At 39.8% G+C, this 72,089-nt stretch overlaps 1 protein-coding gene across 1 annotated transcript; it reads left to right on the top strand.

Annotated features, from left to right (window-relative positions):
- Positions 1-42,899: 42,899 nt before the first annotated feature.
- On the top strand, positions 42,900-68,457 carry MAP9 (microtubule associated protein 9). The gene is made up of 14 exons (XM_077814469.1): positions 42,900-42,989; positions 44,637-44,721; positions 48,240-48,623; positions 51,250-51,485; positions 53,154-53,265; positions 56,400-56,659; positions 57,597-57,655; positions 59,342-59,507; positions 60,968-61,057; positions 62,343-62,510; positions 62,983-63,128; positions 63,670-63,801; positions 64,103-64,184; positions 68,335-68,457. Exons 1-14 carry the CDS (start codon positions 42,915-42,917, stop codon positions 68,455-68,457), a joined length of 2,118 nt encoding a protein of 705 aa, XP_077670595.1. The 5' UTR covers positions 42,900-42,914.
- The last annotated feature ends 3,632 nt before the right edge of the window (positions 68,458-72,089 follow it).

The raw sequence follows: 72,089 nt of genomic DNA, 5'->3' as shown, positions 1-72,089 counted from the left end.
CTAAAACTGTGGATCTTTCAGGCACACTTTCCCATTAGAGAAGTCACAAGTAAAAACTTGAGCTATGCTAGCATTTCCATATTATATTGGTAACTAAACCTTTTAACTTATATTTGTTTATAGGATGGCTAGTTTTTCTACCATTATGACACCTACTCTACAAATTAGATAATTCACTATTAAAAAGTCTTGATTATACCTAAATTTACTCTTGTGCTGTGTTAATTATATTATAATGAATATGTATAGGGAAGTTCATTTTCTGAGCATTTTTTTTAGAAATATAAGTCTCTTCTGTATCTGTATTACAATATCAGGTCTCCATTTACATTTTATTTCTGACCCTGACAGATATAACCTTCCTTTCTGTTTACAAGTCAACAATATTGATGCTTTCTATTTTCAACATTTTATTTTTTTCCCTACTTGAGAGAGATGTCAACAGACAAAAAAAGTACACTTAGAGCTATACACTAAGATACTTATCTCTCATACTAGGTGTATTTGTCATTATTCAAAGTAAAGAATTTATACTTCATAAATACTGTATATCTACCAGTACTATCTATGTGCTAACTAACTTACACATAATACATTTCTCATTCTTGAAGAAAATAAAGTTTAGTTTTGATAAGAAAGCAGCTATTGCAGATATTTCAATTTTTTCCCAACATTTCTGGGTTGCTTTCCTTCCCCCCCCAAAAAAAAGCCTTCAAAATTTCTGGAAATGTCTCATTCCTAGGCAGGATGCAGAGTTCTTCAAGGCCAAAACAAGAAAATAGAGAGCCCTATAAACACCTGAACAATATGAAAAAGTAACTAAACCTCAAAAATAGTCTATTTCAAGGTGTGCACAGAACCGTTCAAAACGCTGTGTGAAAGGGGGATGGATTTAAGTTTCCATTATGATATTTTTGACTGTTTCCTTCAGTATGAAAGTCTTTCCTTAAAATCCTGATTCAACTATGTACTATACACAGCTGAAGCTTGAGACAAGAAGAAAAAAAGATCATTGGGGGCAAAGAATGATATGTCTTTTCTTCCGCCACCGGGCACTCTTTTTATTCTCCAAAGGCCAAATCACTCTTTCCTCCATGGTTGTGAAGGGACCTAGACACAGCAGAACTGGTGTTGGGCTGTTCTGTTCTCCTTGCATGGGGGAAGCAGGATTTGTAGCACATGCACAGAAGAGACAATCTTCCTGCTTTCCTCACAGCCTGACTCTGCACAATAGGGCCAAAGAGGCATGGTATGGGCAGGTTGGGGAGGAGCTAGCAAGGACCAGTGGATCCCTCCTAACTTCCCATGTTTATGGGGTAGACTGATAATCAACAATGTTTTTCCTTTGTTAGCATTTCAGATCCAGCCATTTACCTTGGAACTAAACTACAACAAAACCATATAGATAGCTAGCTTCATAGCTCTCAGATCCACACTGGTCAAAGCACCAATTATTAATTTCTGCTGTAAGTGCATTGAAGGCAATGGAGTTGATAATTCATCCTATTGTTAACTATCCAGAGAGCTGTTGTTGTGTTTTGAATACACACTCAGTGTATATCAAAACTGTAAACCCCTGGAGTAGGGACCATGTCTTTTTCTTTCAGCTAGTCACCATGCAAATCTATAATACTATACAAAAATGTGAAATAATAAATTATCAATAATAATTGGTGAGCCAAATTTGACCCTAAGGATCTTTCTTTTCCACACTGACACCTTTGTAAATCAAGAGTAACTCCACATAAGTCAATGGGTGAAAGTCTGGCCTCACTGAAGTCACACCACTTTTACGATGGTGTAACTATATTGAGTTCAATGGAATGAGTACTGCCATACAGCAAGGTAAGTGTGAGGAAAATCAGGCCCTAAACCTTAAATGAATGGTCTAAATATTGTTGCCTGGGCTCTAAACTATATGCTACTAATTTACTTGTAAATAAAATAAAATACAGAAGCCGCCTCTGAAAGTAAAGGATCATAAGTAACCTTACTTGCAAAATTGTCATAAAAATTTTCACCCTGAGGAACATAATCCGCTGTCTCACATTTATCATGATAATGAAAACAAACAAATAAAAATGTGTGTGAATAGAATTTTTGCAAGGCTGCAATTAATATTTCATATTGTAGTATATGTAAAAATCTCTATATAATGAACTATCTAATCTGGAAAAATGGTTCAAAAAAAGGCATCCACTTATGACGGGTATTTATTTTGTTAAAATTGAAGTATCCTAGAAGAATAATTGCTTTCCCACCAACCTCATATGGTATGGTAATTGTAGTTAGTAATGAAAACACAAAAGCAATAGCTTTATTTATTTTGTGGTATATACATTAAAAATCTATTACTTTTTGGAATATCTTTCAAACAATATATATTATATGGGCCAGTAATGGCTAAATTTGTATATTTTAAAGCAATAACAAAATACACATGCTTTTTCATAATAGGCTACCATTCACCAGGATAGTTGAATTTGTGGGTCAGGACCTGACTAAGTCTATGCTTATGATTTCACTCACACCATAAAAGTACAGGTAAACCTTGAGTATCTGAATCTCGGATAACACAGTTTCAGATTAATGAAAGCCTTGAAAGTCCCCCCTGACACAACATTATCCACCACAGCCTCACTGAAGCAGTCACTAAATTTTGCCTTCGATCAGCTAGCAACACTGCTCCATTCAGTTTCTGCTCCACTGTACTCCCTGTCTTTCATCAGCCTGACTCTGCCTCCTGATGCAATGATCTGTTGCCCAGCCTCGCACTAATAGGTGGCACTGTCTTATTATGCAATGATTCACCACCTGATCTAACCTCTAATTTTACACAGATTCTGGATATCCACTATCTCAGTCAAGAGGAACTTCCAGAGGAGACTGGATAAATCTGGAGTCTATCCACCATTAGTAAATGCTGCAAAACTTTATGCTCTGACAAAGTTCCTCCTCCATAACAAAAATAGTATTCGCAACACTGACAGCCCCTTCTACATGCTGCTTTCCCTTCCACTTAAAAAAAACCAACCAAACAACCAACCAAAAACATAACCCAAACCCAAGCAGAAGTTTATATTACCCATAAAGAGACTCCATGAAGCCCACCAGGGACTTTGCTATTGTTAATTGATTTCACATCGAAGGTGCTCACATACAAAGGGGATGGGTTCACATAGATCCACTGAAACTTGGTAAAATTGGGGATTACCTGTACTTGAGATCATACTTGATGTGAGTTTGATCTCTGTATCTTTGTGAAGCAGCAGTGAAACAGCTTACAGATAGAACGTTTTTTCTATCATAGCTTTTGGTGAACATTTTGAGTAGATTTTCAGCGGCTATAAAATCAGCCTACTGAATAAAGCCTTCTGCATACTCATGCAAACAGATTCTGTCACAAAAAATTAACAAAGCTGTTTTGAACCAAAACAGCTCGTGGCCCATCTTTGAAGGTTCTGACAATCAAAAGTACATGCTCCACATTTTCCTTCCTGCCTCATGCATACACTTCATTATGTCTTTCTTGTTAGGCATTATGCCGTGACAAGAAGGTTCAACGTCCGACAAAGCTGGATGTTTTTGTTTCCTTTCAAAATTCTTTCTAATAGCGGTGTGAAGGGCAAACTGTTTTTACCTGTTAGCTTTGTTGTTCTTTTATTGACAGATGTTGTTAGTTTATGGTCCTTAATGCACATATAATTCTGAAATCTCTTTGTTATACATATTATTTTTAAATGATAATATATATTAAAATCCCTTAAAATGGGGTTCTTTTTGGCTCTTGACACATGAAACATTACCTGCATATATCCCCTCCCACAGAGTGATTAAGCCCCTTTATCTTCTCTTTTGCTCCGCCCAATCTCCTTAGCTATGTTTGCTATAATGAAAATGACATCACAGGGTAGTTGTCTGCCTGCTTCTCACACTACTTTCAACTTAATTATGTCCTTAGTAGTTTAGAATGTTTGGAAGGATTTTAGATTTCAGCTGGTAATTGTAATTTACATACATCATTTGTATCTTTTTCTCGGGGCCTAGGTTTTTAGATCAGTGACCTTTTGAATGTGTGAATCATGCTGCTTTAATTTTTCCAGCTGGTACATTTTCACGTAAACAGACAGAAATGCAATGAAACCAGTCCATTACACACCTGTGTGCTCAAAATTTTCTGATGGACATAAAGACACACTCTCACTCTCTTTTTTTCTCCCCAATATGCCCATAATATCTTACCAGCTACAAAAATATTGTCCAAAAAAAAAGCCCAAGCACCTGCTCACTCCTGCCTGCTGTCATATACCAAAAGCTTTTGCAAATCAAATCATTTAATTCAGTCACGTACTGATGCAGAAACATTAAAAAGCACACCTATTTGTTAAATGTATCAACTGCATAGATGAAATATTTTGTAAGGCCCTGATCATGCAATGAGCTCTGCAGAAATGGGGCTCAAATTGGAGCTGCTGCTACTGAAATCCATACAAGTTTAAGGCTTTAACCCCACCCTCTTGGATATGGGCAGTTGGTGAATTAAACTAGACTGAATTAAAGCCACTTTAAACCCCTGTCTGGACTCTCTTATTCAGAATTAAAGTGGTTTAACTAATCCACTTTAAATTCAAACCTTTAGTTAGTTCTGATTAACTTTCTTCAGTGTCCCATGTAAATAATCCCTTAACATATGAAGAAGAGCTGATATTTTCTGCAGGATTTGTGAAACAACCCCTAACAGTTTCACAAATGCTTTAACAAGAGCTGGTTGTATAATACAAAAGTAATTAAGGGATATTCTGCGTATAAAAGTAATGTGTTCAGATTGGCATTATTTATTAGGATTTTATTATTCATTTGCCATTAGTATTTAGACAGGCTGAGTAATTGTGAAAATGTTAATGAATCACAAAGGCTTCATGGATTTTAGCACAATAATTTGTCATTTGAAAATGTGTACTGGAAGCATGTTCACTAGTCAACATGTGCTTTTAGCTACAGTCCTATTTAAGAAGTTTTAGTCATACAGTCAGGGAACAGAAACACCATGTCAAATGCCATAAATAGAGAACAAATGATGTGCACAGGGTGAAATTTCTCTGTATAAATTATTCAGCAAGTACTTATGAATAACAAATATGTGTGTAGAAACCAGAATTAGTCTGCAAACCATTTGTATACAGAAAAAAGGGCTAATTTTTCAGCAGTTATTGGGCCAGATTCTGTCATCTATATTCATGCTGAGTATAACCTTACTCCATGAATAGTTCTGCTGAAATCAGTTACATTATGCTTTGAATAAGATACCAAGAGTAAGGGTGGGAGAAACTTGCCATTATTTTTAATTCTCTCTAGTTGTAACCAGGAATTCAGTTTTGGGCCTGAGAAGCCTTTCCTGATGAAAGTTTGATTGAAACTGGTACATTCCCTTGAAAAGTTTTTTGTGTTTTAAAAATCAGCATTTTCTGATGAAAACCCATTTAATCAAAAATCCCCAACTAGCTCTACTAATAACCAGAATCCTGACTTTTCTCTCATGGCAAGTTATTTGTACAACAAGTTATGCAAATTAATAAACACTTTTCCAAATGTTTGGGGGGTGGGTTGTGTTTTTTTTAAACAGACACATTTCAAAAAGATATAAGTGATTGGTTTAGGTTGTGTAGCTTCACTTTGGCCCTGATTCTGTCATCCTAACTCTTGCTCAGTAGTATTTGCTTTATGGGATTACTCACAGAGTAAGGGTGGGACTTTAAAAAGGATTTGTCACAGTTACAGAGCTGATTGCAGCTCTGTCCCCTTTGTGGTTTCAATGAGTGCACTCTTCAGGTGTTAGGCCTCATGACCTTACCTATCTTGGGTAGAATTTTTCAATTCTTCCATTCTACAATCACCCATCTATGTCAACTGCTTATTCCCATGCAGGTCTGATTAAATACCTATGTTTCTTCCCTTCAGTAGCTGTGGTAAGTGATACAGTTTCCAACAGCTTTATTAAAACATGTATGTTTGTTATCAAATGGAGCAATGCATTACAGAAAATTATTTTAAAACCGCAAACTTAGATGCATGTTTAGTCTCATCCCCTCTTACACTTCATTACAAGCTAAGTTAGATGGACTTCCCACTTAAGTTCCAGGAAAAGAACAGACTCAATTTATACCATTTTAGGAAGCCAAGGAGCTCTTGGTTCCGGTTTTCCTTTCAGATAGTGTGTTTGTTTTCTTCCCCTTCTCAGGCCTGGTGTACACTAGAAAATTAGGTTGGTTTATGTTGGTCGGGGTGTGAAAAAACCCACACCCCTTGAGTGATGGCATTAAGCCAAACTCAGTCCCTGTGTAGATAGCACTAGGTCAATGGAAAAATTCTTCTGTCAGTCTAGCTGCTGCCTCTCAGGAAAGTGGATTATTTCTGCCAGTGGGAGAACCTCTCCCGTCAGCGTAGGTCATGTCTACACTGAATCATTATAGGGTCTCAGCTGCATCGCTGTAACATAGTAAGTGTAGACAAGCTCTCAGAAAACCCTCTTTTCTCAAATGCCTGAGCCCAGTTGCCATTTTGCTGAATAACTTTCATTACAGGTCATAGGTATGAAGTCTTCCTTTTGTCTCAGATTGATTTCACCCAGTCAGCCAGGCCATCTTAGAGAATACCCCTAAGATAGTTTCTCCGTTGTTCAGCCGTCAGACCTATTCAACCTTAACGACTTATGATCACAGTTTTTGTGACTGCAGGGGAGTGTGCTGAAACTGTCTTCTCCCCCTGATATTGCAACACATCATCTCAGAAATCCTATGCATAAAGCACATTTTTGGGTACAGATCAATATTCATAATCCCCCTATTTGTCACAGTACTTAAGGGAATTAAGGACTCATCTGTCATTGAAAGTCCCCTAGGCCCTTTTAAAAATCCCATCCTATAAAACTATCAGTGAGCCAAATAATAACGCACTTTGTGCATGCATGTAAGGGCATAGAGAGAATGTAAGACATCCCCTTATTCCCTTGCACCACTGTGCCATACCACTGCTTCCTTCCTACAAGGAGAAGCAGGCTGTGCAGAGCTGCTGTATTCCTCTCCAGTACAGGTGGGTGAGAAGGGATGAGAGGGCTTGGAGAATGGCTGGACACATGACTCTGCCCCCAAAAAGTCTAGGTGGCATAGTTATGCAGGCACATACACTACAATAGTTATAGATTTGTCACAATTTACTTCTTCCTGGAGCAGCTAAGAAACTGTAAGGGAGTCACCATCTCCCTCCCAGGGGCAAACTGCCTGCTAGATCACAAAGTGATGAATGATGATCTGGTTCAGTGTGAGCATAAGTGATAGAATTTGGTCCTTAGAAAATAGCTTGGTTCAAATTGTGAACTCCCTTATTTAGACTGAGTTTAAACAGACTACCCGTGTGAGGAACTGCTCCCCAATGTAAATAAGGGGCTCAGAGTATGGTTCTGTGTCTCCTTACATCTTTCATGTTTAGAGTAAATTAAATGTCTGTCCATAGCACACAGAAATATACAATAAAAGCAGATAGCTGCAATGTATAAAATAAAATATCAACATGTGCCACCACTGATTTGCATCTGATCAGGGATTAGCTATATCTAGTGGGGATCTCACAACAATTAAAGCTTCATCTTCTTGCATTCTGTGTGAAATGGTTTAGAAGCTATTATTCTAGGATTAAAGGAATACAACAAAGGATAAAGTACAAACCGAGAAAAGAAAAAATAGTATTTTTGTGCGGCTAGAGTAAATAGAAAGGATGTGGAATATATGGGTTGGGAGCTAAAATAATGGGATTAGAAGCTGCTTTTTTCAAACCTAGCTGCAGTTCTCCACAACAATTTTTGTTTGTTTTCACATTAAAATAAAATTAGTTTATGTGCTGGCATATGATTCATTTCAAATGAGCTTCACCAGGCTGATGATTTTCTTCTTACTTATTTACCTAATCACACTCAAGTTCTCTCATGAGCATTCATTCACTGAGTAGTATATTGAAATTTAAGATTTTGGAAAATCTACTTACACTGACTTAGGGTATGTCTACACTACCATTTCTGTTGGCAAAACTTATGTTGCTCAGGGGTGTAAAAAACCACACCCTTGAGCAACGTAAGTTTTGCCGACATAAGTGCTTGTGTGCACAGCACTATGTTGGTGGGAGAGCTTCTCCTGCCAACAAAGCTACTGCCACTCATTGAGATAGTTTTCTTATATCAACAGGAAAGCTCTCTCCGGTCGGCATAGAGTGGCAACACAAGAGATCTTACAGCATTGCAGCTGCGTCGGTACAGCTGTGCCACTGTAAGTACGCTAGTGTAGACGTGGCTTTAGGCTATGTTGGTGTCTGAACTCTCTGTGTCATATAAAAGGTTTACCTTTTAGCTCCAATACTGCCATGAGTCAGTTATATTCATTGTGGTTAGTTCCTGTCTGTAGAGTTTTGAAGACATCTTATTTTCTCATAGCACTCACTTTAAAATTGTCTTTCAATCAGTTTTCCAAACTTCCACTGTCGCTTACAACATAATTAAACCTTTTAAAATAAGGCCACACGCAGATAACCTCCCATATGTAAAACATTGCAGAGGCGTGGTTCTTGGCATACAGTTAGCTTGGGTCAGGAACTGTATTTTCATTGTGTGTGTACAGTGCCTAGCACAATGGGGTCCTCTGCTAGTAGTCTCACTCGAGGGCTAAAGCATGGAAAATCCCAGCATAAGAAGAGAAGCAGGAAAAGGTACCACAGACTTATTTAACAAAAGATGTGCTCTCTGTGCCAGAGGGCTATACTATCTCCAGAAGCAGAAGACACAACAAGGAGGAATGGGAGCAGGAAGTACCTGGCCTTCCTTAAGGTCATACGACTCTCAAGGATGGAGAGGACTCTGAGGAAGGGAATTGCAATCGTGTTTGTTGTCTATTCTGTAACTCTAGTGTGATTTTTAAAAGTGTGTGTGGGGGGGTGCTTCAGAACATGCTTTGTGAAATTTGTGTTCTTTATTTAAATTATGATCTGGAGTCCCCATGAGGGTGGACTCTGGGAAGGCCTTGCATAAGTTACGAGAAAGGTTTAGGGTGGCCAGTACTAGTCTCAGGGCTGAGGACAGTTGGACTGGAAAGTCCCACATCCTAAGGGAGAGGGCCAGACAGGAAGTCTAGACCCCAGGAACCTGCCTGAGAGGCCAGAACTAGAGACAATGTGGGATGCTGGATGCTGCTCAGAACTAGGTGGCTTGAAAACAGGTGGTATCCAAAGTTTGGGTTCAAGACAGCAGACTGGTAACGATCTGCTAGAGGGGACTCAGCAAGGCCTGTAACATCTATGCCCTAAGGGTGGCAGGAGGGTGCATTGGGACAGTAATAGCAGTGTAGGCAGACTTTGGCATCTCACTGTAAAGGTGGGAAGAGGGTCAGGTTTGCAGGGTCAGAAAGAGGGAGAAAAACAACAAGCAAAGTGTAGACATCTTACAAAAGGTGGCATTTGTTTTCTGCCTTATCTTTTCAGACAAAGATTGTTGTTTTTATATATTTGAACAGTACCTAGCACATTTTGGGTGCTACCAAGCTATGAGTAAATGAGATTTGTATTTAAAAGGAAATGTAGGATGTTTGGATCCCGCTAAGTAAGTCATTAAACCATGGTAATTATTCCATGCCATTTCAACACACGTAGAACTACACCACATTGACATTTCTCTCTGTGCTCAAACCTGCACATTTCCCTCTTTTGGGCAGTGTAGAATAAATAAGACACCATGTTTATTTTAGAGTTAGCAGCTAAAACTGGTTACTCTTCCCATATCAGTGATTTACTGCAAAGTTTGTTTATTTTTTTGTATCATGATGAAATGAGACATTTGAAGAAGTTTAAATTAATCAGCAAAATCTGTTACAACTAAACAATGTATCTATTACAAGTAAGTTCTTCACTGCCACACTATTCAATGTTTTCATTAATGACCTGGATAACAGAGTGGAAAATATGCTTATGAAATTTCTAGATGACACCAAGCTGGGAGGGATAGCTAGCACTTTGGAGGACAGGATTAGAATTCAGAAGGACCTTGACAAATTGGAGAAAGGGTCTGAAATCAACAAGATGAAATTCAATAAAGACAAGTGCAATGCACTACATTTAGGAAGAAAAAAAAACCAAAGACACAAGCTACTACATGACTAATAACTGTCTAGATGGTAGTATCGCGGAAAAGGATGGGGGAGGAGGGGTGATAGTGGATCAGATATTGTATATGAGTCAACAATGTGATGCAGTTGTTAAAAAGGCTAATATCATTATGGGGTTTATTAACAGCCATGTTGTACATAAGACATAGGAGGTAATTGTCCCACTCTACTCAGCACTGGTGAAGCCTCAGCTGGAGTACCATGTTCAATTATGAGCATCACACTTTAAGAAAGATATCGACAAATTGGATGGAGTCCAGAGGAGCACAACAAAAATGAAAAAGGTTTAGAAAACCTGTTTAGTCTTGAGAAAAGAAGACTGAGGGAGGACCTGATAACAAATATATTAAGGGCTACTGTAAAGAGGATGGTGAATAACTATTCTCCATGTCCACTGAGGGTAGGACAAGAAGTAATGGACTTAATCTGCAGCAAGGGAGATTTAGGTTAGATATTAGAAAAAACTTCCTAACTATAAGGATAGTTAAAGACTGGAATAGGCTTCAAAGGGAGGCTGTGGAAACCCCAACATTTGAGGTTTTTAAGAAAAGATTGAACAAACATTTGTTAGAGATGGTGTGGGTATACTTGGTCCTGCCTCAGTGCAGGGGGCTGGACTAGAGGGCCTCTCTGGACTACAGGGCCACCCTTCCAGCTATAGGCACCGACTCTGTGGGCACTCCGGGGCTGGAGCATCCAAAAGAAAAAAATGATGGGTGCTGAGCACCCACTGGCAGCCCCCCTAGCAGCGCCTCCTGCCCACCGCGAAATAGCTGTTTCACAGTATCGGGAGGCACTGGCGGGGAGAAGGGGAGAGGAAAGAGGGTGCGGCATGCTGGGGGAAGAAGGCAGGGGTGGGAAGAAGCAGGGTGGGGCCTGGGCAGAGCCGGGGGGAGCCCTACAGTTATCAATTCACTTCAGCATACACACTCCACACAGTTTGAACAGGAGACCTGCTTGGGATAAAAATAAACCAAAAGTTTATTTAATAAAAGAAAACACAGATTGACGAAAAAACCACAGATGAAATACTAAGAAGAGCAAAAGTGTACAAATTACATAGAAAATAAACCTAATAATATAGTCTCAGGCTTTACACTTCAATATTAGATAAAAATCTCTTTTCTAATACTATTGCCTTTGACCAGTTGCCTACTGTACCCTCTAGCTATAGAGGGAGATGCAGCATTCACAGACAGCTTCCTGCCCAGAGGCTGTCCCTCAGCTTCTGAAGAAAAACCTCAGTTTTTAAAGGTTTTAAAAGTCTATTTTCTTTCTTCCCTCCCATGGTAACTCATGGTTATTCCCAGTGGGGGAAATTACCTCTTGACCTGATTGCAGGGATGTCTCAGTGTCTTCCCATTAACTCTAATGGTCCATCATTCTCTTTTCCTGGGCTAGGAAATTTAAGCTGCTTTTGTGTAAACACCTGATTTGGGAGGTGCCCTGCCCTGCTGAGAGGTATAGTTGAACTTGTAGTACAGGTTATGAACTCAGTTTTCTATATACATAAATATAAAGCTGCATAATCACAGTCTGTATACAGGAGATAAGAACATGACAAACTTTCATAAAACACTTTACTCGCTATCCCCTTACAGTACAATAATACAGTATGCAATCTGGCAGTTCAGCTGCTCATTTTTGGGGTTTAAACCTTCTACTCTTGCCTTAGGGTGTCTAGCTTGTCACAGAGGCAACAAAAAAATAAATGGGAAAACATGCAATATCAAGATTTTTAAAATAAATTGAGGGCTAGATTTCTCCTAACCTTGCATGGGGTAGGCAAGAAAAGCAGGAAGCAGGTGCTTCCCCCACCAATCCCTTGTATCCCTGTAGAGGGAGGTAGACACACTCTTGTTTCTTCTGTTCCCAGTGCTGAAGGACTGTAGTGCCATCGGCAGCACTATAAAGTCTAAAAGTGATGGTGAGGTGTAGAGCAAGAATGGGACAGTGTCCTGAGCACCTGTGGCCCTAGCCAATAGAACTGAGTTGGAATAGGCTTTGAAGGAGGAGTTTATGCTGTGCTTTGCAAGCACATACCGCTGCAGTGCGCACTCCTCCAGCATTGTTAGTCACTAGGCCAAACCCTGGCTCCATTGTAGTCAGTGGCAAAACTCCCATTCATTTAAATGGGGCCAAGATTTCACTCATTATGCCTACCCCAAACACAATGCCTTCAGGAACTATGCCCTGTGTGCAGCCCTTCCTCACTACCTCTACCACCCCCATCAACAGCAACTTGGGCAGTGCCTTAGATCAGTCTCTAAATATCAAAATATCAGAGGAATCAAGGGTCATTGGAGCACAACTGAGGTCTAGTGTGTCTCACCTAGCACCATGGAGCCCTCTATATACAGTACAACTGAAAAGCAACTTCTGGTAAAACGTTCAGTTTTCATAATAAAATAATGGGAACAACAAAATTAATCATATAGTTAGAGGAAGGGAGCAAATTATTAATAGTCATGTTTACTACAGTCATGCCTAAGGGCCAACCAGGAATGGGCCCCTATTCTGCTAGGCACTGTACACACACACAGTAGTAGACAGTCTCTATCCCAAAGAGCTTACAGTCTAAATAGGCAGAATAGACACATGGTTTGACAAGACATATGTTTTGAATTCTCCCACTTCCAATCCTTTCTTGGGCAGATGAAACAGAAATATAGTGGTTTATCTGCCAATACTTAATTAAAAGCTGACACATTTATTTCACTCCAGGCACAGCGTGTATTTTTTGAAAGGGCATTCCAAAGGGAAACAAAGGTTGCAAATATATTTAATGGTGACAAGACAGACAGACAAGTGCACATTAGCAAATTGATGACTACAACTGCACTTCATTGTGTGGCAGCATGAACAGAAAGTGAATTTCCAAAAGTATTTACCTTTAAGATTTCTAAGCAATTTTCTTTGTTTAATGGATAATATGTAAATGGCGTTGAAAGTATCGGTATTCAAAAATAAGCGTGGAAGTCTCTATTTGGGAAGAATATACTTGCAAGAATAACATCTAGTCAAGTGGGGGGAAGAATTTGATGCATTCTAGGATGGTATGACTTCCTTAATCCCTCTCTGAAGTTCAGTTTCTAGAAGACAGACAAGAATTCCGGGAGAAGTCTTCAGAAAAGAAGATTCTTGGGAAGAACATGGCTGGATGGCAAACCCATCCTTGTATGAAAAATAAATAAACAATAATTTGAATTGTTGTATTTATTTATTTATAATTGCAATTTTTCTGTTCTCAGAGTTCGACCTCAAAACACTGTAGTGTAGACAAGGCCTCAGGCTATTTCTGCTCTCTTTGAAATCAGTGGTAAAACTCCTAGTGAGTTCAATGGTAGGAGAGTTGGTCCAATACAAATGCTTTTGAAAATCCCACTCATAATTTATATGCAAATACTATCTACATGACTTATGATTTATATATTGAATATATGAGATCATATATGGACTCATTTTGTATATTACAATCTGTACACTAAAGTATTATATACAAAAATATATAACATACTAGATGGATATATAAAATATGCAAATAGGAGCTTTCCAAATAAGAAATGTTAAAATCCTCACATAGCTGGTGATCTGTGTCAAATGCACACATACTCACTGCACACCCAAGAACCCAAATGTTACAATCCAATAACTGCACATACAGATGGCTGTTTAGGTGAACAAACTATGATGGTGGTGAAATGAAAAGATAGGGTTACATCATGGAAATGCATGACTTATCTACTGTTCCCGGCTTTGAAAACTGAGCACATGCAATGAGGTGACTATCCCATACTCACCCTGCAGGATTTAATGTAGGCCAGCTAGGCCAATTAACCCATTAAGCATCTGATTAAGGCAGATCAGCTGGGCAGGAATAGGTGAGGCCTATAAAGCCTACAAGCTGGAAGCAAAACAGGTTGCTGGGAAAAGGGAGTCATGAGTGCAGACTTCAATCACTCCTTGGGAAGAGGAAGGAGGCTTTGGGAACTGTAGGTCCGAGAAGAGGAACCAGTCGTAGGAAGAAGCCCACGTATAGAGCGGTGAGGCTAGAGAGAGAAGGCCTAGACTGTTAGGCTGAGGGTCCCTGGGCTGGAAGCCTGGGTTCCCCTATCAGCCACTGGGCAAGTGGCGCAGATGCATTGAGCAGCAAGGCTGCCTAGGATTATTGAGGAGCTAAACCTCCCCTGGAAGGGGGGAACGTGGACAGTGAAACAGCTGGAGGTCCAAACCACAAAGAGGATGCTGCAGTTCCTGAGGCTGCAAGAGGTGCTGTAGGCAAACAGCAGAGACAGAGTGACAGTGTGTAAATCATGGGAGGGAGGGAGTATCAGCCTCAAGCTAATCCCCAGAGTACCAGGAGGAGGCACCAGTCTGGTGGTGAGGACAAAACCAAGATCCTTTCTGTTTGTCACTAGTATCTTTTTCATGTGGAAAAACTGTCACACTAAAACAGGTCCTAATATCCCAGCCTGCATGTAAACTATTTGTAAGATATTGGTGTGTAAATGATTGGTATACCTTTCCATAATCCTACACTGGTGCTGTACCACCAATATCTAAGTCATGGCTTTAGGAAGGCCTTTGGGATATAGCTGAGTTTTCCCATCTTAAAAGGTGGATAATACTTACATATTGTAAATTCACATGGGTGCTTGCAAGACTAAGTACGTAATGGCAGTACTGCACTTTTAATATGTGAAGTGCTCTATAATTTTCTAAATACCATTATTACAGGGGGAGAGAGAGAGAAACGCACCATATACAACTAAATCAGATGGCAGCTACTTCTCCTCTCCCTGACTTGGGGAACCAGTATTTGGCCACAGCTCTACCTTCTCCTTAGTTGTTTCACTCGACTTCCCTCATAGACTCCCTCTTGTTTCAGTCTACTTTAATCACTGTATAGGCTAAAGGTAAATCACTACCTCTCAGGAGTAAGGAGAAAGTAGGGAGGCATAGTGACCCTGAGAAATGTTTCTAGTAACATTGTTTCCCAGGGCTACTCCTGAGTTCATGCAGGTCAGGCATTACCCCTCACTCAGGGATGTGCTTAAAGACAATATGACAGTTACCCTTTGCACTGGAAATCTATTGCTAAAAGTTATGCTCATCCAGTTATGGAACAAAAATAGATTATATGATTTAAGTGACCAATCCAAACAGCTCAAATATTGAATACTCATAATGAAGTCTCATCAACTATCTAGTCTAAGAATTACTTGCCAAAATTAATTAGGTCTCAGTTCTGTCACACTTACACACCCTAAGTAGTACTTTGTTCTACTAGTACTCCCACTGAGATTAAAGGGGCTACAGGTAAAGTAAGGTGCTACTCCTCATAATAGTAGGAGAATATGACATTCAGTGAAATAATGAATAAAGTCAATATAATCATGGTCTGTTCATGGACAATGCATGAATGAAAAAGAGATGCAGTTTCTTGAATAAATTATTCATTACAATATATGTAATGCACTCTAGTGCCATCTGATAGTCACAGATAAACCAGTAGGAACTCCAAACATCTCAATAGTATTGCCTCATTGGGATAAATGTATAGGGTGGGATTTTCAAAAGCTCTCAACATTGGCCTAACTCTGCTGGCATTAATTGGAGTTATGCCATTGATTTTAATAGGAGCTAAGTTAGGCTAATACTGAGCACTTTTGAACATCTCACCTGTACTGTGCTGGCTGGTTTATATGTGAATCACTGAACTTTGCTAGATGGAATTAGAATTTCTTAAGCATGTGTCTTAAGCCCTAATGTTGTTGGCACAGAAGGGTTTTCTGCTCTTTTGAAAGAAGATGGACCCTGACTGGAGCCTGTGACCCTTTATCTCTTTCTTTTAGTTTGGTAGAGAGAATCAGAAGTGAGTCTCAGAGCCCAGGTCTACAGACTCTGGCTTACAGGACTTTTGCTATGGCTTTTAAAAACAGCAGTATGGACATTGTGGCTCAGGCTGTAAATCAGGCTTCGAAGACCACCCTTCTCCCTAGGCTTCAGAGCTCATGCTCCAGCCTGAGCCCAAACATCTACATAGCTGTTTTTAGCACCATAACATGAGTCCGAGTTTGTAGACCTAGGCTTCGAGGCTTGCTGCCACAGGTTTTAAAACACAGTGTATATGTACCCTAAATCCGTATAGATCCAGTGAGTGTATGGATGTCCAGTAGAACCCTGGAAGTTTGGAGGAGCCAAATTAGTGAAACTTGCAGAGAGTATTAGAGAAAACTACATTGCTGATTTATACCAGTTGAGGATTTATTAAGATCCAAAGTTCCACAGACTCAATGCCTCCCAGTGTGCCCTGTAGGACAGTATGGAATGGCTCTGCTTCTTACTACTGGCTGTACTTAACAGGTACAATTTTGCACCAGATGACTGAGGAGACAGCCAAGCAAACAAAAACAGCACATTGACTTAAAATAAAGCAGTAAATAGATGTATGCAGTGAAGAAAATAGTAACAAAAGAACTGAGGAGAAAGACAGCCAGTAATTTTATCTAAAACATACAGTGCATAATCCATTTAGCAATTTTACTGCGGTGCAAATGAGTCCCTTGCACCATGAGCAAAAAGATTTCTTAGGAAACTTTGAAATGTAGCACAAAATTGATTAGCATGCTATTACTACCGCATCTCGATCTGCTTTCCATTATTTTTATTTTACGAAGCAAAGAATGTTTTTATACAAGCCAAAATATATTTCCCAGCTATATTTTGCTGTGAGAGCTTCCAGCTCTACTAGCAGAAATAGAATCTCAGTGGCTGGATAAATGCATGGTGTTTTGCTTATCCTGTGCAGTAATTTTAGCATCTAAACCTTGACAATTTCATAGTTCTGTAAAGATCTCAAAAATATCATCTGCGTTGAGAGAAGCTGCTATACTATGGATAAATCAAAGGCAGAAGATGCAATGGGAAAGGCCATGCTCATTCCTACCCTTGAAATAGTCACTGGAGCTGGTCCCGGCAAAAAGAGGCCAGTGACTTTAAAAAATCAAATATTACATCTACTTACAATTGAGTGGCTGCTGCCTCTAAACATCAGGCTGCAAGTAAACTTTAAATGTCTCCTTTTAAATAGTAAACTTCTGCCACAGGTACTTCAAAGGCAGATTTACTCTAACGTGGAAAGAATCTGAAAATAATAGTTTCAGGTCAAACTAGAGATCAATTTTGGTCTTTAAATTTACAAGCACCAGTTTTTAAGTATAAATCCTTGTTTTGATACCCCAACACATGGGGTTTGCAAATATATTGGACAGTTAGCAGTCCAGCCACCAAACTGGCACATAGATTTATAGATTTTTAAAACCGAAAGGGACCATTATGATCATCCATTCTGACCTCCATAACACAGGCCAAAGAACGTCACCCAGCAATTCCTGTTTGAAATATAGCATCTTGTAAAAAGACATTCAATCTTGATTTAAAAACTTCAGGTGATGAAGAATCCAAGGTAATTTGTTTCAATTGTCAATTACTCTCACTGTTAAAAATTTGCACCTTATTTCTAGGCTGAATTTGTCTAGCCTTAGCTTTGAACTATGGGGTCACATTATGCCTTTTTCGCTCATTTAAAGAGCCATCTACTATCACACATCCCTTCTGCATGTAAGTACTCTTAGACTGTGATCAAGTCACTTCTTAATAGAGTGAGCTTCTTTAGTCTCACTATAAGGCAAGTTTTCCAGACCCCAAATCATTCTTGTAGCTCTTCTCTGAACTCTTTCTAATTTGCCAGCACCCTTTTGGAAGTATGGACACCAGACTAATGCCTTATGCAGAGGTAATACCCAGATCTGATTGTGAAATATATTGCAATTCCAAGTATCTTTGTGAACCATTTTATTAAATTTATGAATAGATTATGTTCTACTCCATGGGAGAATTTGGTCCAGAGACAGTGAGGCAGATTGTTCTCTGTTACACTAGAGTCAATTCAGAGCAACTCAGTGACTTCACCAGACCTACTCTTGATGTACTCCACTGTAAATGAGAGTTTATAGGGAAGGGTTACCATAGCACTTCCAGGAACCCAAAAATAGTGGAGGGGTGATTAAGGTGAGTCACTGAGACTAAATTAACCCCAAAGAGGGACTACCCCCTGGAGAGGTTTGCCTAGCCTGGTTCAAATTGAGTTTTTCCAGAGACTCAAAAAAAGAAAGCACTTTTGGTATGAAAAGGCTGAGTATGAACGGGCCCTCTGAGTTTGAACTGACACAGGGCCTTCTTTGATTCAGCAAACAAGAGGCCCCAATCCTACTGATATGTTGGAAGAACTTTGGCCTAGTAGTGCCCCATAAGACTGAGGGGCAATGTCTGGCATGTTTAGAGTATGTTTAAATCTGTTACCTTAAGAATAATTGTGCTTGCTTAAAAAAATCTGTGTGGCAACTTGTAGCTGCCAGCAATACACTGTTCATAGCCCTTGGAGAGAAAGCACTGGTCGTTAGCACTGGTCGTTAGATAGACTGGCTTGCTGGAGATATTGCAGAGCATGGCAGTGGGGCTCTGCAGCCTTATGATCCCTGCTCAGAAGGGATTGGGACAAGGGTCCCTGCCCAGAGACTGGTGATGGCTGCAGACCTGAGATCTGACTGAGCACTCTGGGAGTGTACCACAGAGGGAAATACAGGTGCAGTTACCCTGAAAACGTGACAGTATGGTGGCAACGTGTATGGGATCTATGACAATGTGACTGCCATAAGGGTCAACAGCAGTGAACATAGGTATTATAGATGGAAAGGCACAGAGAAAAAAAGGTCTTGTAGTGTTTTTGGGAACAGAATAGTGAAAAGGGAGACCGGAACATGAGTTAGGGACCACTGAAGGAAGAGCAGCTGTTGAACTTGTATGAGCAGCAAGATTTGTTTGCTGCCAATCAGGAGAAATTGGAAGTGGTAGCCACACTGTGATCAGATGATTTGGGGCGGGTGAGGTACCTCCCACAGATGGGGTCAGGAGAGCTCCCTTTTCCTCCTGCTGGGTGTGCAGGGATGGAGGAGATGGTGTCACAGATGGTCCAGCAGAGGTAGCAGTGATGACAAGAAATGGACTTTAAGGCCAGAAGGGACCATCATAATCATCTAGCCTGACCTCCAGCACACTGCAGGCCACAGAACCTCACCCACCCACTCCTGTAATAGACCCCTAACCTCTGGCTAAGTTATTGAAGTCCTCAAATCATAGTTTAAAGACTTCAAGTTTCAGAGAATCCACCATTTACACTAGTTTAAACCTGACAGTGACCCGTGACCCATGCTGCAGAGGAAGGCATAACACACATACACACCCAGGATCTCTGCCAATCTGACCCGGGGAAAATTCCTTCTCGATGCCAAATATGGCAATCAGTTGGACCCTGAGTATTTTGGCAAGACCCACCAGCCAGACACCTGGGAAAGAATTCTCTGTAGTAACTCAGGCATCCCCATCTAGTATCCCATCACCGGTCATTGGGGGTATCCTGAGATGTAGAGTTTGGAGTGGAATTGGATGATTGTGCAGGAGAGAGGACTGGAGCTGGAGCCAGCACTGAAGTGACAGAAGCTTGTTGACCAGGACAAATGCCACCAGCTCAAACAGGAGAAGAGGGTCAAGTCACATCCATGGGACCCAGGAGGAGGAACACAAGGGGTTCAATATTCTTCCTCCTTCTCCCAAGAAGCTGAGATTATACTGTGCCCTGACTTCCCAGGATGGGGACAGAGAAAGGAACTGGGCTTTGGGGAAGAATGTTTTTGTTATGTGAATTATTGTAATTTAAAATTATAGAAGGTATTGGCTGCCACACCACCCAACATAGATGACTTGTTCCTTCCCATATTGCAAGGGCACAATCTAAAGGAGGACACGTGATCACCCCATATGTCTCCTCTGCCCAGCAACTTCCCCCAACCCTGTGCCTGCTCAGGGCCGCTGCGCTCTCCCCGCCCCATATTCCCTGCAGGGGGACTCTGTCCTTCTCCCACTGTGCCTCCCACCCCAGCAGCTTTGCTGCTCTCCCCAGCAGCTGGGCTTGGGTGGGCAGCAGAAGTTGCAGAATGGAGCTGCTTCTCACGCAGCTCAATTTGGCTGCTCTGGGATGCTAGCAGTAGGCAGTACAGCAGCTGCTTGAGAGAGCCTGGCCAGGGTGCTGGCAGCAAGCACTGCCCCCCCCTCCCCGCCTGGGCCTGGCTGCCATAGACAGGAGCCAAGCAAGTTGGAATCATACTGGGGTGGGGGGTGAAGGGACTCTGGCTTCTTTATGGGAAAGATGTGACAGGTATTGCAACCTCATACAGTAACTTTGAGGACCATTGTATTAAATTTATGAATGGTTTATGTATGATTGTGCTCTACTCCATGGGAAAATTTGGTCCAGAGGCTGGTCCTCACGGCAGATTGTTCTCTCAGTTACTCTGGATTGACGCTAGTGTAACTCCGGTGGCTTCAGCATACTTACTCGTGATGTACTCCACTATAAACGAGAGTATCATCTGGACCTCATATGGCATCAAAAGATTAAGAATATGCAGGTTGCAAAACTATAGAAGTTTTCAGAATTAAGGCCTGATTCTCAAAGGAGCTATGCTCGCTCATGAGCGCACTCAGAACCTCATAGGATCAGGCCCTTATTATCTGTTGAACGTACTACTTTAGCATATTGGACTGCAGTTAGTTGAAAATGTCACGCTGTTTTGTTTATTGACTAGAGCTCAATTTGGCCACTACAATCAGCATAATCTTTCCATGAGAGTTAAATAAGTAAGCACTACAAATCATTAAGCATTGCCATTTAGCCATTTTGATGATTAATGAAGAAGATGATGAAATTTTGATTCTAAAACCTGTTTTATAGATTATATTTTGATTTTTTTTCCCTACAATATACATTGTTATTCACCTCTTATATAGACTGTAGAGAACCTCTGGTAATCTCAAAACAAATAATCTAGAAAGAACCAGCAGGTGAAATGAAAGATTCAATTAAACAAGGGCAGGATAACATTTTCAGCTTAATCTAAACTGAAGTTGATCCAAATAGACAGCTGCAAAACTTCAGATCAGTCAGTGGGGCTATAAGCTTAGTTACAAAATGGAAGGAAGGAATCACATTAAAACATGGAAGACCAGGAATGATGAACTCCTAAGCTTCTTTTGCAAATACTGAATTGGACTTAATGTTTAAGATTCTTTACTTAGATTATTTACTTTCAAAGTGCTTGCGGATAATTGCTTTTTTATAATTAATCCGATTGGAAACTTGTTTCCATGACCTTTTAAGCGGTGATGACAATACAGTGATAATAATAAAAATAGACGAACTCAACATACTTATCAATCTGAGAAAAATATTATCATATGGGATGAGTCTCGTAAAAAATTACACAAAATCCAGGCCACGTAACTGGCCTTTCAAGTGTTACCATTTTAGAGCACCACCCTGCAATCCTTAGAGTGAGTTATGTTGCCCTTTAATAGCTAGCCCATAAAAAAGAGAAGGATCTGCAAATACCATCAATTAAAATGGTTCTTTAGAACCAGGCTTGTAAAGCTCTCTCCCCAGCTGAATGATTTGTTATAATGGTGTGGTGTTTGAGGCTTACAGAGCAAAAGTTCCATTGACTTTAATAGAAGCATTGCCTGAATAAGCACTACATGCTTGGGCCTTTAGTAGGTCCTTGGCTCCCCAATAGGCTGGTGAGATGTCCTGAGATATTATTTTTGTTGTTGTGCTCCTGTGAGTGGTAGCCTTACCAGCCACTGGGCCAAGGGCTACAACGCCTCTAAATTCCAGCTTTTCTATAGTTTCTCTGCTGTGTAGGAGGAGGCATCAAAAGTGATTTTTAGTCACTGAAAAATGCTACTGTTTGAAATAGCTCAAAAAGTCAAAAGGCTGCATGTACTGCTTTTCAAAAAACAGTAATAGTTAATCAAACTAATGTCTACAGTAGTATTCTAGGAACCTCACACATACAACACAATTCATATTCCTAGAATACAATACATGAAAAATTCAATCATACCAGTGCATCATAAGCTTTGTCAAATAAAACCCAAGTTCTGGCTGGTGCTCCATATATGCACACCAGAAAACTAATAGCTGGCATCAGGAACATGGGCAGAAGTCGTCCATTCACGATCCGTCTTCAAGATGTTGCCTAGTTGCCACACTACGAGTCTCCATGACAGAAGCTGAGAAAGGGTTATTTGGTGTAATAAGAACTGATTGTACTGGGCATCTGAAAGGGATGTCATGTGTGGCTGCTCATAGCGTCATGATCCAGCTCCTATTGAAGTACATGTGATTGCAATGGGAGCTAGATCAGGCCCAGACAGAATGCTGTAGTGTATTAATGAGTAAGGGGGCGGGGGGGGGTGGCCTAGTCAATAGCATGGTACACAGGGACTAAGAAAATCTGATTCTATTCCCAGGTCTACAACTGGCTTCAATATTCTCTTGCTCTGAAGGACTAATCTGTGCACGCACCCTCATGCATAAACAAAAATGTATGGTCAAACTCTAACATTTTTGTTCGTGTGTGTGTGTGCACGCACGTACATAGGTCTAGTGCTTCACAGCAAGAAAATATTGAGGTACAATTGCTCAAGAGAAATATTGGTGAATGGGAATAGTATGAGAACTTTCATCTGAACCCCTCAAGATCCATTTAGGCATTTATTATGTACCATATACGGTTCTATCTGAGCATTTCCAACTTCATTTTAATCAGTAGCAGCAGCCTCAGACTCCTGGTGATGAATACGAATAATACTTGTGTAGCGTTGTAAAAGTGTAGACATACTGACAAGGAATACATTTTGCCTGTTCTTTTTCTCCTTGACCTTAAATTTTGTCATGCAGGTTTGTGTCAAGCACAGACAACAGTGATATGATGCATGATAGTAGGAGCTAAGAAAGCTAATTAAGAATGAGACACCCATGTATTGAAGTGTTTCCATAAAACAAGATTCCTGGTGGGAAATGTTTTTGCTCTTGCCCTTGAAATGGAACTCAAACGTATCAAACACTCAGAGATCCATACAGCTCTACTCAGATATCTTTATAGTTTTCAGCAAGATTTCTTTCTAATTTGAGTCTACTCTTTTATTTTCTTAGATAAAAATCAAGCAAAAGAAAATAAGTCCATCTGATTGGTCAGGGTTGGATATCTTGCCATTTCTACAGCAGACAAAATCCTATTGACATTTGCAGCTGGGATTCAAGCTTCAAGAACCTGCATGCATCATTTCTGGTTTATTTATTCATTGTACAAACATACATCATTTCATTCATAGTAGCATTGTGATAATGGAAAACAGAGGAAAAGAGAAACACAAAATGATATAGCTAAACAACAAAAAACCCAGCTATGTTAAAAATCTAAGAGGAACATCAGTAGGTACAGTATTTAAAAATATCTTAAAAGTAATCATAATTCAAGATAATAAAAATAGTATTTTACAGAAGACTATTAATTTTCAAATTTTAATTATATTGCCCCTGTGATGTCACAACACAAGTACTTATCAGACCATCTAGCTAGAGAGAAGGATGGAGCAGTGGCTAAGCTGTTGGTCTATGACTTGAAAGATCTGGGGTCAGGTCTCTGCTCTACCACACATTTCCTGTGTGACGTTGGGCAAGTTACTTACCCTTTCTGTACTTTAATTCCCAACTGTGAAACAGGGATAATAGCACTTCCCCTCTTCACAGGGGTATGGTGAGGCTAAATACATAAAGATCATGTGGTGCTCAATAATATGGGGGGGAAGGGGGTATATAAGTATTATTATCAGTTACTTCAACAAACAAGTGAAGTTTGTGATCAATACTTGATTTACACACTATAAGCCCAATTGTGCCATCTTTACTCAAGTTGAATAGTTAGTACCTTACTCAGTGAGACTATCTGCAATGTAAAGTACTACTCAGTATGAGTGAGGGTGGCAAGAATCACATCCTGCATTCAAATCTATTTTTAAATCGTCTATTCTAGTGTAGCCATAATAGCAAGGAAGATTTAAAAGAGAAATAAGGAATATAAGAACACAAGAAAGGCCATACTGGGTCAAACGAAAGGTCCATCCAGCCCAGTATCCTGTCTACCGACAGTGGCCAATGCCAGGTGCCCCAGAGGGAGTGAACCTAACAGGTAATGATCTAGTGATCTCTTTCCTGCCATCCATCTCCACCCTCTGACAAACAGAGGCTAGGGACACCATTCCTTACCAGTCCTGGCTAATAGCCATTAATGAACTTAACCTCCATGAATTTATCCAGTTCTCTTTTAAACCCTGTTATAGTCCTAGCCTTCACAACCTCCTCAGGCAAGGAGTTCCACAGGTTGACCATGCGCTGAGTGAAGAAGAACTTCTTTTTATTTGTTTTAAACCTACTTCCGATTAATTTCATTTGGTGGCCCCTAGTTCTTATATTATGGGAACAAGTAAATAACTTTTCCTTATTCACTTTCTCCACACCACTCATGATTTTATATACCTCTATCAGATCCCCCCTTAGTCTCCTCTTTTTCAAGCTGAAAAGTCCTAGCCTCTTTAATCTCTCCTCATATGGGACCCGTTCCAAACTCCTAATCATTTTAGTTGCCCTTTTCTGAACTTTTTCTAATGCCAGTATATCTTTTTTGAGATGGGGGACCACATCTGTACGCAGTATTCAAGATGTGGGCATACCATGGATTTATCTAAGGCAATGAGATATTGTCTGTCTTATTCTCTATCCCTCTTTTAATGATTCCTAACATCCCGTTTGCTTTTTTGACTGCCGTACACACTGCGTGGACGTCTTCAGAGAACTATCTACGATGACTCCAAGATCTTTCTCCTGATTAGTTGTAGCTAAATTAGCCCCCATCATATTGTATGTATAGTTTGGGTTATTTATTCCAATGTGCATTACTTTACATTTATCCATATTAAATTTAATTTGCCATTTTGTTGCCCAATCACTTAGTTTTGCAAGATCTTTTTGAAGTTCTTCAGTCTGCTCTGGTCTTAACTATCTTGAGCAGTTTAGTATCATCTGCAAACTTTACCACCGCACTGTTTACACCTTTCTCCAGATCATTTCTGACTAAAAAAGTTGAATAGGATTGGTCCTAGGACTGACCCTTGGGGAACACCACTAGTTACCCCTCTCCATTCTGAATATTTACCATTTATTCCTACCTTTTGTTCCCTGTCTTTTAACCAATTCTCAATCCATGAAAGGATCTTCCCTCTTATCCCATGACAACTTAATTTATGTAAGAGCCTTTGGTGAGGGACCTTGTCAAAGGCTTTCTGGAAATCTAAGTACACTATGTCCACTGGATCCCCCTTGTCCACATGTTTGTTGACCCCCGCAAAGAACTCTAATAGATCAGTAAGACATGATCTCCCTTTACAGAGATCATGTTGACTTTTGCGCAACAATTCATGCTCTTCTATGTGTCTGACAATTTTATTCTTTACTATTGTTTCAACTAATTTGCCTGGTACTGACGTTAGACTAACTGGTCTGTAATTGCCAGGATCACCTCTAGAGCCCTTCTTAAATATTGGCATTACATTAGCTATCCTCCAGTCACTGGGTACAGTAGCTGATATAAAGGACAGGTTACAAACCATAGTTAATAGTTCTGCAATTTCATACTTGAGTTCTTTCAGAACTCTTGGGTGAATGCCATCTGGTCCTGGTGACTTGTTACTGTTAAGTTTCTCAATTAATTCCACAAACTCCTCTTCAATCTATGACAATTCCTCAGATTTGTCACCTACAAAAGATGGCTCAGGTTTGGGAATCTCCCTAACATCCTCAGCCATGAAGACTGAAGCAAAGAATTCATTTAGTTTCTCTGCAATGACTGTAGTGTCTTTAAGTGCTCCTTTTGTATCTCAATCGTCCAGGGGCCCCACTGGTTGTTAAGGACTGATTTTATGACAAGCAGAGGCAAACATCACTATCATCAGGGAGCATTAGTCAGTCAACCTTTTTGACCATAAATCCATTTAATTTGGCTTTGTTTGTCATATAATGTATGTTTTCTAGGATTAATTTTAATGGTGACAGCATGGCTCTCTCCTTAGAGCTAGAAGGTTGTGGAATACCATCCATGTCTTTAATCTAAGGTCCCGTCTGTGCCTCTGGTGATTCTGCAGGTGACAGTCTGTGGTACTACAGCACTTCTGAAAAGTGTAGGTGATAACCTCACTGACATTCTCCCTCTCTGAGTGAAACATGCTGTAATGTTAAGATTTATTGCTCAACATTTAATGGCTGATGTGTTTTCCCAGCAGTATTATTTGCTCATTATTTGACAGTGCACTTAGAGATGCTTTGAGTATGCAAGATGTTTATGAAACAGTTAGGCTTGACTGTGGTTTCCATGCTGGCCAAAAGGTACTGGCCCATCTTAAGTCCAATTCTGTAACCCTTTACTCATGAGAGGAAAGTCTTTATATATAAATGGTACTATTCACATGCAACACTTGTCTATAAAGGGACTCCATAGATGAGCAAGGGTTTGCAGGACTGGACACTTTAGCTACACTTACAGAAAGTCTTTTCTGCTGTCACAAACAAACTTTGTCTAGTTTAAAAGTGCCTATTACTGTGACTGATGGAAGTGTTAAAATTGTCTCATTTCTTATAAATTGCATTACATAAATCACGTCATGTATTCTTAACAAACTGCAGCCTAAAGAAATATAGCCTTAAAGTATGGGGAAAAACCCCTAAATTAGACAAACATGAAAAACCTCCCAGTTCTTTCCTTCAATGTATCTGTGACTGCTGACCTTGAAAGCAGTATATACAATTCTAGTTTAATGATCTGGTTCATAAAAACTTCCATTTCTCAAAATCCTTACTCAGATTTTTTTTACCCGTTTACAAATGAGGATAAATATGTAAGAGTAGGAAGACCATCCTGATGCTAGCACAGCTATTATATTTGATGCATGTAGACCCTTCTCCACAGATCCCCATGATACCACATTATCATGCTGATATCATGGCTAATTAATTTGTGCATACATTCACTGATTTTGCTGCTCTGCATTAGAAACATGGTGTCTGTCACATACAAAAGTCAGGAATTATGTTTTTCCACTGACAGACTCACTACAGGAATGACTGAAGATAAAGTTCAATTTAAAGTTGTTGGTTTTGAATTTGACACCTTTCCTTAGTTTTGTTTTCAGATATGCCTGAAAAATGTTATTTGTGCCCTATTGAAACACAAGCATTTTTCTACACACGGTGGAGACTCAGCTAGGGTATTACTCATCAAATGATGACACTTTCTCTTAATGAAAACTAAAAAAAGGAGCTATGTGTATTTGGCTTTGAAGTAGTTTTGTTCTGCGGTTTTTGTAATTAAACTAAATTAAAATGTGTATGTTATCATATAATGATAGACTAGATCACAATGAATATGCACAAGGTGACAGAGGCAAAGTTGTTTGGGCAACCTTTCAGTTGACATTTCCTAACTTTTGTACTCATAGTTGTGCAACATTCACATTTCTTAACATCATTTTTTGTTTAGAATAGTTTAGGTGTCCAAAGAAGACAATAAAACTGTCTTCCTAGAACCAAGTTTGGAGGAGCCAAAATTGATGTTTAGAAGGGTTGGCCCCAAAGTCTTTCTGCTTTTGAAAATGTAGCTGCAGATTTGATCAAGGTATGCACATAGAAGCCCATTAGTATAGTTATCTAGGTCAGTCATTAAATACCGCTCACAGTCTGGACAAACCTTTCTCTGAGAATGAATGAAGTTTACTCAAAATAACTGTGAAGAATAAAAGGAAACAGTATTATTGCTTCTGGAATTCTGTGATAGAAAAATGAAGAGATTATAATTCACTCAAAATGCCATTTTGTAATTCAGCTAAATTTTGACATAGATCTCAGAAAATGATTATTAAGGAAGCTATGACAAAGTGCAGGGAGTTAGCACCTATTGGGAAGCTGGGGATGGGTGGGCACAAGCCTGCCCACAGCTAAAAGCTCCCTGACCCAGATCCCAAACAATTCTAGGGGACAATCAGGGATCCAGAAGGGTTCACCGAACAGAGAACCCCAGAGCAGGGAGTTAACAGCTATGTATCGCTGAAGGGACTTCATTACTGGTTCAAATGGAGACTGGATCCCGTTTCATACTCGAGACCCTTCTGTTATTTTTTCACACCCAAACTCCCACTCAAGTAAATAAATGCCTAAAGAATCAGAATCAAGACCGTAGACACTGTTGTGGTTTTTTCTAGTGAAAAGAACCCATTACAAGTTTTGTATAGGCTGCAAAGACATTAATAGAGCAATTCTTTTCCTGCCGTTTTTTTTAAAGAGATCACGCTGCTGAAATGTTAGGAAGTGCTCACACCTTTAAATACTAAAATAAATAGGTGGAATCTCAATTAATAAGGTTTAGTGACAGATAGAACTTCTGAGTTATATTCCCATATTTGCCATTGATTCATATGTATCATCTCATGCTAGTCACTTAACCTCTATGTGCCTCAATTTATCCATCTACAAATTAGATACAATAATAGGTCTTGACCCAAAGTCTTTGAACTCAGTAGGAATCTTTCCATTGAGTTCAATGGGTTTTGGATCAAGCCAGTAATGCTACCTCATTAATTATAAAGCTTAAAACACTAAGATACAAGTTTCTATACAAACACAAAGTATTATAATAACACAGACATGAGACTATGTGCAGTTCTATTTATTATAGTACACAAATACTTGTCTTCAGGAAGGATGCTACAACATTTTTATACACCAAATGAAAAGGATGATAACAAAAAGTATCTAAGTGTAATATATCAAGGTTATATATATATTCTGCAAGAATGGATTTCCAAAATCGGATGTGTTATAGAGGAAGAGTTATTTTATATGATGCAGAAAGAGAATGTAATGCTGTATATTTGATTGTCAAGAAAAAAAATTACTGAGAGATTGAGTAGGATTTAGGGATTTTTTAAATTTATTTATATTTGAAAAAAATAGTTGGACAATTGGGTATGGAATTACAAAGTTAAATCAGTATATCTTTAAGATTCAAGTCATGCAACAACAAAAATCACTTTATACTTGCATCTGAAGAAGTGGGTTTTTACCCACAAAAACTTATGCCCAAATAAATCTTAGTCTTTAAGATGCCACTGGATACAGACTAACACGGCTACCCCTCTGATACTTGCAGCTACTTAAGCAGTTTATGTAGCTAAAAATCTCATTTCAGGTTAACTTTCACCATAAGGAAATAATATATCAAAGCAAATTAAACACTGGTCTGTCCAATACAGATATATAGTATTTGACTTCAGATATAAGAATCTGTGTATCATTGTTCTGATGAAATACTGGATCTGATTCTGCAATCCTTACTCACATAAGTAACTCTTTCACAAGTAGCTGTATTTAATTACATGAGTAAGAGTTATAGGATCAGAGTCTTTAAGTAGTCAATAAACACCTAAAAATAAGCATCACAGCAGATTGCATTCTGGTTGTAACACTCTTTGAATTATATTGTATTTATGATGTGTGTCTCTGTATTATTTTTTCTGTCCTTAAAAGGTTGTCTTTTTCTGCTATCAGACGTCGATGGTGCTTCACAAACGTTTGAGCAACAGAATTCCTAAATACCTCAGGTCTGTTTATTTTAGTTTCATCAGTGTCATTTAAAAATAAGCAAGACCTTTAAAATACATTTATATTTGTGTTTGGATCCTGCATTCTTTAGGCAAAAATCCCATTCATCTCAATGTAATTTACATATATCAATGGGAGTTTTGCCTGAGTAAGGAATGCAAGTTCTGGAACTAACTACTATTTTATGCTTTGACAGACACATTCACACATTTTCAGTCCCTCAGTACTGGGAAGTCTCAACTTTTTATTCAAATATCGCCTACATAAGTTATATAGATTATTTTTTAAAAAATACTTCTGATTTCAGGCCTCTTTGTGTGATTAGTATTAAAAAAACAAGTCTTCTCTCTTTTTAGACTATGAAAACACTGACAACTGATACTAACATGCATTTCAGGTGTCAGAGAAAAACACAGTCCTCAATCTCAGGTTGGGTGCAGCAAGTCAGATACACTTTATTATCTCAAGCAATTGCACAGCGGGAGAGAGTGCACTAGGACACAGGGTTTCCCCCACCTAGGCAGGTCTCTCTAAAGATAAACAATTAGAGCAAGCATTTATATCTTTTTTACAGACAATAATAAGCAACAGCTGCATATTGTTCATACGTATTCCTTCATGATATCTTATTTTTCTCACCAATTTCTCTTACAGTCTACATCAGAGGTCGGCAACCTATGGCACACGTGCCAAAGGTGGCATGTGAGCCGATTTCTGATGGCATGCAGCGGTGGGCTGAGCCGCCGCCGCTCTGGGTTTTCCGCTGCTGGCTCCTGCCAGCCAGGGTCCCCCGCCGGTCCCACTCAGCGCCTGCTGCTGGCCTGGGTGAAGGAACCCCAGGCTGGCAGCGGGCTGAGACCCAGGCTGGCAGGAGCCGGGGGCTGGAACCCCAGAGCAGGGGCATGCTGAGCCGCTCAGTCACAGCTCTGGGGTTCCGGCTGCTGGCCCCTTGCCAGCAGGGGTCCCCGGCTGCAGCCCCACTCACCTTGCTTCCGGCTGGAGTTCAGGCCCCTTCTCAGACAGGGTCCAGGCCTCCGGCCCTGCTCAGCCTGCTGCTGGTCTGGGGTACCAGCAGCCAGCTCCACTCACCTCAGCTGCCAATCTGGGGTTCCAGCTGCTGACCTCCTGCCAGCCGGGGTCTGGATCTCCAGCCTTGCTCAGCCTGCTTTCCGTTCTGGAGTCCCAGCAGGCCACCCTGGGCTCTGCTCCGGGCCTTGGATCAGTGCTCTGCAGCCTCCCTGCTGTGGCACACCATCCCCAGCCTGGGACAGTGAGGGTTGCACATGAGGCAAGAGATGGTGCAGCTCAGCACCCCATCTTAAAATTGCTTATATCAGACCACGCTGCATTTGACCTCTTGCCTGCCTTCTATCGCCATTTTTTTCCCCACTGAGAGTTGAAGGGAACATTTAACAAAATGGCAAAGTGAAGAAAGTGAATCTAGATGTCCGATCATTTCAGCCTGCTTGGACAGACGCATTTGGATTTATTGAAAAGGACAGTGCTATTTCTGCTTTCTGTTATGAAAGTGGTGTTTGTTGCACATCAAGTGTTCGACATTTTGAAACGAAGCATGAGAAAACCTTTCTTGATGAAGCAGACAAGACTGAATCGATTAAAAAGGCAGTAGCAGCCTATGAGAAGCAAAGCAGTGTTTTTAAAAGCTTAAGTGTAAGTAAAAATCAAGCTACAGAAGGAAGTTACAAAATTGCACAGTGCATTGCAAAAAACGGAAAGCCGTTTACAGATGGGGAATATATAAAAAATTTTTCTCAGCAGTTTGGAGATTTTGTTCAATGATTTGCCAAATAAAGATACAATCATATCTAGAATAAAAGAACTGCCCATCTCTGCCAGAACAGTTGAGAGACGCATAAGTGAAATGGCAGAAAACATTAAGAAATGCAGACAACTGCATTGAAAGACACAGCAGTGTTTAGTGTTGCAATTGATGAGAGCATGGATATAAACGACGTTCCATGTTTGGCAGTTGTTGCAAGATATTGTGCTTCCGATGAAATCCAAGAGGAACTTTGTTGCCTAAAACCCCTGCATGGCACAACAAAGGGGGAAGATATACTGGAAAGTTTTGTAAACCATTTTGAAGAATGAGGAGTTGACATCAGAAAAATATTTTGTGTGACAACAGATGGTGCTCCTGCCATGGTCAGAAAACAGAAGGGATTTGTAAAGTTACTTGGAGATCAAATTGGCCGTCTGACAGTCAAATTTCACTGCATCATCCATTAAGAAAACCTGTGTGCTAAAATTTCTAATTCAGAGCTTAATAATGTGATGAATACAGTGGTGCGAACTGTGAATTTCCTTGTTGCTCAATCTGCTTTGACTCACCGACAATTTCAAGCACTGCTAGAAGAGATGGACAGCGCTTATAATGACATCCCACTTTACAGCAACATTCAGTGGCTAAGTCATGGCAAGATTTTGTTGCACTTTGAAAACATTTTTGATGCAATCAAGGCCTTTTTGTCAGAAAAAGAACAAAACTACCCCGAACTGGATGATGACAAATGGCTGTGTAAGCTCATGTTTCTAACTGATATCACTGCTCACCTAAACGAACTCAACCTCTGTCTCCAGGGTGCAGGGCAAACAGTTCTGGATCTTTATGAAGCCTGGAAAGCATTTGTTGTGAAACTAGCAGTTTTTTCCAGGGATATTCAAACTTCTTCTTTCCGCTACTTCCAACTCATAAAAGAGCTATCGACACATTGCACTGTCAATGTCGATGAGATTGGAAAGTATATGCAAGAACTGGAATTAGAATTTTCTGACAGATTTCAAGATTTCCAGCAATTTGGCCCAATGCTTTCTTTTCTAATTAAACCTGAAAAGTTCAAAGAAAGCGACTTGGATGTGTCTGTATTTCAGTGGAATCGGTGTTGAAGATTTCGAAATGCGACTCATTCAGTTAAAAAGCTCAGAATTGTGGACATCAAAGTTTGTGGATCTGCGGAGCACACTTGAAGCTACCGAGAAAGATCATGGGGCCCCTATTCTGACCTGCTGGATGTCCCTGCCAGTGAAATTTAACTGTTTGAAGAAAATGCTTTCAGCATTTGGATCCACATACCTGTGTGAACAGGTATTTTCACACATGAAATCTGTCCTCTGTCCCTCTCGCAGCCGGTTAACAACTGATCACTCAGAAGCCTGTGTGCAGCTTAAAGTATCCAAATACGTGCTAGACACTGGAAAACTCAGCAAGGAAAAGCAAGGGCAAGAATCACACTAAACTGATAAGATCTGCATTTTAATTTAATTTTAAATAAAGCTTCTGAAACATTTTGAAAACCTTGTTTACTTTACATATAACAGTAGTTTGATGATATACTATATAGACTTCTAAAAAAATGTTAAAATGTATTAATGGCACGCGAAGCCTTAAATTAGAGTGTATAAATGAAGACTCAGCACACCATCTCTGAAAGGTTGCCAACCCCTGGTCTACATTCTATTCTTATCTAATACAAGGTCACAACAGCCTCTTTCACAGTTCTTTTCCACTCGCTTTGCACTATCCCTGCTTCTACAAATCTCGCGTTATTAAAGCTAGAGTTAGCCTGACTCCTGCTCATTTCAGAGGCCTGCATCCAAATTCCCTTTATCTACTTCCACAAAGGTAAAGCTTAGACAGCAGTGATAATGTAAAAGAAACATGAACAATATGGACAATTGGCCAGCAAGGCAATGATTTTGTCCCTTTCAAATCTTTTGCTGCCACCTTCTGGAGTTTAAGAACAGTTTGATTGTCGGGCTTTGTGTGGAGGGTGTGTGTGTGTGTATATTTTTTTTTTTTAGCGCTATGACATATTTTTGTCTTCAGTAACAATTGCTGGCATTAGTACAGACAAACAATACATACATTCTCTACTTCAATATGTTTGCCATTTTAAAAATGCATGCACAGATTTTATGTTCCACTGAGAGATGGGATAGTGCAAATCCAGGATTTTAGGTTGTGTTATGTTTATAAAATAATGAAATGAGATGTAGAGATTTATCTTTATCAATTAAAACAGACTGAGTACATAAGGCATCAGAATTCTCTCCTCATCACTGCTCTACAGCGTTGACTGCTGTCAATTTAGAGCCTTGTGCTAATACCATCCATTTTGAAGGCAATACTATTCCAGTGTATTTGAGTAGGGAGCACTAACTAACCTTTATCAATATAATTGATTTCCTCTGTATAGGTAGAAACTGAAGATTGTCAGCTCACATAATTGAAATACAAAAGCAATATTATCTCTGAGATGGTTTGGAACTATGGGCTTTTAAATCTTATAAGGATTCTGTCAACATTTGAATAACATATGAAATATTACTCATCACCTCACTGAAGATTCAGATGGATATGAATTGTACCAATATTTTACTACAGTTTAAACACAGTCCTGCAGTCCCAGTTCAGGCAAGCCTCCCATTGCCTTCAAAAAGTTTAATACTGGAACTAAAGAGATTAGTGCAAGATAACTTTTTATTAGATATTCATGACATCACTGATTTTGCATCTTAAAATTAAAATGCACAGTGCCTCAACCTCATTTCTTATGTCCCCGTCTGTTCTCTCTCTGCCTCAAGGCCCATTACTTTCAAGAGGTTCAAGGTGGCTAGTAAATGCAGCACTGGGCTCAAAATGTTTCTCATTAAAGCTTTTTTTTTTTTTTTAATCAAGTTTGTGCTGTGTTCAAAAAGTCACTTTCTCAGGTACTTTTGCTCCAGTATCTGTTTGCAACCAGATAATATGACCTACCCTTAATTCAAATAACTGGATATGAATGTCTATTATTGTGCTAAATAGATTTGAGAAATTAAACTACTAAATGCAGCACTGTGAAAAACCATTTTCCCAGGAGTTAAAATAAGAGCTGTGTCAACTCAACAGAAGTACATTTAGGGGCAAGAGCCCAGCCTGTGTCCTGGACCTTTTGTGCCACTCTGGGTATGCCAAGGGGCTGAAAAACTGTCCTAATAGGGAGGTTGAGGATTCCTGAAGCACAGCTGGTTTAGAGCTCTTATAGTCAACAGGCAACTCAGACTGACAAAACAGTGCTGCAGATAAAAAAAAAAAAACAAGCTGGTAGATTTTCTCCCTCAGACCCAAAAAACATTGAACAAAGAACCCTTCAAGCTGGAGTCCAGATTGATGGAAGGAATGCTCATCTTTGCTTATCTGAGCCTGTCTTCCACGGCCTCAGACTTGTAAATTGAATGGGGGCTTTCTATTGCAGCAGTTCAGTGATATGAGTTAGTTGCAGCACACACTGTTTCATTAAAACTGTACTTCAAGCCCAGGCAGATGCTCCACAGTGAAGCAGAGGGAGAGGAGATAAAGAGATAATATCTTTTTCTTATTCTAAAAAGAAATTCTTGTTCACTACCACAGGAAAGCAATCCTTTCTGAAATGTTTCAGAGTAACAGCCGTGTTAGTCTGTATTCGCAAAAAGAAAAGGAGTACTTGTGGCACCTTAAAGACTAACCAATTTATTTGAGCGTGAGCTACAGCTCACTTCATCCGAAGAAGTGAGCTGTAGCTCACGAAAGCTCATGCTCAAATAAATTGGTTAGTCTCTAAGGTGCCACAAGTACTCCTTTTCTTTCTGAAATGCTTTACCATTCATACACGACAGAGATTTGTAGCCTATCATTCAGAGCCTAGTCCTGGAATTGTTCCATTTCTCCCAGGGGGGTCTACACAGGGAAGTCATTCCAGACAGCTCTGTGGCCTAGGGAGGTGAGCAAACTGTCAAAACAAACTGTCAAAACAATCAGTCTTTTTGGAGCACAAGCACTAGGAAGCTCATTTACATAAGCTTTTCTCTCCCCGGCAACTCCATAACTGCTAGCCACACAGCTGGAGGGTTTGTTTTATGTTTGCTTCCGCTGCACAATAGCCAGTATACTGCATAGGTAAGCCTGCTGTGAAGCTAGCATCTGTGACTTTCTATGGCTATGCAGTAGCACAGGTTGAGTATAGTTTCTACAGGATTGCCTTTTGAAATGATTCTGAATTTGTAAGACTCCATCCAGGTGAAAAAGTAAACCAGGAAGTTTCTGATCTCAAAGTGCTAGCTTTGCTTATTAAAGAAGAGCTAAGTCAGATTTCATATAAACAACTCAAATAAAATGTCACCATTCCAGATTTGGATAAGCAATCACAAATTCTGGGAGAAAACGCTAATCTGCCCATATTGGAATGCCCATTAAGGATTAATATTCAGGATTTGGATATACCTGTAATTTTGATAAGAAAAAACCCAGCATATAGCAAGTAGAGTGCCAGGTGTCTGGTTGATAAGGGGACCTGACAGTGTCTGGTCAGATCTACTGACACCCAAAATCCGGTTATTGCAGGTGGAGGAGGCAGGGAAACGCTAGCTCATCACTCACACCAGCCCCTACTCAGCCAGGGCCGCCTCCTACCTATCTCAGGTGGCTACAGCTTCCAGCCCCAGCTTGGCAGGCAAGCCCCGCCTGACCCGGGCAGAGGGGATGCGGGGGGTGAGGGGGAAAGCAGCAAGTCCCGGGAGAGGGGAGGAGCAAACGGGGGTCTGACCTTGGGGGTGGGGCTCAGGGGTGGGGCTTGGGGGAAGAGGCAGAGCAAGGCAGATTAGTTTTACAGCTCTATCAGAAAATGAATGATTGTTTGATTATTTCATTTACCAAATATAATTGAAGCAAATATTTATGAAGTCATTGGGAGGTGAACTATCTCCAGTTCATTCATATTTGGAGGGTTTTCTTGCCATGCTGTATTAGGAGGAGAACATCACCAGACAGACATCTAAATTGTTTTATTTATCTAAAACAACAACTTCATGTATTCTGGATATTTTACTGCAACAGCAAACATAATATTTTAACAAAACAAGCATATGAATTTTTGAATTTAGTTAAACATTTAAGTTTTATAAAATCTGGTATGTTTTTGTTAAAATTGTTTTTAACTAAAATAGTTAAATGAAATATTTAAAAAAAAATTAAATCTACTGTGTCAGCCAGGTCAACATGAGAAACATAAAATTTTGGCTTCTGCAGCTAACTCAGTCGTCTTCACCTTCATTTTCTTGTTTGTTCTTAATCTGGAAAAGAAAAACAAGCTTTCCTGCTTTTTCAGGTCCCAAACAATTTCTCAATTTGGAATGAATTAGTCCAAAGGAAGAAAATATTCTTTCTACACCGGCAGAAGAAGCTACTGCTCTTAAAAGTGAGATTATTACTTCAACAGTCTCTGAATCCAAGTGCTTAAGTGACTTACATCAATTCACTGGTGTGATTTTCTTTAAAACATCAGCAAACATATATTTCTTGAATGGTTCACCCTTACCTCTGAAGTTTATTATAACTGGCATTATGGAGGGATGATTGCTGGATGTCCATGTCATAGCCAACTCCTCTTCTTCAGCAGTTAAGATTTGACCCTGGTACTGAGTATTGAGAATATCTGCAAGAAAATGAGCTGGAGATAGTGCTTGTCCCATTCTTTTTTTTTATGCTTGTAATTTAACTCTGTCGTTGCATATTTCTCTTTTTAAGATCTCACTCAGTTCCTTCCAAATTTCAACAGCGTCAGCAATAAAACAGCTATTTCCCTGCATTTTGTTCAAGGCTACAGAAATAGACTTCGGGGCACTCAGCATGTGTTCAACATTTCTCTTAAAACCAATGTTGAGAACTTTGGCTGTAGCAGTGCCATCTATTTTTTCACAATTTTGTTCACAAACTGTCATCAGATTAGGCCAGTTCTTGATATAGTGCTCAAAACAGTCCACTGCTGAGTTCCACCGCACGTCTTGTGGGAGAGTTAGCTTGGTTCCTCCCACTTTTTTCAGAGCAGCTGCTGCAAAGTGGTAGTTACGGAAGTATTTTGCAATTTCAACAACATTAGCCTTTATTTCTGGAACACTGAAGTCTTTGGCTAGGAGGAGCATCAAATGAGCACTGCAACCATATGTTATTAGCTTAGGACTCTATTCTAAATAATTTCTTCTCATCTTGGATACATTTGCAGCATTGTCTGTGACCAAGCTGCGTACTAGACATTTGAATTTTTTTTCACAGTTCATTATAGCTTTTACTGCTTCTTCTTGAACGTATTCTACTGTGTATACATTTCCTGATGTATCAATTGTTTCTGTAAGGAAGGCAGTCCCTTCTTCTGTTGTCACACAAGTACATACAACAAGATCACCGTGGACATTGCTCCACCCATCAAGACTCAGGTTAACAATTTTACCCTCTAGATCTTTCGCACACTGGTCAATTTCTCTTTCATACACTTTATCCAGCGATTTGCATGTGACATCTGCTCTGTTGGCTGGACTGTATCCTGGTCTTAATGACTGAACCAGGTTAATGAAGTGTAGGTTCTCAATCATATGGAAAGGAGAGTTTGTTGCATAAACAAACTGGGCAATATTTTAATCAATTACCTCCTTTTGTAATCTGCTGGTTCTTATCACAAACTTAACTATGGTTGTTTCTGGATGGTGGAATTTTTTTTTCCTTTTTGCTACTGTGGCTATGTGACATACATGATGTGACTGAAATACTATCCCTGGCAGATAACTCTGAAACTATAGAAAATGATGGTGATCTTGAGGGTGAATAGTCTTCAGAATCCAGAATTCTTCTAAACAAAATAAGTCAATACAGTTATTTAATTACTGTTACGATACTGCTCATTTAGTATTACTCACTGCATTCACTGACAGGCCGTACTACTTTAAAGATGAAATTGTAAAAGGAAGATCTGCCTATTTCTGCTATTTATTTTTTATCACAACTCCATCTAAAATGATAGTACCAAAGAGTAACAACTATATTTTTTGTTCAAACATGAGAATTCAAGAATGGTCCAGAAGGAAGACAGAAAGTCCTTAAGAAAGAAGTATGAAATAAAAGTTTACTAACCTGAAGGTCCTGCATGTTCAGACATGTTCCTTTCATCATCTTCAATGCATCTTCCTCCTGAGAAGTAACACTTCTCATGAACTTGTTTCATTCGGGCGACCAAGCCTTGCATTTCTTTGTTGCACTGTTTGCATTTTGCATGCATACCTGTCTTACCCACAGGTAGAGGAACTTCATTAAAATATTCCAAAACTGGGTCTCTTTTACGACCTGCTGCCATTATAGGTTTTCCCTTTTTAGTGAGAGAATTGTATGGTAGATCTCAAATCAATGAAGACTACACTCAGAAAGATCTCAAGACTTCTGGAATATGCTGTTCGAACAGTTTCACTTTTGTTTCTACTGCCTGTCCCTTCCTTCTCACATTTATCTCCAGACTTCTCCTTGTCCAGCTCTATTCCGCCCCCAACAATCTTCTATTCATTGAACTTTTTTGAAACTTTTCACTTTTAGCGAGAGATTGACTCTGTGTACACAAATGTGCAGAGGGACAATACGGTTGAGGTCTGTTATTTCTCACCTCTATATATTATATATTTTTTTATTTAAAAACATTTTTGCTGTTAACAAGCACGTTATCTCTGGAGAGACAAATCCACAGTTTGAGAACTGCAAAACTAAGCATCTCTGATGGTATCTGAGCACTGAGTCCCAGTGGGTAGATAGAAAGATTTAACCTAATAATCTATACAGAAGACCCTGGAACTCCATAAGATTGGGTCCCTAAGCCATGAACTTTTGGAACTCATTTACAAAACTTTTCTTAAACATTACATGAATATATGGTCTCATACTATAGAATTAGAATTTATAATCCCTGATCAGAAATCTTTGAGCTATAAAGTATCTTAATTAAAACTAACTTTAGGTTAGGTTTTTTCCTCAAAAAGCATTTTATTCAAAAAAATCCAATTTAAATAAAAAAATCTGATTTTTTTTAAATCACGCACTAGCACAATAGAATTGCTTTCAAAATAAAAAAATCTGATTTTTTTTTTAAATCATTGATTTTTATCCACCCTGGTCTGCACTTGGAATTAGCCCTGATTTCACATATCAACTTAAGTGCATTGTTGCAAAACTCTAATGTAGACAACCAAAGCAACAATTTGCACTAGTAGAATTTACCCCTGCTTCTACTGGTGCAAAAGGCAGCTTTCCATTTTTATATTATGGGTTTATGCTCATTCAACTATATCAAAGACTGAAATTGGGACGAATTCCAAGAGCAGACAGGGCATAAGATACAGAAATCTGCATGTTATCGTCATATTATGTTAAGTAGAGCAGTGTAAATTCTTCAAAATTACCTGCAAATATTGATTTAAATTAAAGATGGAAGTTACTTAGACTTTGTAGAAAAGGAGTACTTGTGGCACCTTAGAGATTAACCAATTTATTTGAGCATGAGCTTTCGTGAGCTACTAACAGGGCTATTACTCTGAAACCTTAGACTTTGTTGAGCCCCTTGTTGTTCACTTTCTGTGAATATTCTAGAAAATTAGTTTACTGACAGGAATGTTTGCAGAAGCATTACATTTAGGGTGACTAGATGTACCGATTTTATAGGGACAATCCCGATTGTTGGGTCTTTTCCTTATATAGGCTCCTATTACCCCCCCACTTCCTGTCCCGATTTTTCACACTTGCTGTCTGGTCACCTGAATTACATTTTAAGTGAATACAGAAGTACACTGGCAGAAACCAAATGTTGAACTGGTATATATGATTGTCTGCACTAGAAACCTCCTTCTAATTGTTATTCTAATGCAAGGAAAAGAACCAATCAAAATGTAACAACAGAGTTTTGAGTATCCAGCATTATTACCTACACTGTTTGAGTAATCTATAGACCAAGAATTATTCACAAAAATTATTCTATGATTTCAAATAACTAAACTTGGCAACATTGTAAACTGCTCACAGACAATTCACAAACATAGATTAAATTACTCACAATGTATTATATGTTCAAATCTAATATTAATCTTGAGAGTGCCATTTCAGTTCCAAACCTTTTCCTTGGCAGTCACGCACTAGCACAACAGAGTTGCTCTCAAAACTCCACTCTATATTAATAAACAAGAAAAAAAACCTAAAGCTGTGGGTGTCCAATTTATTATTTAATCAGATTTTCTTCCTACAAAATATGTATATGCAGTTTGTTTAGGGAAGATTAATATATGCAAATATAATAAAAATGTCTTAACAATATTAAAAATATGTCAGGTTCATTGTTATTAAGATGACTGAAGCTCTGGAATGATTAAAGACAGTCTTATTCTACAGAAAGAAGAAATCACAAGCATTTAATCTGGAGGGAGAGAATGTGAGTATACTAGATTTAATAAAAAAGAGAATGATCATTATCCATGTGTTTGTGGAGTTTTAAATTAAATGGTTTAAAGTTAAGTTTTTTCAAATATAGATGACTTAAGTATTGCTGCAATGTTCTGAGGATTTGTCTGCTTGCAATCATTAACCTGCTCATAGAGGAGATTAGCGACACTCACAACAGACAGTCCCAAAAGAATTAATACTCCTTTGCAAATTGACCACTCATTCAAGCATGAATTGTTTTTAGCAAAGGTTGCACTGCTACCTCCCATTTTAGAGAAAATGGAAGCTGAATACTTAGGGGTATGAGTCCCAAATAATTCAATTACATGTACCTATGTTTCAGCCCTAAGAAAGGGAGGAGTTAAGTTCTGCCTTAAAGTCAATCCTGACAAATCCCATTGACTTCCCTCAGCTTGTATAAAGCATCAAGCAGGGTGGAGTTTGGTCCAAGCAAGACCTGTGCTCAGCAGCTCATACAGCTTGAAAACCAAATGTTCAAAAATGTATTTGCAACTGCGTTTTGACTATTGTGTGAACGATTATAGAAGTCACGTGCGAACTGCTAGGTGTTTAAATGGCACTTGCATGCACAAACACCCACTCTGCCCCTACAACAGTGATAATTTCCAGTGCAAACAGAGACACAACTGTTCACACATTTTTCCGTACAAGCCCTGGGGGTCTCCTACGGGAAGTTTGGGTTTTGAGATATACGCAGGTTCGTTGTAATTAACAACAGTTGCAGCGCCGTTTAACGAAGTTGCACGGGGCAGTGGGAGCACACGGGCCTGGCAGAAGGGGTGAGGTGTCAGGACCCACTGGGAGAAGAGGAAACGCATTTGGTGAGCGCTAATGGGTAAGACTTAAGAGCGACGCAAAATGGAGCGTGTGAAAGGCGCAGCCAGTCATTCTGCTCAGGTACGTTCAAGGCCAGCATCTGAAACAACCCAGCCCGGGGCCGGACACGTCCGGATCGCCTCCGTGCTCTGCGGCCCTGAAAACGCTATTAGCCGGCAAATCGGCCGCAGAGGCGGGGCCCTGGGGCTGCCCCACTCCCCGCGCATCCTCTCCCCACCAGCCCGCCCGCTCGGCTCTGGTTCGGTTCTAAGCGCGGGGGCGAAGAACCGCCATGTCCCGGACTCCAGGTGACAGAGCCACACACGTGACCGTATCCCCTTCCCAACTGGCAGGGGAGAGGGCGGGGCTCGGTCCCCCGAGTAGCGGGGGCTCGGTCTATGCGGTCACTTCCGGTGTTGGTGGGTTGCTAGGTAACGTGTATGGCCGCGCGGGCCAGCGGGGGCTCAGTTTCCACCCCTCAGGTCAATGCAGCTGCGACGGCAGGAGCGGAGCGGCTGCTGCGCAGCGCCTAGGGCGAGCTTCTCTCGGACGGGCCCGCGCGGGCCCGGGACAGGCAGCCACGGGAGGTGGGACCCGTCCGTGCAGGGCCCGGCTCGTGGGGTAGGGGGGCGCCGTCCGGCCCCGGGGCTGGGGTTCAGTGGGTCAGAGCTCGTGTGCGCCCTGCAGCGCAGACCTGCCCGGGGCGGGGGGAATCCGCCGCACGCCGGCGCCTCCTGCAGCGCCCCGGGCCAGCCCGAGCGGAGCTGGCCAGATGCATTCCCTTTAGGGGCGGACAGAGCCTTGCTTCAATCGCGCTGTCTGATCCGTTGTTTAAACCCGCAGGAGAGATTTGAGTTCACTGGAGCCCAGTGCTGAGGGCGTGAAAACACGAAGAACCTGTATAAGAGTCATTTCTCCAGCCTTTTTCCCCACCATGTCTGATGAAGATATTGGCACCACTTTAGCCTATATCAAGAGCCCCAAGGTCTCCAGGAGAACCACTTTTCAGGTAAACTATTTTACCCCACGTTGTCCGATTAAAAAATCGGTCAACTCTAGGCTAGCTAAACTGGCAAACCCTCTTAGTGCAGGTACAGCTTATCCTAGTAAAAACGTGTTCTTGCCAGGATAATCTGTACCCGTTTGGCAAGTGAAATAAAAGCGCTTTTTAATGCAGGTACATGTACAGTGGAGTTTTTGCCAGTTTAGAAATGTCACCAAAATCACACCCCTAAACGACATTGCTATACTGGCTAAAGTTTCTATTGTAGACCTGGCCTTTGTGTTACCAAGGTTAGCGACGAAAACAACTCTGCTGTCAATATACGAGAAAAGCAAAAACTTTCCTATCTTAAAAGTAGAATTGACGTTCTCATTTAGTTTCGGTGTGCTTCTTTAGAAAAATCATACTGAGGTTTTCTTGATCTCCTAAATGTACACAATAATTGTCCTAGTTTAAAGTAAAACATCTAGTTTAAACTAATAAAAGCAAGGAACTTTGGACTACAAATCCTGGGTGGGTAACTTTTGCATGCAGCCAGTTTGTTACAGTAGCTTTGGTGTTGGTCATGAAAAGATTTTAGTATATGCTTAACTTCTAAGTCAATGGGATTTGTTATATGCTTGAAGATAAGCACATGCATAAATCTTTGCATGATCAGGGTTTAAGTTTTGAAGGTTGCAGGTGATGTTTATAGAAGATGTCTCCTGTCTAGTAATAAACTACACAGGAGGTGACTGAGGAAAAGAAAAACTTTGTCTTGAAGATTTTTGTGGTGCTTCTAAGATATCCTGTTAGGTATATTATTAATTAATTAATTATTTAATTCATAGTTCCTCACTTACCCATTGTCAGATCCTTTATTTTTGGTGGTAGATTCTATAGGACCTGAAAAGATCTGTGTGGCCTCTTTGTGAAAGCACATTAACGAAGATTATATGCACTTTACTGGAGGGTCTCTCTGCTTCCAGGTTGCTAGTGGCTGGTAATTTTTGAACAAGAAAACACTCCCTACTATTGACTAGCTTAGGAGGGGAGCTGTCTAATATGCTTGCTTTTGTGGATCCCATTCTTAAATGCTTATCTCTCCCCATTCATTGTATAGGGAGCCTAGATACCTAACTCAGGCTTTGTGGTTTTCAGTGCTCTCCAAGGCACCTAAAAGTAAGGCCTTGTGACAGCAGTGTAACTCCTAAGTCCCTTTGGATCTGGGCTGAAGTGACATACCCAATGTCACACAGCAGGCGCTATCGGAAACAGGCCATGTCTTCTGACTCCCAGTCAAGCAATTTGTTAACTAGGCAAATATTTTCCAAAGAGTGGGCAAGCCCACCGGGGAAGAGGGAGCACAAAGTTCTAAGGGGTTGGGGGTTTTACTCAAAAGATATATAAACTAAGATGCATAGACTTTTATCAGTATGTGGCAAGGATGGAGAGGGGGGTCCAATTGGTGTTGTTTTCCTGAAAGGTGCATCAGCTTTCAAAATTTTGGGAAACACTATACTACACCAGTTTGCTCACCCACTCCCTCTCGCCCCCAAAGATTCATATCTGTTACTGTCCCAAAACACTTTTTGGTAGTGGGAAGAATGAGAGTTGAACTTGAAGTAATGGATCTTAACTTTTATTCAAAAGGAATCTATTAAAATATTTCAGGATGAGCTACAAGAAGCAATTTCTGCTCGTGCAGCAAGACAGCAAACTGCTGAATACTCAGATGACTTTGACAGTGATGAGGATGGTATGTTAAATAGCAGCAGTTTTGTTTGTGTTCTCCCCCTCCCACCCTTCGCTGATAGATCACTAAAGATCCTTTGGAGCCAATATGGTTTAATGTACTAAGATTCCACATTACAGCTATTCCTAAATTATGTACCCTGTCCTGCTCAATAAAGTTAGGACCAGAATTCCTATTGACATCAGTAGGTGCAAGATTGGGCCATTGTTTTTCCTCAGTCCAGGGTCTATATAATTTTAAAGGATTTTTTACTTTTTTTATGCAGCCGAAGCCCTAATGAATCAGTTCCCTCTCTATCTCTTTAAAGGAAGTTTGGCCTTTTAAATGTCATAAATTACATTATATTACATTGTAATTTTAAGACACTTCATCCATGTGATACCTGGTTTTACTCACCATATCTGCCAGATCTTTTATATTACACTGATGTGCAAAGGCCCAGACATTTCTTTAAATACAGACTACACAGCAAGTCCCTTCCTTCCTGAATTTGACACGTTACATGTCTGAATGCATCCGATGAAGTGAGTTGTAGCTCACGAAAGCTTATGCTGAAATAAATTTGTTAGTCTCTAAGGTGCCACAAGTATTCCTTTTCTTTTTGCGAATACAGACTTACACGGCTCCTGCTCTGAAATCTTTGATACTTCTGTGTTCTTTAGTGGGCCTTTTTTTTTTTTTTTTTTTTTTTACCTGAAACAACTCCGAGCAATTGGTAATAACAGGGACAAGGGTTTATAAAACAGCTTTCTTAATCAAAACTATACTTTGGGGCAGGGCCTGCCTTAGGGAAAATGGCACTCTGGGCAAACTTGTATTTTGGTGCTCCTGGCCCCTGTGGGCATGGTGACCTCCCATTGCCCTGGCCCCTGCGAGTGCCCCCCATTGACACGGGCCCCCTGGGTCTCCAGGCTCCCCACCACCCTCTACACCTCTAACCCCTGCACTGTGCCCCATATGCACCCTTAACCCCTGCACTGTGCACCCTTTGCCGCTAACCGTTGCACTCCTTTCCTGTGCCCCTAAGCTCTGCACTCCCCTCCTAGACCCATGTGGAGAAACTGAGCTGGATGCGTGGAGCAGCTGGCATTGATACTTGCTCCCCCAAATGCTGCTCCTCTGTGTACTCCTAGAGGGTTGTGAGGTGGGGAGCGAGGAGCGATGTCAGGGCTCCGTGCATCCAGCTCACTTTCCCCACCTGGGCTGAGTAAGGAGAGGGCAGGAGAACAGCAGCTCCTGATGCTTCCTTCACCGCACAGCCCAGGTGGGGAAAAAGAAAAGGTGTACTTGTGGCACCTTAAAGACTAACCAATTTATTTGAGCATAAGCTTTCGTGAGCTACAGCTCACTTCATCGGATGCATAAAGTGGAAAATATAGTGAGGATGTTTTTATACGCATAGACCATGAAAAAATGGGTGTTTATCACTACAAAAGGTTTTCTCTCCCCCCACCCCATTCTCCTGCTGGTAATAGCTTATCTAAAGTGATCACTCTCCTTACAATGTGTATGATAATCAAGAAGGGCCATTTCCAGCACAAATCCAGGGTTTAACAAGAACGTCTGAGGAACAGTAGTAGGTGACAGGACAGGCCTAACAAAAAAAAAAACAGAACGCCATTAGCCGTCACCTTCAGCCCCCAACTAAAACCCCTCCAACGCATGATCAAGGATCTACAACCTATCCTGAAGGATGACCCATCACTCTCACAAATCTTGGGAGACAGGCCAGTCCTTGCCCACAGACAGCCCCCCAACCTGAAGCAAATACTCACCAGCAACCACATACCACACAACAGAACCACTAACCCAGGAACCTATCCTTGCAGCAAAGCCCGTTGTCAGATGTGCCCACATATCTATTCAGGGGACACCATCACAGGGCCTAATAACATCAGCCACACTATCAGAGGCTCGTTCACCTGCACATCTACCAATGTGATATATGACATCATGTGCCAGCAATGCTCCTCTGCCATGTACATTGGTCAGACTGGACAGTCTCTACGTAAAAGAATAAATGGACACAAATCAGATGTCAAGAATTATAACATTCATAAACCAGTCGGAGAACACTTCAATCTCTCTGGTCACTCGATTTCTGATCTCAAAGTGACTATCCTTCAACAAAAAAACTTTGAAAACAGACTCCAACAAGAGACTGCTGAATTGGAATTAATTTGCAAATTGGATACAATTAACTTAGGCTTGAATAGAGACTGGGAGTGGTTGAGTCATTATAAAAAGTAACCTATTTCCCCTTATTTATTCCCCCCCCCCCCCCCGTTTCCTCAGACGTTCTTGTTAAACCCTGGATTTGTGCTGGAAATGGCCCACCTTGATTATCATACACATTGTAAGGAGTGTGATCACTTTAGATAAGCTATTACCAGCAGGAGAGTGGGGTGGGGGGAGAGAAAACCTTTTGTAGTGATAAACACCCATTTTTTCACAGTCTGTGTGTATAAAAACATCCTCACTGTATTTTCCACTTTATGCATCCGATGAAGTGAGCTGTAGCTCATGAAAGCTTATGCTCAAATAAATTGGTTAGTCTCTAAGGTGCCACAAGTACTCTTTTTTTTCTTTTTGCGAATACAGACTAACACGGCTGTTACTCTGAAACAGGTGGGGAAAGTGACCTGTATGCACGGAGCGCTTGGTATTGCTCCTCGCTCCCCCCATCACAGCCCCTTAGGGGGACGCAGAAGAACATTGAGAGGGAAAGCAGTATCTGTGCATCACGGCTCCCTCTTCCCCCACACCAGCTTCCTATGCCAGGAGGAAGCAGGGAAAAATCAGGGTGCGTCCCCCCACACCGCCACGCCACGCTCTCCTGCCAGCCAGGAGCGGTTTCTGACTTTATGCCAGCAGTGCACAGTTCTGCGCTGCTGTGTGGTGCCCCCCCTGGACCATGGCACGTCTTAGCAGTTGCTGAGGTGGTCCACCCCTAAGACCGGCCCTGCTTCGGGGTGTTGTATAGAACAGGGCAAGGACCGTGTCTTATTTGTGAAGTTTATAATGTAAATTTCTATTGGACACAACCAGTGAGTGTAACAATAGAAGGGCATGAGGTATCACAAAGGTTCCATTAATAAGATCCTAAGGTTGCTCATTTTATAGTATGTGTCCATCTTTATGATTCTGCTTGAAATATGTTGGTTTTTTTTTTTTAACTTAACTCACTTCTTGTAGTCATGGAGAAGTGGGTTTTTAGAAGGAACTTGAATCTGGTGATTGGTAGGAATTAACTAATGAAGACTGGGAGGGCATTCTGTGCATAGGGTTTAGAATTGAAAAAGGCAGGAGAACAGGGAGTGGGAAAAGGAAGCAAAGTAAATTAAGATTAGTGGAATTGGGGGCAACATAATAAGAGTTAAGATCAGAGATGTTGGCCAGAGGAGAGCTGTACAAAGAATTTTCTTATGGTATAAAATATGAGATTGCTGTATTCCTTTTATATATGAAATACAAATCTAATATAGAAGTAGATGAAAATACATTGTTTTGGGGTATTCTAGAAGAACTTCCTGAAAATAATTCAGCTGTTGAAAACACAAATAAGAAATCAGTTGCCTTTGATATTACCCTCTCAGATGATGAGACTACTCAGAAAAAGGCCCTTTTCAAAAGTGAAATGGCTGATGACTTGTCTTCACTGTTAGATGAAGAGAAACATCAACAGATGACAATTTTGAATAGCCAAAACTTGACTGGTGACAGAGAAGATGAAACAGAATGGTCATTCATTGAAAAATCAACTTGTCATGGTAATGAAGGTGACCACTGTAATGAATCACATATGGCTGTACTGCAGAATGAAAGGGAAGAAATTACTCAACATGAATTTGAAAACAAACCAGTACCAAAGCTAAGGGAGCACAGAATCAAGAATATATCATCAGGTAAAAAGAAGGCACTTGAATATTGTTGTTGCTATTTGTATATTCATATTGTAATATTTTAAAATTAATCCAATGTTGGAAATGAAAATGTTAGAATTATTTTTAGACTTCAGTATAGGGTATGGTTTCAATATCTTTAATATCAAAGAGGATCACAGTTTTTAACTAATTTTTAAGTGCTCCTTTTAATATTCTGCAACTGGCTGCCACAAGTAACTAGATAAACAAACAAATTATAGGCAAATTAGAGGATTGCTGAAATCACATGATAGACTATGTCAGAAAGAGGGAATAGAGAGTAGTATATGGTAATCTACGCTCTGGGACTTTACACTGTAGCAGTGTCCACGAGGGACATTACTGTGTGGCAAGCTTGTGCACTGTTTATTCAGACCTTTGTTTGCCATGCAGTAACTTGCCACTTAGCAATGATATTTTATCTTGAGATAAATCCATGGCCCATTTACTATTAATGATGGGAAAACACAAACTGCAATGAGTGGTGCATAATGAACAATAGCAAACACTTTGTAATTCCCCACTTCCGTACACATGGTGGCAGTAAAGCTTCAGGTACTTTAATTTGAAAATCTTACTTTGGACAGACAAAAGTTCAGACGTCCTTTATCAAAAAACAGGTTTCAGAGTAACAGCCGTGTTAGTCTGTATTCGCAAAAAGAAAAGGAGTACTTGTGGCACCTTAGAGACTAACCAATTTATTTGAGCATAAGCTTTCGTGAGCTACAGCTCACTTCATCGGATGCATACTGTGGAAAGTACAGAAGATCTTTTTATACACACAAACCATGAAAAAATGGGTGTTTACCACTACAGAAGGTTTTCTCTCCCCCCACCCCACTCTCCTGCTGGTAACAGCTTATCTAAAGTGATCACTCTCCTTACAATGTGTATGATAATCAAGGTGGGCCATTTCCAGCACAATGGCCCAACTTGATTATCATACACATTGTAAGGAGAGTGATCACTTTAGATAAGCTGTTACCAGCAGGAGAGTGGGGTGGGGGAGAGAAAACCTTCTGTAGTGGTAAACACCCATTTTTTCATGGTTTGTGTGTATAAAAAGATCTTCTGTACTTTCCACAGTATGCAACCGATGAAGTGAGCTGTAGCTCACGAAAGCTTATGCTCAGATAAATTGGTTAGTCTCTAAGGTACCACAAATACTCTTTTTCTTTTTATCAAAAAAGCAAGTACACAGACACCTGCTTCTCTTCTCCAACAGGCAACTAATTTGAAATTATCTCAAGTTTAGAAAATTTGATCTAATCTCTGGTCAGTGACTTCCTTTAATGAAGGATAAGCTTGGCCTCTTTTGATATTCTAATGTCTTATTGAGGACAAATTCACTTTATTTGCAAGTCCTTTCTCCAACTAAGAGCTGAATTAGTGTTTAAGCAATGTGGATGGCCTTGATGAGCCCTGTGCACTGGGATGAATTTCACCCTTGTTTGCACTTTATGAAATGATATTTTAGAAAATGGCACTAAGCACACACATTGTACTGTTACTTCCTAATGCTCATACACCAATACTTCCATGGCTAGCTTTGGAAGTTCATTTTGTATGTGGGTTAGCATGCAGAGGAGCACACCAAGCAACACATTTCACTGTTCCCTCTCTTCTGAATAAATCTAGTCCTTGTGAAAGATGTCAGGCAGGATAGCTGTACTGCCACTGGCTGCCTGGGGACAGCTGTGGATTGGGGAAAATGAGTTTTTGCTTGAAAAGGGGCACTAATTTAGCACTGCTCTGAAGGCTCTGCAACTTGTCTGGGAAAATGCTGAATGTACTGGCTGTTCCTAGGTTCCTCCACCCCATTCCTGACAGCACACTTTATTTCTTTGTGACTGCTGAGCCCTTAACTTTTTACAAAAGGGACAGAGATTTATGCATACAAGGGGGCAAATATCCCAGTAGTCACCTGGTCCCTTCCTCCACCCTTCTCACTGCATTTATTTTTTCCCCACAAATTTGATTTATTCTGCCCTGTGCAGAGGGAAGCACATGGATTTATGTAATGAGTTCAGTGGGCCTATTAAAAAAAAATAGAGTAGGATCACAATGGAAAGTCTTCCCACTGCAGTGCTACATTAGACACATTCTGTTTTTCCTGCCTTTACAGTCTATTAGGTTTGTCTTCCTGGCCTCAGATAAACACCCAAGTGTAATACTCAAAGTGTATATCTAAATATATAGAATATAAATAATTTGATCTTTACTATACAGAGAACAAAGTAAATTGAAAGATGAACTTCTGACCTGTGTCTTTACATTACATTCAGAGCTTCAAAACTTTGGTTAAAATTTCTGAAGATACAATTTTTATCTCTCTCTCTCTCTCTCTCTCTCTCTCTCTCTCTCTCATATACTTGGCTGCATTTGTTCTGGTTTGATTGTTTTCATCTTCATTGTAGTAAGAGCCTCAGGACACTTCATTTTTTTAAATAATATATCATGGTCATTGACCTGCTGTGACTGCTGCTTATTTACAGAAGAAAGGGATTCATCCGAAAATGTTAGTCGCTCCTAAATTGACAAAATAATATTCCAAACTGAATAAAGTATCTTTAGTGGATGATGTTGAAATAATAATATTTATTGTCAGCTGAGAATGTCAGCATTTCTGCACTGGATGATCGTTATAAACCATCACCTCAACCAAGAAATGTGTTAAGAAAGACCAGCCATGTAGAAGACAAAGATGTTGCCAGGGCAGAAGATAAGACTGCTTCTTCTAGTTACAGATTACCTTCATTTTCTGCACCATCCTCCCTAACTAGGCTGAGTGACAAAATAACAACATCCGAGAAAAGGGCACTTGCTGAAAGCCCTAGTCCTGAGGTAAGAGCATTACTGTAGTATTTATTATATATGTGCACAGTTATCTATTTTTTTCCCTTCTATATATGTTTTGCCTATTCTACACTGGAATAACATCATCCAAACACTCTTTTTATTCATCTGTGATTGTGATACCATTTTTCATAACACAAAAAAAGAGGGATTGGAGGGTGAAAGAGGTACATTTAATCAGGTTTTCAAAGAGCATTGCTACTTGGATTGAAAAAGTGGAGCTTCTGTAGGAAATAGTCTCCTACATCTGCAGCTTTGAGCGTTCTGTTGCCTTGCTATATCTCTTTATTGATATACAAGGAAGTAGTTCTCAACTATAGGTCATTAACTCTGGGAGATACGTAGTATCGGCAGAATTTGATCTTTATTTTTTATAATTTCAATGGATGGTATCAGTGTTTATTTTAAAGCATTTTTCCCTATTTTTTATTGATTTAGTTTTTCATAGATGTGCAAAATTATGGGTTTTAAGCATTTTTTTGTATTTAGCTATTTAAATTTTCACTGTTGAAGGAAATTATGGATGGAGTCAGGATGGTGGTGAGTCAAACAGTAATTATTTGACAGTAGACATTAAGGTTCAGAAAGTTAAAGCTTTATAACCATTAAAACATAAATTGTAAACATCATATATCTAAATGTACAAAACAAATAACAAGCAGTATTTTTTTTTACTTATCTGTACATTTTTATTATTATTGACAGAAATATTTTTAGTGAATTTGTGTGCACAGTGAAATTGACATTTATCAGTAAAAATCTAATCCATCCAAGCCTAGAAGTATGTTATAAAAAAGTTCTATTCCTTTGCATACACATTTTCTTCATCAATGTAACATGACAACTAAGTTGTATGTAAAGATTTCTTTATGCTGTGAACAGAGACCTAAAGATGACTGGATTTGTTTTGTTTTCTCAAAAGTGGTGGATGGTGGTGTGTAAAGAAGGTCATGGGGGACTGGATCCTCCCTCCATAAGATAGAAAAATGCTCTAGGCAGTACACCTAGTTAGTATGTCAAAATGCAGAATCTTTCTACAAAGGAAGGGTAGTTGCCTATGTTGAGTCTCAAACTGACTAGCATATATGCTACTTATCAGCAGTATATAATAGTTCAGAAGAGCAGCGGCAGATTGAACCCTACTCCTTGTTGCTGTGTCCTGCCATGGGGAAAGTGCCTAACTGTGTGCCTGCAGGATTCTTATAGCAGAAGGTACAGCTGACAGCATCTTAGCTGTTCTTTGGCCATGTCTGCTGCCCCACATTTGGCACTAAGGGGGTGTGACTAGCAATGCGCCCCAAAGTCCTGAGCTGTATCTCCCCTATGTGGATGCTGCAGGTGCGAACTAAAAGGTTCCTAGTTTGCGTTAACATCACTTCTTTTCACACCCCTATAATCCAAACTGTGGGGCAGTATAGACAAGCCATCTGCTTCATTACTAAGGGCAGGATTTGACCTTAATCTGTGGTGAGTTTACACCGTTTTTAAAATCTGTTTATCTTTACATCTCCTTTAATTTAAACCGTAGCCATATTTTTCTTAAGGAACTCTAAATAAATATTGCATAGAAAACTATGGTTTAGAAGCAAGTTAACTGATTTTGATTTAGTGTGAATTGTTCATGTTGTTGCTTATGCTGTCACTTTCTGCTTTAAGGGTCCATGGCTAACAAGCTCTTCACCACCATTCCCTATTCATTTTCATTCAGCTGATGAAATGTCTGGAGACGCGGATTTGTTAATGTGTGGAGAAGGCTCTCCTTCAAAAGGTAGAAATCAATATACTTCATATAGAACCATTATACTTGAATATGTGCAACCAGTGAAATAATAGAATTGCTTTGTATAAGCAACTTTTAAGGGTCTGATACTAGTGTCCATGATGTCAATGTAGTCTGTTTCCATTGATAGAGGTGGATCCAACCACTAAGTTTACTTTAGAAATCTGAGACTAGCTACAATATGCATCAGCTGTGTATTATTGGTGTCAATTTGTTGCAGAGGAGTAATCAATAAGGTTACATCTATGCTATACACCACTTTTGGTGGCCTATAATATGCATACCCATGTAGCCCCCCTAATATAAATAGTAGTGTAGCCAGTGGGGCATGACGTAGGTGAGTAAATACATACCTAAAGGATGTGGGTGGGTATGTGAAAACAACCTACACTTTTTCTACTTGCCCAAGCCAGGCCTTCCTATCTACACTGCTATTTTTAGCAGCGTAGTGTCTTGCTGCCTTCCGACTTTGGAGCCTTTCCCCTCCATGGAAAGCGTCCCCCAGTGGGGGGAAGGTTCTGGCAGCGGGGAGGCATCAGGGTTTACCAGCTGACTCCCTCTTGCCAGAGCCTTTCACTGACATGTGTAGCTACATACCTCAGTGTGGACACAGCCTACTTTTCCCCAGGGTGTGTAGCTACATGTACGCTTCACACTGCTGAAAGTGCTGGTGTGTAGTATTGACCCAACCTAAGGTAGCTTCTGGAAGTTTACTATAGTTACATTAACAAATTGAAATCATAACTGATGTTGTTTTCAGGTTCTTTGTTAGAAACAGTTCTGAATAGCGTCACAAAGCATGATACATAAGAACCAGATAAACATTCTTTTCAGGGAGACAGGCTAAAGTTTGAGAAATGCAGAAACATCCTTTGCTCATATTCTGTGTACTTAACACTGTCTAAACATCTTTGAGACTTGCTTAAACCACTGCTCCTGAATTTCCCTCTCCATTCCAACCTAGTCACTTTCTTCAATTAATAATCTCCATCTGCCTGCCTCTCCCTTATCTTCCTTCATCCCTTCTAGCCACAGATCAACTGAGTAGACAAACTGTTGGTCACCATTTTATGTATAATGGGAGGATGGTCTTGTGGAAATTACAATGCCTGCGTTCTGTTCCTGGCTGTGTGAACTTGCTCAAGTTACTTATCCTCTCTGTATTCTGTTTAACTATTGCTTAAATGGGGATGATAAATATTACTTTGTTTCTGCATTGTACAAGACACAAACATACGGAGAATCCATGCCCCAAAGAGTTTACGATATTTAAGACTGACACAGATAGATAAGAAGCACAGGCAGACTCATAGAAGAAATTAATAGTGTTTAAATGGGGCCCCGCTGTGCTATGTGCTATAGAATATGTATAAAAAGTAGTAGTCCTTGCCCTGAATAGTTTACAATGTAGACAAGATAGACAAAGGGTGGGAAAAAGTGTGTAACATATAAACAGAGCGATGACTGGAAAGTGTCATGTAATATCTATATTTAATTTGTACTCTTGGGTTGAAGAATACATTTGATGTGGGTTAATGCTTGTGGGCATTATGGATGAAGCAAGTCTTTTGGACAGCTTTGAACACGTAGAGGATAGTGATCCCTGTTGTACTTGATTGGAGAGGTTTTCCATGCATGGAAGGAAGAGATGAGGTAGTGAAGATGAGGACATCTATGGAGCAAAGGAAGAAGGACAAATACGATAGACAAACAATACTGAGATGTAGTCTGGGGTAGATTTGTTCAGGGCATTGAAAGAGAAAATGAGAAAATGTAAACTTGATACTGTAGTCTGTAGATGGGGGAACAAGTGGAATGGTTCTAAGAGGGAGTACTATAGTCTGATCTGGCAAGGAAGATATCACAATTATAATGGTTGTCTTATAGCATTTTTCAACTGGAGATCTCAAAGCACTATGGGAGGATAGTACTATAATCTCTATCTTCCAAACTGAGGCACAGAAATAAAGTGATTTGTCCAAAGTCACACAGTAAATCAGTGGCATAGCTAGCAATAGAACCCAGGTTTCCCAACTTGCAGTCCAGTGCCTTGTCCACTAACTCCATAGGACAATGGCAAGTATCGCAGTTTAATTAATTTTTGTAAAGTCCTCCTAATACCTGTAATTGGAAAGTGATATGCAAATAAAATATGCAAACTTTACTTATCCACAGGAGACAGAAACTTGTTTATATGGTAATGCAGAAATTGTGCACAATTAGAGTTCTCATTAGTACGCTGGACTTTCCAGTGACTTAGCTTTCACACCTTCAAATTAGAACGTGTCCAAATGTCACCCTATAGAAGCCTTATAGGATACAGAGTTCTCCAATTCTTTGTCTTTAGATTACACTCTCCAAATTGTAGGCCCAGCCCACCTTCCATAACTGCAGTGATCTCCTAGCTAATTCCCTGCCACTTCCTCCTTTCAGAATTCCACCAAAAATGTGCACAGGAATGCAACTAGAGTTACTATGGCTCCTCTTGATTTTTGTCTTTATGTTTTACAGGTATAGAATAGAAATCCTATATTTATCACAGTGTAAATTACATTAGGAATACCGGTTTTTAAAGCCTTTTTAAAATGAGTGATAATTACTAACTATTCCAGTTAGGCATACATTTTTGCTACTTAGCAAAATTTTCTTCTTTCAAAGGGGAAAATGTTTGAGAGTCAGAAATAGCATACAAAGTGTTTTCTGCCATTGTTTTGCAAAAACCTCCGTAATACTTTAGTGAACGCCAGAGTAGCTCTTGATGTGATCCAAATGTTTCTTGCTGTTACTTCATATGTTAGAAACTTGTCTGGATATGATCAGGTGACTAATAGTTTACAGTTTTGCTGAGCTGTTTTATCTCAAAACTGCTGCTACTTGCCTTAAAATAAAAAATACATTTATTGCAGCAGTAATATTAACTTGTAATATGATTTTTATGTATACTTTTGTAAGTCATTAAAGTATACAGAAGATAATGTCTTGTATCAAGCTTAATAAGCTTTTTCATACATGAATATTCTAGGTACAGTATAGAAATATCTGAATTAATGAACCACACTTTTTCTTAAAAATTACATCTCTTGATGTCTCATCTCCCGAATTGGTTTTTTGACTTGCTTTAGGGCAGGATCAAACAGAAGATGATGACAGCAGGGATTTGAAACTGGAGAATAATGGCAGAAAATCCCCATCTGTGATAGAACTAATGATGACTACAGTGTATGAGAAAACTAAGAAACTACAGAAATCAACTGATGACAAGCTTGAAGAAAATTTGCAAACATTGGAAGAGAAATTCATTGCTGATGGCATAAAGGAAATGTCACTGAATGATAAATCTGAAGACATGACGGAAGTGAGCACTTCAGAGGACTCGGACAAGGTATCTTTTAAACATATAATTTGTATCATAATTTATAATAACGTCTTGGAAGCTTCAATGAAAAGTTATCATACGAAACTTGTTGGTTCCATCCTGTATACGTACAGATATTATTTTATAATAGAATCAACATTAGAAGCCACCCATTCCTGCCTGGTTTCTGGTATTGATTCTGTTATAAAATAGCATCAATTTTGAGAAGATGAGGGGAACATGCATTCAATGAATATTTAAAAACAAATAAAACGTATCAAACTTTGTGCTTGCTGGCCTTATTTAAATCCATGTCTAGAATTTAAAATAAACTAAGTCAGATCTTTAGGAGGTATAAACTGGCTTAGATCAGTTTAGGTGAATATACCAGTGGAGGATCTAACTTACTATGTTTTAAGTGCTGTTCACACCAGTGATTTGTGTAATGCATATGGTAATTGTTAGCTATAGTACAAGGCACAAAGAGAATATACTTACATTTAGATTGTAAGCTTTTTAGGGCTGGGACTATCTTTTTGTTCTGTCTGAGCCCAGCATGCTGGTATCCTGGTCCATAACTAGGACTGTTCAGCGCTTTGGTAATACAAATAATGAATAATAACTGTATACTATCTATTTTCTCATTCTATATTGAGACTTTTAAAATGTAATCCTGACTAAATAGTGATGTTTCTGGGTAAAGACTTACAATGGAGATTATGGTATACTTTATTTTGGTCTTTATTTATAAGATCATGCTGGACTTCATCTAGGCTATGTTTTGTTGATTATAATAAGCACAAAGAATGGCAGAAAATACTTGTTCACCGTCCTTGCATTCATATTTTGCATTCCTGTATTTTATAAAGCCTCTGATACAGCATTTGCGGCTATATGCTGCAGAACAGGTTTTGTTGTTTGACAGTAAGTGTAATATTTTTATTTTTCCTTTTCCATTTGTTAGAAAGAATTTGAATATAAGGAAACACTTTCAGAAAAAGTGAGACCTTCTTCATCAAGCAGGTAAGTAAACTATACAGATATGTCAGTGTTTACAATCTGGTCCCACCTGATGTGATTTCTGCAGAAAGGTAAGATCCACATGATCGACACACACTGGCCACTCATTCATGCCCATCATCACCCTGTCGCCAACATTTGGCCTTCTGAAAGGGTGCTGGAGGAGGAGAGTGCAGCTTTTTTGCAGAGTGACAACCCTTCACATCTCCACTGGCAGATCAGACCCACCAAGGGCCTTTATCAAAATCTTCATCTGTTTGTGCCATGGGACCCACAAATGACTCTAGCCCACAGTTTTACTCCTGGGGGGAATTCTGCGCCCTGCACATGTGTAGAATTTATGTTCCCCACAGATTTCTTTGCTTCTGTGCAGAAAAATGACTTTCTGATAGGGAAGCCACAAGAGTGGTCACATGACCCTCCCCAGCAGTATGTTTTGGGTGCCCAGGGCAGCCGGCAGAGAGGTAAATCACTGTGGGGCAGGGGGCAGGACTGGGGAAGACCTGGCTGGTGGCTCCTACCCTGCGTTGGGCTCAGCTGCTAGCCCCAGCTAGGCTGGGGAGGACAGGACTTCCTCTTCCCCTACACAGTATCCGGAGCCCCCAGATTTCTCCACCAGCTGCAGGAATCTCTGCAAACTCTTCAACCCCTCTGCTTCCTGCACCCATCACTTCTCAGCTGCAGGGAGAGGGATCCCTGTACAGGGAGCTACTCCTCCATCCTCCCAACCCCCATACATCCAGACCCCCTCATACCCAGTTCCTCTCATCGAGCCTTCTGCACCCCTGCACTCAGAACACCCCTGATGAGCCCCACTCCCCCCGGACCTGAACCACCCCGATGAGCCACCTGTATCCCCATCCCACCGAGCCCCAACCAGCTGCACCTGGATCCCCACCCCACTGAGCCCCACTTCCCCAGCATGTAAACTCCCCACTGAGCCATCCAGACCCCTCCCCTCCCCCCGCTGAGCCCCAACCACTTCACCTGCACACCTGTGCAGACTCCCATTACCATTGCACCCAGAACACCCCGAACAAGCCCCTGTGCATCCAGATTCCCCCCCACCCCCGATCCCCCACTGAGCCACCCACACCCAGATTGCCCCACACACAACCCTCTCAACCCACACCTGGATCCCCCCACACTAAACCCCTCCACACTTGGATCCTGTCTTGCTGAGCCTGCCTGCCCGCACCTGGTGCACCTGGCATAGAGGAACAGAGCCCTGGGGTGTTTCTGGGGCAGGTCTGGCCCTTGCGCTCTGTCAGGGTTGGGTGCAGCCTCTCCACTGAGTCCACGACAGTTTGTACCTGTCTCAACATGTTCTTGTTAGGTTAAAGCATATAGGGCTTTTAATACTTTTGAACTGAAATTATTGTGTTTGTGGAGTTCACATTCTCTATTGGGTCGACTAGCAGAATTTTTGTAGGCCCTGCAGGTTCTTTTAGTAGTGATAAAATCCATGTAAAAACAGAAATGGACAATTCAGGCTGTCTCCTCCTCTTTCTCTTTCCCTCTATCCCCTTCCCCCCCCCCCCCCCAAAAAAAAAAAAAAGATATAAGCTTGTGAAAACGGGATTATAAGCAATATCTGGATGTAACTGCAATGAGAAGGCACTCTACCTGGCATCCACTATAAGAAACTCAAAGCTTATTTTGATATGTTTATGAATTGATGCTTCACAGGTCTCTGTCTTCTACATACTTGAAGAAAGCTGGGAAAACCATCCCTCCATCTACAACTACATCTTCTCAATACTTGGGAACATTAAAGGTCTTAGACAATAAACACTTGCAAAAATATAGTGCTGAGCTTGACAAAGCAGATAGTTTACGAGCAGCTGTTTATCAGGTAAATTTTGGCATATCCAAAGCCTGCATGAAAAGATCCTGCCAATAAGAATAAAAGCCTGTTAATTATACTCAATATCTGTATGCACCTTTCTTAAATTGAGACTTTTTTTTATTTTTAAAAAATTATGCTTCACTACAAAGCATATGAGCCAAGAAGGGTAGATTCAGATGAGAAAGAAACATACTTATCTATATTTTACTATTGTGGCAAAATGTTTTCAAACACAATAGATTATCTCCGTTATTGTATTTGTTGTTTTTTATTTTTAATGTGTATCCTATAGTTTCTTTTCTCTGTATTTTCTGTTCCAAAGCTACCTTTCATGGGAAAGGTAAAAAGAACTTGATGTCAGATCTTAAATTTTTCCCTAAAGCAGCATAATCTATCTGAATTCTGCCCTCTGTAGTAAAAATTAGCATAAATCTCAACTGTGGTCATATCTGTTTATTGATCATAAATTGTTTCCGCATAAGGAAAATCATATTCACTTAACAGTTTAATGGTTCTAAATATCATGCTGTCTTCAAGTATGTGTGCATTGACTCATAGCCACTTTCTAAAGTCAAATAGTCTTCATTAAGATATTTTAGCTTCTAAGTACAACATACTAAACACATGAACAAATGTACAAAATTTGACCCTGATCCTGAAAACACTCACACACTTATAAAACTTTGTGGGTGTGTATTGCCTTTGAAGTCAATGGGTTGAGGACTTTTCACTGTAGATATTTCTGAATTAAACATATAATAGGTTAGAGGTTTTTTACTAAATTTTGTGGTCCTATAGATCCTAAATGGATAAAATGTATTCTGTACTTTTAAAACAAAAATTATCCAGGGGAAACTTAAAATAGTGGTTGTAAATATTTTGTATTAAAAGGTTTAATAGCTGCAGCTCATTCTTGTACATGTGTACATGGGGATGCTTTCTTCGCTCCCCAACAACTATTTTTCTGAGGCCCTATTGAAGATTTTGAGAAGTAGTATTATGTCATTTGTATCGCTCTGCTCTCCCTTCCCTCAACCCCCCGGGATTGTAACACTGGAGGTAAATCCACCATGATGCTCCTTCTTCTTTCCTGCCCTTCCATGCTCACATTCTCTTTTTTATTTCCATACTGAAATCTTTTTGTTAAAATAAAGTTATTAATTTCTTAGGTTTTAGTCTTAAAAGTTGAAACTTTTGATCAGAATGTTTTTTGTGCTGCAGATCTTCAGAATGTGGTTTAAATGACACCTCACTCATCCAGATGGGCTTATTGCTATAGAAGTAGTTTGCATACATAAAATGATGGTGGTGGTGGTGGTGGTTATATATGAAAACAGAAATACTGTCAGTATTGCCTGTGGTCATTACATCAGATGTTGCTTTATCAATAATACTAAGTTACTTTGGTACAAGATCTAGTTATTGCTTAAAACTCTTCAGCTACAGCTTTTTCCTTAATCTTTTAGGATTGGTTGGAAAAGAAAAGAGTCTTTCTACTAGAACTGCAAAGAATTAAAAGGAACAAAGCAGAACATTTAAAGAACGCAAATGAAAAGGTTTGTTTAAAATATTTGATTAAATGGGAGCTAGCCAACTGCCACTCTATAGAGTAATGTCATTACAATATTTGTTGTGGTGTATTTAAAAAAGGAAAGAAACACAGAAATGAAATAGTGAAAACTGTTGTTATCCCCTTCATTGGGGCTACTTTGCAACCACTCTGCCATCAACAAGCATCTCTAAATCCATCATAGAGAGCCACAAGAAGATTACTCCAGTTTATGTGGAATGGAGCTGATGTAATAGCTGTTATATGTCCTAATCCTTGTGGCTGCCACAGGGAATATGGCTAGGGAAAAGAGTGTAGCTGGTGCTTCCCTGCACCCTTAGTATCCTTGGATGCCATATAAATTAAAGCTACCTTTGCAGCTCCCTTCTTGTTTCACTTTGTGTATCTTGATTACAGCCAGCAGTCTGGGTCCATCTTTGTATTTTTATTATGATGATTATGGGATAGTCTGTATTTCAGCAATGAAATTTAAAGAAGTCATGTATCTGAAGATTTTCATGCTCTTGTCTTGGCTCTTCTATATTCAGCGGTATATAATCATAGAATCATAGAATATCAGGGTTGGAAGGGACCTCGGGAGGTCATCTAGTCCAACCCCCTGCTCAAAGGAGGACCAATCCCCAACTAAATCATCCAGCCAGGGCTTTGTCAAGCCTGACCTTGAAAACCTCTAAGGAAGGAGATTCCACCACCTCCCTAGGTAACCCATTCCAGTGTTTCACCACCCTCCTTGTGAAAAAGTTTTTCCTAACATCCAGCCTAACCCCCCCTGCAACTTGAGACTATTACTCCTTGTTCTGTCATCTGGTACCACTGAGAACAGTCTAGATCCATCCTCTTTGGAACCTCCCTTCAGGTAGTTGAAAGCAACTATCAAATCCCCCCTCATTCTTTTCTTCTGCAATTCCAGTTCCTCAGTCTCTCCTCATAAGTAATCTACATTTAAAGCAACATGTACGCAATTATATTATATTCATCTTTCTTCATAAATTCTCTTAATTTTTCCTATTTAAGAACTAATGTTTTTTATACACAGTCTTCAGAAATGAGTCATAGTAGTTTCTATATCTCCCAATCTTGTAGAAAACAGCCTCATACTGTAGGTCAAAAAAGTTGGTCATGCTCAAGCAGTAGTTCAAATCACAGCTGAACCATTGATTTTAGAATGTTTTCTACAAGTCAATTTTCTTTCATTTTTTTCTTTGGCTAATGCTACATTTGAGTGTTTAGAAAATGCAGTGTTTTCTGAAGTATAAACTTTTCTTATGTAGAAAGAAGCTACTAAGAAAGAAGAAGCAATTGCATCTTTTGAAGCCTGGAAGGCAATGAAAGAAAGAGAAGCAAAAAAGAAACTAGCTGAAAAAAAGAAGCTTGAGGAGTTGAAGAAACGGAGAGCAGCAGAACAGAATGAAGAGAAAAAAGAAGCAGCTCAAAAGGCAGTGAGAAATCTATACCTGACAGACACTTAACTCAAGAGAGTCCTTAGTAAAAATGTAGTTGTTAACAACAAAAGAGGGACCCAAACCATACCCCTAGAGCTGGATACCCCGATCTTTGGGAGAATTCATGTCTAGATTGTTATCTTTGTAGCAGGGGCTAATCTCCCAACCTATGCACATCCACACATTTTTTCTATTGACATTTAGGGTTTTTTTAATGTGAAATACTTTGTTCCATATACGTAAAGTAGTTACTCAACAGAATAACGTGTTGGCAGCAGAGAGGCTTTTCTAATGAGCTGGGAGTAGTAAATTCTTGCTCCTTGTAGCAGTATCCTTTGCTAAGCTACAACCCTGTGAATGCACAATCCAAAGGGGGATGGGTAGGAAAGAAAAAATATCTATAATGTAATGGAAGGTTTGGAACAAAGATGTTATGCAACTTTGCTAATGGACTTGAGGTCTTCTTTAGGCATTTGAAAAATGGAAAGAAAAGAAAGCAGAGTATTTAAGAGAGCAAAGTAGAAAGGAAAAACAAGCTGAAAGAATCAAGAAGAAGAAAGAAGAGGAAGTTATTGCAGAAAAGAAACGAGACAGCATGTCTGCCGTTGATAAATGGTACTGCTACAGAGGATTTAGTTACATAACTGTGTACGGGCCAGCACCTTTGTCGTATCATTTTGCAGGGAATATTTGGCCTGAGGGCCTGAACCTGCAGGGGGCTGGGGATCCTCAATTCTCACGGAAATCAGTGGGAGGGAAGGGTGCTTAGCACCTCACAGGGTCAGGCCTGTTGTTCCCAAATGTGAGTGTGGTAGCTTTATTTTCGTTCCCATTTGTCCACCTTATAAAACTTGCCATACAGCTTCTAGTCAATCTGCTGAATTGAAAGTCTCTTCTCAAGAAAGGCCAATGATTTGAAAATGCTGCAAATCAAAAGTGAGGTACATTGGGTAGCATGGAACCTTGTACTACCAATCCCATGCTTAATTAGTAACCCAGGATTAAAAAAGCAAGCACTACAACTACATGTTATCAAATTTGTCAGTAGACATAAATGTCAGTTCCTGGCAGTGTCCATGATGTTTGGTTAACCAATCACATTTGCAGCATTTTTTTAATTCAGTGAATAGTATGTTATATTTCTCTCCATATTTAGGAATGAAAAAAAGGAAGAATTTGTAAAACAAAAGAAGACAGAAAAAATCCAAGAGAAAAGACGGCAAGAAATAGAACAATTTGAGAGGGGAGAAAAAGATAAAAGGGCTATGGAGGAATATGAAAGATGGCTGGTAAACATATTTGTTCACACTTTACTACATTTATCCTTGTGTTTTTTAACAAATAATGCGTGTGAATAACTTTTGAATTATAATTTTCAATGCTTTTCATCATGTTATGAAAATGGCCAGGTGATGGCAGTAGTATATACCTTTTCATACAGTTCCTCTGAGGGTTATTTTAGCAAATCACTTAATAGTGCAGTGTATACAGCATCTGGCATACATGCAATATATTCTCCCTATCTGTATGCCTTTGAGTTCTTTGCATTTTACAGTCAGTGAAAGTACAGTCTTCTCTTCTCCCATTCAATGTCAGGAAGAGCCACCTCTGAAGGGCCAACTCAGCACAGCACAGAACCAGCAAAGGCTAGAAGCAGCACCAGCTGCAAAAGTGAGTGCATTTAGATTCAAGGAAACAGTTTTAAATATGGCGAGTTGTATAAATCAATATAAATAAGAACGATTACATTGAGGATTGAGATTACCTCCATTTGATAGGAAGGGGTGACCTCTGGTATGCTATTGTGGGAAGAAGTCATTAGGAGCCTTTCCAGTCCCACAAAAACCAATAAGTCAAGATTTCTTTACCACCGCTCAGGGGAACCCTAGGAGACAGACAGCTAATGCACAGGAACATATACTGTGCTCTCAAAGGGTATGATTTTAGGAGAATGTCTAGCTTCTTCTGCCCCATCCCTACCAGCACTTGTCGTGATGCTGTTGGCAGCACGCTGAGGCATCAATCCTGTAAACAGATAGTCCCACTAAAGCGAAGCACCTACTTACGTGCTTAAAGCTGGGTATGTGCAAAAGTGTTTGCAGGATCAGGGCCTAACTGGCATGCTTGTTGCTGCTCTTCTGAACAGGAGCAGATTGTACCCCACATCACATCTCCTCTGTCCATTTTCTAAAATCTAGGCCTTGGCTGTGGCTCAAGTCTCTGTATTTTGGAGGTCACATCAGCCAATGTTTCTGTTCATCCTTGCTCTGCTGGCCAGAGCAGTATTTAGGCTTATATAAAAACAATGAGAATGTAAAACTCACTTTTTATAAATTTAGGGAAAGAACACTTGTGTGACTCAAGTTGTCAATTTATTATCTAGGTAACTAGGAGGATTTTTGTATGTACCCAGATTATTGGTGTCAGTAGTTCTAAGAAGATAAATAAGTGTTCTATTAAAAGACAAGTAACTTAATGAAAATCTGTTAACTCTTCCCCTAGCAATCAGTAGGGAAAACTAGTTTTGAGAATTAATTAAATCTTTCAGCTCATGAAGCAAATGGCAGCATTTATGGATAGCAAAAATAGGATTTAAAAATCCTCCCTAAATACTTCTAAAACATAAAAATACAATAGAACAGGGAATTCTGTTGTTACTGAAGTGTCATACTGTGGCATAGAGTTCACTGATTATCTCAAGGAATGCTTATCTCAAGGGAAGGGCATGGACAGGACTTTTTCCATCTTGAAATTTAAAACCCTAGAAATGGAGACAGAGTTTTTGTTGTTAAGACTTCCAAAACTCTTAACATGAAAAAGATAACTTTGTTTCCCCTACAGTTAGGGGAAATTCCACTTTTGTGATATTATTTACCTCTTAGCTACTCAATTTAATAGCAATATTGGTTCAATTTCCATTTTGTGATACCATGGAGTCATATAAATACCTAAAATAGATGAACAGATGCATGTAGGCACATTATAATGTTTGCCAGCATATATACTGACACCACACCTGGTTCTAGCTGGTGAGTAGTGAGATTTCAAGTAAGCACTCTTTCAAAACTACAGATCTTGGAGATTTGTATAGTATAGCAAGTTTATGTACCCTCTAAGAAGCTTGGCCCTTATTCTGAGGCTTAGCACTGCTCAACACCCAGTTTTTAACAGTATTCATCTCATGATGCACCTTGTACATTTGTACACGCTAGGAGTTGTGGTTAGTTGAATTAGATGGGTTTTACAGATTTGTTATTTTTCTATGTTGGAAATAACTCGGATGATTTTACAGATATATGTTGTTAAGGCTTATTTTGAAAAATTTTATATATTGGAAATCTAGCTCAGTAGTGGTGTAGTAGTGCTCAGCAGTGTTGAAACATGGGCTTTGCTACTGTTCCTTTTATCTTTCTCCCTAATGCTTCATTAACTGCGTAAAACAAAATCGTTATGTTGCAGCCACACTGCCATGGGGTATGGTCTTATCAGATGTTGTAAATGAAGAAAAGTTGCACTGACTCATTAGGTCTGTTGAAGCAAGTGTGCAAAAACAGCAGTGTGAACGTTGAGCCTCAGGTTCTCAAGTCCAGTCAGACCTCCGTTCCTGAGCTTGGGTGACTAGGGCAAGTCTCCTCTGGACACACAGTATCCCTGCTGCTATTTTTAGCATGCTAACTTGAGCCCTGCTAGCACGCACGTCTGTCTGCCAGGCTGGGAGGTTCACTCGCAGCTGCAGTGTAAACATACCCCAACACAGGGTCTCTGAAACAAACATTATTTAATGTATGACAGACTGCTGCTGCTATTTTGTTTCTTACTGTATCTCTCTTTCATAATTCTGATTATGCTTCCCTCAACACCTGTGTGCACACAACCTTCCTTCTTCTTTATTATTTGGGGAGGAGGAAGGTTTTTGGTAAATTTATTTCTCATGGGGTTGTGAGTAGTGGTGAGGACTATTTGTACAAAAGGCTGTGATGAAGGGGTGGGAGAGATAATAGCAGAAGCGCTCTGTTGGCAGGACTTGCTTATCAAATGTTAAAAACCAGCAAAACCAAAACAAGAACACTCAAACGATTTAAAAAAAAAAAAAACCCTTCATTAATGCAAATTAAGGTTAGGAACTGAAATCTCAAGAAATCAAGAAATTCTTAATTAAGCTGCCCAGACCAGCTTTAATGCTCATCTTGGAGTATATGCTGTGAAATTAGGTTTTTCCTTAAACAAGCATACTATGCAGCATGTAGTCAGTAATACAGTGTTACATATAGCAAGGTTCAATTCCTTAGTAAGATATTATTTGTTAAGTACGGGCTACCAGTGATACGATAAATGCTATTTTTTTTAATCATTACATATCAAATACCAGTCCTAAAATTTATTTCTGTACTCAATACAGATTCCAGAGTGACTGTAATTAAGTTAATTCTGAAATACATCCGCAGTATGTGTGAATTTATTCCAAACAGTGTGCACTAATCATATATTTATTCCTTTTTAGAGTATGTATCCGTCCTAAACTCATATGCAGCTCAGTATTTCAACAATATAAAATTTTGCCTTGACAGTACAAACTCTTTCCTCCGCAAACCACTACAGTGTTCCCTTAGAAAATCCTAAAGAAGTAACTTGCAGCTTGACTGAAGGTCAAAAAGCTCAGGCTTTGTCAGTCAAATGAAGGTTTGTGTTGGAGTGTGGAGAAGAGAGCAATGGCAGCTTGTAGAGGCAAAAGTTAAGTCAACTAGTCTGGAACCTCAAAGCTTATATTATCATTTGGGCCCAAGATATTCCTCGCATCTCTCCATTGATTTCGGTGGAACAGTTAGATGTGAATTTGACCAAACCAGACTGCCTATCCCTAATTCAAGAAGCATTTTAGAAGGAGTCAGAGTTTGGGAATTCACTGACTGCCCACTTTGAAATTTCTGTTGAAAACCAAGGTTCTCTACAGAATGAATTATAAATATTTTACAAAGGAACAAACTAAAAATTTCACGTAACGTGAAAATATTTTTGCAAACTTTCTGCTCAATATCATTGTTCTAATTTCCCAATGGTATGTCTAAAACTATAAAAAAGTCATTAGAACCTTATGACACTGTTAGCATGACATTAAAACGACAGAGATTTGTTATAGCTAAACTGTTAAAAACCTGTTTTATTACAGCGTAGTGCCGGAGTAATTTAGAAAGCACTGAAAGGTATAGACATCAAATGCCATCCTTTTTTATTGAAAACAATATTTAATATTGGAGTTCAAGATTCCTATATTTGAGGCATTAGGATGTGAATAGGCAATTGAAGATAAATACAGAAATTAGCTTGCTATGCCTTGTATGTCATGCTCCGTGTTTGGGTAGTACACAGCATAGCTCAGCTCCAAGCATCCACCCGAACCTTGGAGAAATATAAGTCTGTAGCATGGATGTTGCACTGCTCATGCTGTGTAGCTGTATTTCTATAAGGGATGCTAGGATGAGCTTCCAAGCACAACTCACCATTGCACATTAACATTACCTCTATATCTTCTCTATAATACGATGCCAGGCTTGTCACTCAGACTTTGTGTCACTATGAAGTGTAGATGGTCTGAGTCAGGGTGAAGAGAGCACTTTTTGTTTAAAATATCTCGAGGTTCAATCATCGCTGGGATTTGTCGTCAGTTTCGATCAAGTTCTCAGCCATTTTCATCTTTTTTTGCATTTTATGAATTGCACCAATGAAACATCATGGACTTTCAACTAATATCTTTTGTAAAATAGTAATTATTTAATTTTCCTTTGACACAGTACTTCTCTGACACAACCTCCTCTAATTTCAGGAAACGAAAGAGAGGAGAGACCAGATTGAGAAAAAACAAAAGAAGCTCCAGGTTATCCTTGAGGATGAAACCCCTCCTCCATGGAGCCCGCCTGGCAAAGCTGTTTCGTCAAGGAACTACTGAGATGTCCATTACCCTTTGTGAGGAAAGTTCATGTCCAAAGTTCTGACACTGGCTAATCATCAATATTTCACAACAACTGACTTTAAAGTGAATTGATACTGGCTCTTGCATCCTTTCTTTTTTAGGGTGATTATTTTTAGACTCCTCAGTTGGAACAACTGGGTGTATGTGCTAAATAGCTCAATTGTTCTTTTCCATTACATTTCACCAAAAGATTAACTTGTGTGATTTTTTTTTTTTTTTGCAATTAATTTCTTGGTTAAACTTTGTGTCATTTGGCCCCTTTTGGTGAAAATTCATGTTCGGGACACGCAGGGCCGGACTCTAACACACCCTTCCTCATACGAATAGCGCTTTAGCCCACAAATGATGCCATTGAAGTCAGTGGGCCTGCCTGTGGATTCAGCCTGAGTAAGGATGTCAGAATCTGGCCCAAAATGAGTGGTCAAGCAAGTGCTAGATATGTTCCCATACAAAGTGCAGGGTGAAGAAGTAGAAAATATTTGAAACCATCATTCAAGCATAGCTTCAGAGCTACATTATTTATAAACCGGTAAACAATCCCTGAAGATTGGCAGGGGGAATAAATACATTAAGCAAAAGGAAGTAAAAAAAAAAAACAGTCCTGAGGCTTTTACTGTATGATGAGACTTGCAATGTGCAGTTGTGCAGAATGTAAGGATAACTTAGGTTTCGCAACAGCACAAATATCTGACGCTTTTTCAGTTCGAGTTTAAAGGACTAATAATGCTAGCTCCAGAAAAGGATCATTCAGAATTGTCCGGAATGTATTCAACCGAAGTAAACTTTGTCCGTGTTGAATCAATGGTGCTAGGTTTATTCTGTGAAGAGGGCCAAAGTATATTTTTATGATCCATGGGCCTAGCCTATAATAATAGGGCTGTGTGCAGCGGGGAAAGTAACTTAAAGGACTTACCGGTACTCCGAAGTCCTGAGCGTGTGGCCTCGACCAGAAGAGGTGGGGCCTTTAAATACCGCTGGGGTAGCGGCGGCAGGGCTCTGGTGGTGCTTTAAAGAGCCCGGGGCTCCGGCCACTGTGGGGAGCCCCAGGTCCTTTAAAGCACCAGCCTGGGGAAGCTGGTCCGGTCCGGCACGGCATACTGGTTCTTGCTGGTACGCCGGACCGGACTGGCTTACTTTCACCTCTGGTTATATGCTACCTTGAGCCGCAGTAGAGCTCCTATTGATGTGCAAAGATTGATGCTAAGATATGAGCCTTTTGTACTAATGAAACTTTTAAAGGCCAAATTCCATTCTCAGATACACTCAAGTATGTGCACAGTAATTTCATTAACTGTCAGTATAACTGGAATTATTCCAGAGAATATGAGAACAGAATTTGTGACCTCATAGCTGTTTTAGACTGTCAGCAGACTCAGAATGACAACTTAGTAATGGTAATACCCCCTCCTGCACCCCAGCCCTGAGCCCTCTCCCAGAGCCAGCCCTCAATACCCCCTCCTGCACCCCAAGAAATATTACCAATAACGGTAATATTACCCTATCAACCAACAAAGAACTCAGAGTGTTCAACCGTCTGTGTCGGGTATTTGTTCAACCATCTGTGTCGGGTTGATATGGCTCTCACATTGAAGGTTTTTTGCCAAAGTGGCCTCCACTTCAAAAATAGTGAAGAGCAGTGGCCTAAATAATATGGACATGTTGTGATTTGGACTATGTGGAGCACACAGGAGTAAGTGGACAATATTACATCCACTACTCCCCGTACTGCATCAAGTGGCTGGGGAGGTAAGGGAACACTCTGGCTAGCACAGCTGAGCTGTTGTTGGGGCATTATCATCCTACGCTGGTATAGAGTAGCAGGAAATTACTGCCTCTCATCCCAGAGTAAGGAGGCAACTGTACTTTTGGAGGGATGTCCCTGAGGCACAGTGCCTCTTTGTCTACTTCTTGATGGTGCATCTTATGCTCTCGCCACTTGCTCAAGACTGTACCTAAAAGTATAATCTAGTCTGTATGAGCAGAATTTCAACGAGAAAAGAGTTCTAATGCCTTTTGCTTGATTAGTCTTGACTAATTTGTAAACCCTTCAAAATTAAGGAGCTGATATCTGTTAAAATTGCTGTCTTCTATGTAAAATGTTTTAAAGAGATGATCAAAGATTTTAAAGAGCTTTAAATAGAAGTGTTCTTTCATGTTAGTCTTGGAGAGATTATGGTGCAGCAGTAATAGTGAAGGTTGCACTGCAGAGTTCAATTTAAAACGGGTTGACATTAAACCTTTATTTTGTAAAAATCTTATTGAAATAGCAAAAACCAGAACATAAAATATAAGCTTTGAGCACTGTTTTAATTTTTCATGGTGGTTTGATGGAAATGAATTGATAAGGAAAGATTTAAGAGTTTAAAATTCTTCCCTCTTGGTGATTTTCCCCTCCCTGCTGAATTCTCTTTTTTTTGTACCCCTTTTTACAAGAAATCTGAAATACTCTGGGCCATGCCCTTTGGCTACATTGTTGCTCTTCATGGGCTGACTCCAGAATACATACATAATACATAGGCTGTATTTGAGAGAGAGAGAGAGAGAGAGACACACACACACACACTGTTGATAATGCACTTTAGCACTCCATAAAATTTTTTTCTTCCATCCTCCACAGATACCAAAAAGTAATGCATACCCCAGCTTCATTAGATTTTCACTTTAATAAAAAATCTTAACAGTGACCTCAGCAGTGTTAAGGCAGAATAATTTTATAAATGTGTGGAATATGTAACGATCAGATGTGCTGATCTGTTTCTGTAAAAGCATAGGAGGACACTGTTAAGAGTTTATATTAGAAGGGGTGTATGTCTTGCTTTTGGGTATCTGCTGGAGATGGAAGTAAAAGCCTCATGGAATATTGGAGTGCATTGTCAATAGCTTTGGAGGCAATATGAAGGTGGAAAGGACTATCTTGTTAACTTTTTATTTCCTTGCTTATGTTTTGGTTGGATGGAGTGTGTCGTGTTACATCCTTAATTGTCACTAAATATAGTTTTGTTTGCTAATTTTTATTTTGGAGGACAGTTTTAAAATACAGACACTACGGAAAGGAAGGATAATTATCTCTCGTATTAGATTATACACTGTGTCTATTTTTCCCTTCCTCTACATATTTTGTGTGTGTTATAATTTTCTAAATGTATTAACAGATTATGTTTTGCAGTCCATAGGTTCAAAATCCATGTGTGGTTTCCTCCCCTCTGGGAATTTGGCCAATAAATCTCTGGCTACCGTTAGTTGTGATTACATATGGAAATATGGGGAGATGTTTAACAGTAATACCCATTTTTTATTTTATTTTTTAACTGAATAATTAGGGAAGTAAAACACGGAGAAGTTTATATGCTGTCCGGGAGAATATACTGAGGTGAATTTTATGTATGTATAATGACCTATTGATTCCCTCAATAACAAGATTTGCTGATCTTGGGAATAAACCTCACAGTGAGCAACATTTAGGAAAATGGAAAATATACAGGGAGCAGGGTTGATATATGAGCACATCAAGATCAGAAGAATTTGAAGTAAATAATGCAGACTAGCTGCATGACATTTGGGATGCTGTTTTACCTAAATAGTTTTGTAGAGTTCAGAAGCATGCTGGG

This window comes from Eretmochelys imbricata, chromosome 4, assembly GCF_965152235.1.
Source record: "Eretmochelys imbricata isolate rEreImb1 chromosome 4, rEreImb1.hap1, whole genome shotgun sequence".
NCBI lineage: Eukaryota > Metazoa > Chordata > Testudines > Cheloniidae > Eretmochelys > Eretmochelys imbricata.
The sequence above is the reverse complement of the archived record's forward strand: the minus strand, read 5'-3'. Positions and strand labels throughout refer to the sequence as shown.

Excerpts from the sequence above, each read along its gene's own strand:
- MAP9 (XM_077814469.1), top strand. The coding sequence starts at position 42,915 with ATGTCTGATGAAGATATTGGCACCACTTTAGCCTATATCAAGAGCCCC. Across the intron at positions 56,660-57,596 it reads CTTCAGAGGACTCGGACAAG|AAAGAATTTGAATATAAGGA; the intron begins GTATCTTTTAAA and ends TCCATTTGTTAG. Across the intron at positions 57,656-59,341 it reads AGACCTTCTTCATCAAGCAG|GTCTCTGTCTTCTACATACT; the intron begins GTAAGTAAACTA and ends GATGCTTCACAG.